The sequence below is a fragment of the Lolium perenne genome, chromosome 4, assembly GCF_019359855.2.
Source record: "Lolium perenne isolate Kyuss_39 chromosome 4, Kyuss_2.0, whole genome shotgun sequence".
NCBI classification, from domain to species: Eukaryota; Viridiplantae; Streptophyta; class Magnoliopsida; order Poales; family Poaceae; genus Lolium; species Lolium perenne.
Genome location: NC_067247.2, coordinates 283,860,060 through 283,932,148, shown reverse-complemented (window position 1 = coordinate 283,932,148; position 72,089 = coordinate 283,860,060). Strand labels below are relative to the sequence as shown.

The following is a 72,089-nucleotide window of genomic DNA, read 5'->3' as shown; positions in this document are numbered from 1 at the left end:
CTCTTGTTCACCATCCACTTCACCTCATTCAATGGAATGCTCACCATTCCAAGGTTTCAAATTCAACAAGTCATATGTTCCCATCTAGAGTAGTCAAGTTTTAGTATTTTAGCACTAGCACTAATCATGAGGGGTGCTACATTGCTTTGCTAACTTTACTACTCTAGTAGTTGTATTCACTATACCATTTGATATCAACTCTTTTGAAAACACAACAAATAAAACTTGTATGGTATAAATGTAGGATAGGATGGTATGAATAAAGATAAGAATCATGGTGCCTTGCCCAAGGAGGGCTTTGCACTTTGCAAGAGTATTAGCTTGCCTTGGTAGTTCTCTAGGTTTTCTTCTTCCTCTTCGGGGTAGAATTCTCCTTCCTCTTGGAAATCTCCGGTGCTAGCGTCTAAATTTGAATACGAGGTATAATAACTAAACAAGCTCAAGGACTATGCTAAGCACATCATTATCTCACACAATCTAGGCTAAGCACACACATAAAATAATCAGGTGCAATGGTTTTCTTTATTAAAGAAAAATGATTCCCTCTCATAGCATGTGTAGTTAATAAATCTTCATTTAGTCCTTGAGGAAACTAATTTCCTCTTATTGGAATCTTCTTAAGATTTAACTTCTCAAATAACCATATTTTAATTCATATTGACCAAAGTCAACATTCATTATTAGTATTTGAGAAAATGATTTAAATGAGGTATGTCACCTCATACCATTTTATAATTCTATAAATGATTTAAATCTCCAAATATTCATATAGGAGTGTTTGGACCTGGGGTACAAACATCACATGAATTTATTTGGGACAAGATTTAAATGAAGTAAAATACTTCATATGCTTTACATAATAGTTTTGGACAATATCACTTAGCTAAACTAGCCATATAGTCCATTAATTAATCTAGGGCATGATCATGCAAAGTGACCACACCATTTTCTTGCAGAAACAATTAGAGTAAGTCAAATGTGAGCTATAGGAGTTGGAATTAATTCAATATCTATGTTGGTTGATTTTTAATAATTATTTGAATATGAAAAAGTATCTGCCTTCTTCTTTTTATCATTTGATTTCCACAACAGATCTCGAGGTGAGACCAGTGGCATAATGTAGATCTTTTTACTAGCTTTCCAAATATATAAAGTTTGTTAAATTTGGCCAAGCCAAACAGATTCTATGAATTTTCAAAGTTGGGTTCTGTATTGAATTCAAACTAAATTTATTAAACGAGTTTTGAATTAAACGGGCTGGCGGGAAAACTAACTGGGCTCAATTGTTTAAAAACGGCCCAAGGCCAGCCCACCACGCATCTGTGCACGCGCGGGCCGCCTGACAGTGGGCTCCACCCGTCAGCGACGCTTAACGCCGAAGCGGTATGAATCAACAGGGGGCGTTGGATTAGAATGCGATCTAACGGCTCTGGTGCGTCGTCGTCGACGACGAGAGAGAGTTCGCCGGCGGCGCAGGTAGGGGGTCGGAGGGCTTACGGTGGCTCCAGCTAGGGTTGGCAGTATGCTCGACGAGGTTGTAGACGACGGCGAGACTCCTGGTAGCAGTGGCGTCGCTTGGGGAGGCCTGGATCGACGGCGATTGCTGCAGAGCTTCCGCGGCAGTGATGCGTCGATTGGCCTTGCTCCGGCGACGATTGAGGTGGCTACTGGTGCTGGGCGAGGCGGTGGTGAGTGGTGATCATGGTGGTGTGCTTGGTTGTGTCCAGGGAGTGCTCTATTTATAGGAGGGAGGGGGTGCTGCGAGGCATGGAGCTGGTCGTCGCGAGCGCGGCGTCTCCGGCGAGCTAGAGGGCTAGGCGTGACGCAGCGACGATCGTGAGGGTACGGCGAATCCGCGAGCGTCCGCGGCGAGTTAATGCGACGCGTACGGTGGTCGGGCGGGCGCGTGTACTGTCGCGGCCGTGGCGGGCGCGTTCGTCCTCTCCGGCGGCCGTGGTCGCCAAGGCATGATGTCGGCGTGTACGGCGAGCTCCGCATGGCGAGAAACGTACTACGGCGTGCGGATGTGGTCGGGTACGGCGAGATTTGGCGGGCGCCGCGTGGGCGTGTCCGTGCGCCAGTGACGTTGCCCATGCCGCTCGCGGCGTACCTGGGCGCGCGTCGTCCGGGTCCTGTCGTCGTCTCCTCGGTCAAAGGCGAGTACGGGAGATCTTCTGGGATCGAGGGCGAGCTACTGTACAAGGTGGCGAGGCCGATCGTGGAGGGAAAGAGAGGGGAAGGTGTCGAGGTGGAACGTGGCCGGCATGGCCATGTCCACGCCAGGTCTGGCCTCTCCTGGTGTTTCCTTGGCATGGGCTCGGTGTAGGAGTGTCTAGGGGTCATGGCTAGGGCAAGTAGTGGTCAAGGTTTGGCCAGGTTTGATCACATTTTGAATTTTGGGAATCTTACATATGTTTCAATGTCTCATCTTCTCTTGATCATAACTCTTGATCCATACTGAATTTGATATCATGATCTTTACAAAAGTTGTTCACCTTGTTGTGTACTTGGATGACATGCAAAGAGTTGGATTTGTTTAGTTTAGAAATTTTGAAATAGAGAGGCTCAAAGTGGTGACCAGACTATAAAAGTCAGAAATGACCATTGTCATATGTGATCATATTTTCAATTTTGAATTGGGTTTAAATGGTATATCTTTGATTCTCAAAGTTGTAATTACTCTTTGATATCATTTTACAAATATTGGTGAAGATCAAATGGGTCTAGGTGACATAGGCATCCCAAATGGGCCTGCCGAAGATAGTACCCGGGGTTTACTGAAGGCCCAATACCCGAAGAATAAGAAGATTCGGAAGCCCAAGATATATTAAGGAAAGTTAGAGCTGTAATAGGAAGTGTTATTTGTAATCTGGCGGGATGAGTTAGAAACTGTCCCGGACTCTGTAACTTGTACAAAACGAAACCCTCGGTTCCGCCTCCTATATAAAGGGGGAGTCGAGGGACGAAGAGATCATCGAATAATTGTCACAAACCCTAGTTTTCATAATCGTCGAGTACTTTTCGGCTGAAACCTTCGAGATCTACTTGCCCTCTACTTTCAACTAAACCCTAGCCTACAATCCATAGGCATTGACAAGTTGATACCTTGTCAATTGGCGCCGTCTGTGGGAACTAGAGGCGTAAGGATCTGATCTCGATGGCACGTTCAAGATCTTTGACATCGTCAACCGCAAGCAACGCAATGGATCGAGGTAAATAGATCGCTGCTGGTCCTGTCGATTTTGTTCCTCACCCACCCTCCCGTTTGGATGCATATGCGTATCTGGCGGAACCCATGGAGATGACGTTCGGAAGGTTTCACTTTCGCGTCGAGAAGGAAGGATCGTATCGTGTCGAAATTCCGATTTCGTCGGGATCGTCGGCGGTCGATTCCGATTTTTCAAGCTATACATCGTCAACCAAGTCAGGAGAAGAAGAAACTTCATCGACATGTTACGTCAGCACCAGAGCAAGAGATAAACTCGCCAAGATCTTCAACGACATGTCGTTTGAGTCATCTGCGGACTCATATATAAGCGATGGCTCAAGTGATGTCGACAGTTACGACTTCATCGACAAATCTATCACAGTGGGCAAGGTCTTCATCAATCTCAACGATGATGTCACCAAACCCAACATAGATCTGAGTACAAAGCATCATCAGATTTATGCAATTGAGGATCAAGAGGAAACATCTGAGGCTTTCGACGATCTGGGAAATCCATACGTCGATCCCTCCAATCTGCGACAAGGCCTGGGCAACAAATACGTCGGACCAGAGCCGCGAGACAGAGTTCAACTTTCACAAACAGCGTGGGACAGAGCCGCGAGAGCTATGAACGGTACAGAACCAATGGCTACCACGGCCACACCAGAGGAATTACAAGCATATCAACATAGACTCGCACGAGCTGCCAGAGAATTGGAAAAACAGACAGCCGAGTTAAACAGAAGAAAGGAGGCAGCTTCTGCATCCAGCAGGAGAAGGGCAGATCTAAGTCGACAATCTAGAACTTCGGGTGATAGCCACCGGGAGGCTCGGAACAGAGGAAGATCAAGGTTACAACACATACCCGAAGCTGAAAGAGAGCACTTGGTTCAAAACCTCGACATGTCCTTTATGTCGATAGATACAAGAGGGAACATTATCCCTAAGACACCAGAAGCTGGGTATATGGCGACACAAGCCTTTATCCTTGCATCTAAACCACCTCCAGGTGATCCAAGGGAAACACTATACAATATGGCGATAGCAGGGGTTGGAGCTATGGGGACAGCGTTTGTATCAACGCCTCCCGAAGGAGCGGCAAGGCAAAATAGTCCACGACCTGCAGCAGCAACGGCGGCAGCCCCTGAAGGACCAAGCGGAGCAAGAGACACGACAGCACAAGCAAGGGTCGATAGAGCGCGGCAAAGCAGAAGGGATCATCGGCAATCTCCAGAGCTTAACGACGAAGATATGTGCGGCTTGCCATGCTTCACGAGGAGAGTCCGAAAAACTCGAGTCCCTTCAGGATTCAAGTTACCCGACAACTTCAAGAAGTTCGACGGCCTTCAAGATCCAGAGGATTGGCTAGTTGATTATCTCGAGACAGTGAAGCTCACAGGAGGAACCAGGGCAACAGCTATGCAAAGCATCCAGGTGCATTTGAGTGGAGCCGCACGATCTTGGATAAAGAAACTCACTCCAGGATCTATCGACAGCTGGGAAAGTTTCGAGGACGTGTTCGTCAAAAACTTCAGATCCACGTGCAAAAAACCTGCGTCGTTAGAGGAGTTAAGAGCATGTCGACAAAAGCCAGATGAGCCAATGAGAAAGTACATCCAAAGGTGGAATATCATCAAAAACTCGGCAGAAAATATATCTGACGAGAGAGCAATAGATGCGTTTGTCGCAGGAATCAGGCGTGGAGATTTTGTCGAGGACTTGGGAAGGACCAATCCAAAGACAGTATCCGCGTTAATGGAGATAGCAAACAGATGGGCAGATGGAGAAGACGCTGTCCACAACAAACGGCACAGGTCGCCAGAGGAGGACCGTGGCCGAAACTATCAACCGAGGCGACGATTTCCTCGGCAGTACCAGAACTATGACGCTCCAGGACAAATTTCGGCAGGTTTTCGGGCAAACACAAGAGGAAACAACAGAGATGATTATCGGAGAAGCAGTGAGCAGCGAGGCGATAACAGGGACGATTCTCGCAACAACAGACAAAATAGTGGGCCCAGGTTCCCGAGGCCTTTCGTGTCCCCCGAAGAAATGATGAACGGACCGTGCCAGATGCATTTTTTCCTCGACAGCAACGGAAAAAGACAGTCAGAACACCTACAGAAAGATTGTCGCAATTTCCAGGCAATGTTAAGGTATGCAGAGCACGCTAACGCTCGAGCAGCACAGAGAAATCATCGGGAACCCAGGAGCGAGATTCACCTGCCACCACCTCCCGCGATTACAGACGACAATCGACACCAGCTCAGAATAGCGGCAGCACCCCCACCACCACCTTATGTTGATCCCAACTCTCACGGAGCGGTGTCGATGATCCAGAAGGCAAGGCCGTCAAATAGAGCTCAGAAAGTAATCTCACGACAAGTGTTTATGGCAGAAAAAATGCCTCCACCAACTGTCGAGTATCTTAATTGGTCAGGGCAAGATATTGGCTTCACCATAGCAGATCATCCGCAACAAGTTCCTCGACCAGGGCAGTCAGCACTTATTCTGCCAGCAGTTATTGCGGGATTTGATGTCTCTCGAGTGTTCATAGACGGCGGCAGCAGCTGAAACCTCATGTATGCAGACACATTGAGGAAGATGAACATATCCTTAGCGAACCTGAAGCCAATAGACACAAGGTTCCACGGGATCACACCAGAGAAGCCAAATTATCCATTGGGAAAAATTAATCTCGACGTTCAGTTTGGAACCCGAGAGAATTATAGAATCGAGAGGCTGGAATTTGAAGTCGTGGATTTTCCGTCGCAGTACCACGCTTTGTTGGGACGACCAGCATATGCTAGATTTATGGCGGTGCCACACTATACATACCTGTTATGGAGATTGCCTGGACCAAGGGGACCAATCACAGTCAAAGGAAGCTTCGCTTTGGCCGATAAATGCGGCAAGGATTTTCATCGGCTATCAGAAACTTTCGGGATGCAAGCTGAGTATTTGGCGTCAAAAAGTATGACTGACTACGACGTGCTACCAGATGTTGGAAGGCCAAATAAAGAATCAACTTTCAATACCGAGAAAAATTCTAAGGAGGTGCAGATTCACCCGACATACCCGAAAAAGACGACGTCCATTGCAACAAATATGGATATCGCATAGGAAAGCGCGCTCGTCAAGTTCCTCCGTGAGCAACCTTTGGAAAATCTTCGCATGGTGTCCAGCTGACATGCCAGGAGTACCCAGGGAACTTGCCGAGCACCACCTCAACTTAGATCCTCTCGCGAGACCAATCAAACAACCCTTGCGGCGTTTTTCGGAACCAAACCGCAAATCTATGTTATCAGAAATAAATCGACTCAAGGATGCTGGTTTTATCAAAGAGATATCTACAGAAGCCACATGGGTAGCTAACCCAGTGATGGTGCCGAAGAAACACACGACAGTCCTTCGCATGTGCGTCGACTTTACATGTCTCAATAAACATTGTCCAAAGGATCACTTTCCCCTCCCGAGGATCGATCAAATTATCGATTCCACGGCTGGATGCGAACGTCTTTCCTTCCTGGACGCATATTCTGGTTATAACCAGATCAGATTAAAAGAAGAAGATGAAGTAAAGACCGCGTTTATTACACCATACGGCGTGTTTTGCTACAGAACAATGCCCTTTGGTCTAAAAAATGCGGGAGCAACATATCAGAGGATGATGCAGAAATGTTTGGCGACACAGATTGGGAAAAACGTGCAAGTATACATCGATGATGTCGTCATAATGTCAAAAAAGGGGGCAACGCTGATCGAGGATCTCAAGGAAACTTTTGACAACCTCGACAAATTCTGCCTCAAGCTGAACCCGACGAAGTGTTCTTTTGGCGTCCCAGCAGGAGAACTTCTGGGGTTTCTAGTTTCAGCAAGAGGGATTGAAGCAAATCCCGACAAAATACAAGCTATAGTGACAATGAGGAAGCCAACAAAGTTGAAAGAGATACAGCAGCTAACTGGGCGAGTCGCAGCTTTGAGCAGATTCGTCGCCAGGCTGGGAGAAAAAGCGTTACCATTTTATGCTTTGATAAAGCAAGGAGATAAATTCCAATGGAACGAAGAGGCCGACAGAGCTTTCGAGGATTTGAAGCGCACAATTTCGACACCACCAATTTTGGTGGCGCCAAAGGAAAAGGAAACTCTCCTGCTGTATATTGCAGCCACACCCCAAGTGATTAGCACGGTGCTAGTTGTCGAAAGAGAAGAAGAAGGGAAAATCCATGGAGTGCAGAGGCCAGTATACTTCGTGAGCGAAGTTTTGTCGCCCTCAAAACAAAGGTACCCTCAGTACCAAAAGCTAGCATATGGAGTGTTCACAACAGCACGAAAATTGCGCCACTATTTTTCGGCACACCCGATCATAGTAGTCAATGAAGCTCCCTTGTCAAATATACTAAACAATCCAGAAGCTACGGGTCGTGTCTCCCTTTGGGGAATAGAACTTTCCCCTCGGGACATCACGTATGAAAAAAGAAAAGCAATCAAGTCGCAAGTTCTGCCAGACTTCATTGCAGAGTGGATGGAGCTGCAAAACACAGGACCCCCAGACTTGTCGAGAACATGGACCATGAACTTTGATGGGTCCAAGAGACTTGAAGGAGCTGGCGCAGGAGTAGTACTTATATCACCTGAAGGCGACAAGTTAAAATATGTCCTTCGGATGACGTTCCCTAACGCATCCAATAACGAAGCAGAATATGAAGCTCTCATACACGGGATGAAGATGGCGAAAGCTTGCGGTGCAACTCGACTAAAAATCTTTGGCGACTCACAATTAGTGGCTCAGCAAGTTATGAACCAATGTGACGCAGTCAATGACAGCATGATGGCATACAAGGAGGTGTACAACGAGCTCGAGAAGTTGTTCGATGGATGCGAAGTAAATCATATTAGCAGATTGAGCAACGACAAAGCCGACGTTCTTGCAAACATCGGGTCGCAATGCCTTGTAGTTCCGCCAGGTGTATTTTGGGAAGAGATAACAGAGAGATCTACTAAATCGACAAAATCAAAAAAGAAGGAGAAGAAACCCTCGGGGGCTACTAAGGAGGAGCAAGAAGAAGAAGAAGATCAGGACCTGATCATGATGATACAGATACCATGGATGCAGACATATATATCATACATCCTCAGGAAGGAAATACCCGATGATCCAGTTGAGGCAAGGCGAGTAATTCGACGCTCCAAAGCTTTCACGGTGATCAAAGGAGAATTGTACAAACGAAGTATTTCAGGCATCCTGCAAAGGTGTGTCACACCCGAAGAAGGAAGAATAATTCTGAAGGATGTACACGAAGGAATATGTGGCCACCACGCAAGTAGTCGAGCTATTGCAGCCAAGGTTTTTCGGGCAGGATTCTACTGGTTGACAGCAATCGAGGACGCCAAGGAAATAGTAAGAACGTGCGACGCGTGTCAAAGGTTTGCCGCAAAACCTCACTCTCCAGCAGCAGAACTAACACCAATACCATTGTCGTGGCCCTTTGCCCAATGGGGAATTGATATGGTGGGCAAGTTACACAAATCCTGGCCAGGAGGAAAGGAGTATATGCTAGTAGCTGTCGACAAATTTACAAAGTGGATAGAAGCGAAGCCGATAAATTCACCCGACGGAGCGTCCGCAGTAAAATTCATAAAAGGCCTCGTCTTCAGATTTGGAGTGCCCCACAGCATCGTCACAGACAATGGCAGTAACTTCACATCCCACGAATTCAAAGATTATTGCAAAGAAGTGGGTATCAAATTGCACTTTGCATCAGTTGCACATCCTCAAACCAATGGGCAAGTCGAGAAAGCCAATGGCATCATTTGCAATGGCATCAAGAAACGCCTGCTAGGACCACTAGAAAAAGCTCGGCATACCTGGCCAGAAGAACTACCAAGTGTGTTGTGGAGCATCCGAACAACACTAAATACGGCGACACAGGAGACCCCGTTTTTCCTGGTCCATGGAGCAGAGGCAGTACTGCCAATAGAAATAGAGCACGACTCCCCCAGAGTCACAGAGTATAATGAAGAAACTTCTAAGATAGCATTGGAAGACGACGTCGACGCACTCGACGAAACTCGAGACGAAGTACTATCAAGGGTAACCAAATACCAACAGGACTTGAAGAATTACCACAGTCGACGTTTGCGGCCAAGATCTTTTCAGGTGGGAGACCTAGTTCTTCGGCTCACGCAAAAAAGTCATGAAAAACTCGAGTCACCATGGCTTGGCCCTTACATTGTCACGGAAGTAATCGGAGGAGGAGCATACAGGATAAAGGACAAGAAGACAGGGGTGGAGGAGCAAAACCCCTGGAACGTGGCGCAACTCAGGCGGTTCTATGCCTAGAGCTGAAAAATAGTCCTTGTAAAACCTCAATGTACTGAAACGCCCGCGAGTTTTCAGACGCACTCTTTTCCTTTTTCGGGGCACCGAGTGGGGCCGGGAAAGGTTTTTAATGAGGCGGGCTCGCGGTGCAGCAATATAATAAAGATAGTATCAGTATGCCTTTTCTTCATCGACACGCTCAAAGTTTCTGACACGACGAATTTCAATATAGTTCTTCGAAAAAAGAAAAGCCTCGCCTTGGTATTAAAATACCTCGCGAGTCAATACAGATACAAAATAGTACTTAACAAAAAAGCTCGGGGGCTGATTTTTGCTAACACTGCATATTGAATAAATGCCTTGGTTCAAAACCTCGCAATACACAAATACAGAAAATAGCCACCAAAACACTCGGGGGCTAGACAAATACAGAAATATGATGATTGTTTCACAATATAAATCACAATAGTGGGTTACAGAGAAGAGTTATCTACCAGAGGAAAATAATCAGTCATGATTCAATATATCATCAAGGGTAATTCTATTTTCTTCAGGAGCAGCGCCAAGAAAATCAGCATAATGACCATCTGCAAAAAAGTCGGCATCCATCCGAAGAAGGTCTTCAATCATTTCTTCGGCTATAGGCGAAATCTTCGTGTTAATTCGGTCGACACCAACTCTTCGGCGCCTTACCTTCTCATGAACTTTCGCAACAACTTGGGTCAGGTCAAGCTTCGAGTGGCAAATCTGAAGCATGATAAGGGCAAATCTGGCGCCAGCTACAAGTTGAGCTCTGACAAAATCATGGATCCTGTGGGCATCCTTGAATTTCTCCATTAACTCGGGAAGAGTTTTTGGTTGAACGTTCCGAGGAAACATGGAGTTGTAAACCATAGACAGGGTCTTGGTACAGAAGTTAAGGAAGTCGCGAGTTTGAGAGGCGCGATCCTGAAATCTGACAATCTGGCGGGTCCTCTCTGGGGTAGCCCAAAACAGAGAACCATGGTCAAGGGAAAGGTTAACAAGGAGGTTCGTCCTAGTATTTACCCTCTCTTCTTCGGCAACAGCATCAGTAAAGGAACCTATTAAAACAACGAAGCAGAAAACTTCAAGAAACATAGCATGAAGACGGAAGATATCGGAGGATGAAACAAGCATACCCGACATATCCGCACTGGCTTCACTCATTAACTCGAGCATGAAATTTTCTCGAGTAGTCGCCTTTTCAGCCTCGGAAGCAGCGATTTCCTTAGCAGCCATGGCCTCGCAAGCTTGCTGAAGTGCAATTTTTTCGGCTTCGGATGACTTACGAGATTTCTCCATCATCACAAGTGTTTGCTTCTTTGCATATTGAAGTTGCTGCCGAAGTTCATCCAATTCTCGCGGCAAGGAATCTTCGACAGGTGTAGCATCAGCAAGAGTTCTTCTTGAGCGAGAAGAAGAAGGCGAAACATTGGAAGGAGCGGAGGATGGAGTATAGTTATCAAATACCAACTGAAATTTAATGAAACAAGACAACATCAATCAACAAGGAAAGACAGAGTTTTCATTAATCTTTCGGAATAATTACAAAGGCCTTACAGTGTAGCTAATAAAGTACGTGTCGCCAAATAACTACTTTGGCGACAAGAGCAAAAGAAACAGAGAAAGAAAAACAAAGAGGCATGCAACTAGACCTCCGGCCTTGATGAGCTAGGAGTCGAAGCTGGTTTGATCCCGAGATAGGCCAAGATTTTCTTCGTGTTGGGCTTGGCTGCCTTAATCAGCGACCTCCATCTTGATTGCTCTATCTGATTGGTGTCGCCAACCTTCATCCAATCAACAGATTGTTGGCTGTCAGCGACCAAGGCAACAGTACTCTCGACAGCAATCTTCATGTTTTCCTGGCGCATCTTCAGTCCAAGGTCATCTGATGAATTAAAGCTCTTGGCAAGGGTAAGGAAAGTCGGGGGCTCCTCTTTCTTCGGGAAGAAGTAGGGGAACAGCGCCGACAGTCCCGCACTAGCATTCGCCACGCCTTCACGAATTTCGGCTTCAAGATCTTCAGCGGCCATCTTGGACTCTGGAGTACTGTGGCGAGTGAGTCGCGTGCGCGGTGGCATCAACGGCACTGGAAAAGCAACGTTCGTGCGTGCGGAAGATCAAAGAGAGTTGGGCGCAGGGGAAGTTTTTGCAAAGAGGAACAGATGTGCGGCGCAAGCGAAGGAGTGAACGGAGGTTGAAGAAAGGTTTATATAGGAATCGGGCGAAGCAATTCACCGTTGGATGAAGAAATCGTGTGGCGTTACCGTACGTGCGCCAGGAAAAGCGGAGGACGTGTGTCCCCCACTTGCACGACGTGTCAACGTGGTGGAAACAATGGACCCACAAGGCAGAAAAATCGCGACTATTAACAGAGATGAGTAAATTTGATTAAGGGAAGCATGCCGACAAGAAAAATAAAAAGAAAATTGGCGACAGGAGAAGTTATTAAATACTTCGGGAGCTTTTGATCAAATACAAGTTTTTGCCCAAAATGCTCGGGGGCTACTTTGACAAAAGTAAAACTTCGAGTATGGCAATATAGAAATTGTGGGAGCCTACAACCAAGCACAAGTCCTTGGCTGTAGCCTCGGGGGCTACTCCCATCGGGAGCGCTGGTCGCGCACCCGAGAGATGAAAAGAAGATCATATCGAGAAATAATGACAATATAGCGGCAAGGTGGACTAAAATGTTGAGCCTACAACCAAGTACAAGTCCTTGGCTGTAGCCTCGGGGGCTACTCCCATCGGGAACGCTGTTCGCGTGCCCGATGAAATTAAAATAGAAAGATAGAAAAGCAAAAAAGTATATTTCGAGTTATAATTAACTCTACATATACTCCCATCGGGAGAACAATATAAGTCATATTTGACTCGATAAAATGTGCCATTCCAACAGCCGGAAAAGCACTCGACAATATATTCTCAGAACGCCAAAGTTGCGATCAATTTCTGAATGCCGCAAAATTTGCGAAGGTAAGACCCCAGATCCGTTCTGCTGGGCGTGGCATCGCCGAAGACTGCGCTCTGCTACTTTTATCCGTATCAACAGATACGAAGAAAAATCCTAACGGACGCGTTAGGTACTCGATAAATTTGACTGGGACTCGACAGAATGATAAGACCTTAAGCGGCACCTGTCGAAGTTTACACCAGTATCCCGAGATCATGTCCAGGGACGTGATCTTGAAGTAGGTTTTTGCGGATTGCCACTAGAGCAGTTAACTAGTACCTGATCCGTCAGATGAACTAGCCCCAACTACCATTATCCCTGTACAATATAGAATTTTATGTGAAGAAATATAAAAAGGTTACAGCTCTCAAGTAAAAATAAACAGTGGAGATTTTCCCTGACTCTACGATGCAAGCAAAATCTCGGGGGCTACTGACATAGGCATCCCAAATGGGCCTGCCGAAGATAGTACCCGGCGTTTACTGAAGGCCCAATACCCGAAGAATAAGAAGATTCGGAAGCCCAAGATATATTAAGGAAAGTTAGAGCTGTAATAGGAAGTGTTATTTGTAATCTGGCGGGATGAGTTAGAAACTGTCCCAGACTCTGTAACTTGTACAAAACGAAACCCTCGGTTCCGCCTCCTATATAAAGGGGGAGTCGAGGGACGAAGAGATCATCGAATCATTGTCACAAACCCTAGTTTTCATAATCGTCGAGTACTTTCCGGCTGAAACCTTCGAGATCTACTTGCCCTCTACTTTCAACTAAACCCTAGCCTACAATCCATATGCATTGACAAGTTGATACCTTGTCACTAGGGTCAAATTTACAAAAATGACATAGACCATATGTTAGGTTTTTAGGGTTTTAATAATATTTGATTTCTTTCTCTTTTTGATTGATTTGAGTTGTGATCATCACCTGATCACTCTAGGGTTTTAGAATTCATCATACTCACAATTATAACAATCATCATGGCATACCACTCAAAATGCACAAGTCCTATGCAGGGTACTATATGCAAAGTAAAAGTTTTTGTTGGTTCTGAAATTTGGATATTTGTAATTGTTCTTCTTCCTTTATTTGAAATTTGGGATGTTACAAACCCTCCCCCCTTACAAAAGATCTCGTCCCAAGATCTTAAAGAAAATTAAGTGCTAAAGAGATCTGGGTATTCCTTCTTCATATCTTCCTCTCGCTCCCAAGTGGCTTCATCTTCGGTATGATTACTCCACTGTATCTTCAGGAACTTGATGCTTCTAGTGCGAGTGGTTCTGTATGCTTCTTCCAAGATGCGAATCGGCACTTCGCGGTATGTCAGATCTTGGTTGATATCTACCGAACGGTGATCGATGTTCTTGAACACTTCAGTCTTCTCAGGAACTTCAAGGCACTTCCGAAGGAGTGAGATGTGAAACACGTTGTGTACAGCCGACATTTCTTCGGGCAACTCCAGTTGATAGGATACTTCTCCTCGGTGACTCAGAACTTTGAAGGGTCCGACATATCGAGGTGCAAGCTTTCCTTTCAGCTGAAATCTCTGCATTCCTTTCAACGGGGATACTTTAAGATAGACGAAATCTCCGATCTCAAAGGTCATCTCTCGGCGTCTCTTGTCAGCGTAACTCTTCTGCCTGGATTGCGCCGTCTTGAGATACTCTCGAATCTTGTGCACCTTCTCTTCGGCTTCACGAAGTACATCAGGTCCAAAGACTTGACTTTCTCCGACTTCCGACCAGTTCAGGGGGGGTACGGCACTTCCTTCCGTACAGAGCTTCAAAGGGGGCCATCTGTAAACTGGCTTGGTAACAGTTGTTGTACGAGAACTATGCGTACGGCAAACAGTCTTCCCACTTAGATCCATATTCCAGTACACAGGCTCTCAGCATGTCCTCCAAGATTTGGTTGACTCTCTCAGTCTGTCCATCGGTCTGGGGGTGATAAGCGGTGCTGAAATTCAGACGGGTTCCTAGTCCTTCATGCACCTTCTGCCAGAATCTTGAGGTGAATTGTGAACCTCTATCTGACACGATTGACTTCGGGGTTCCGTGCAGGGCGACAATTCTGGAGATGTACAGCTCAGCTAACTTTGGGCCCTGGTAGGTGGTCTTGACAGCTATGAAATGGGCTACCTTGGTCAATCCATCGACAACTACCCATATGGAGTCATTTCCTTTGCTGGATTTGGGCAAACCGGTGATAAAATCCATTCCTACAGAGTCCCACTTCCATTCTAGAATCTGTAGGGGTTGCAGCAGTCCTGCGGGTCGCTGATGTTCTGCCTTGACTCGCTGACAGATATCACACTTGGCAATGTAGCTTCCGATCTCCCTCTTCATTCCATGCCACCAGAACTGTTCCTTCAAGTCCTGATACATCTTGGTACCTCCGGGGTGAATAGAATATAGGGTGTCATGGGCTTCCTTCAGAATAACTTGCTTCAACTCTGAGTCTGACGGTACGCACAGACGTCCATTGTACCAAAGGACTCCTCCATCTACGGTGAATCCCGGTGCTTTTCCGGCGGTTATCTGGGTCTTGATTCCATCAATGTTGGCATTTCCCTTCTGAGCTTCCTTGATTTGACCTATCAAGGTGGGTTGCAGCTCCATGCTGGCTAGGAATCCTTCACTGACTAACTCCATTCTAAACTGCTCAAATTCCTGGTATAGGCTGGGTTGTTCTTCGGCTATCATTGAGTTTAACTGACACGGCAGTCTACTCAACGCATCCGCTACCACATTGGCCTTGCCGGGGTGGTAGTGGATCTCCATATCATAATCTTTGATTAATTCTAACCATCTTCTTTGTCTCATGTTCAGCTCCTTCTGGGTAAAGATATACTTCAGGCTCTTGTGATCCGAATAGATCTCGCAGCGATTACCCATGAGGTAATGACGCCACACCTTCAGTGTTAAAACTACGGCTGCGAGCTCGAGGTCATGGGTTGGGTAGTTCTGCTCATGCTGCTTCAATTGCCGGGACAGATAAGATATCACTTTGCCTTCTTGCATAAGCACACATCCGAGACCAATCTTGGATGCATCGCAGTAAACGTCAAAGGGTTTGGTGATGTCCGGCATGATCAGAATTGGGGCTGAGGTCAGTCTAAGCTTGAGTTGTTGGAAACTCTCCTCACATTTGTCAGTCCATTCAAACTTCTTGTCCTTCTTCAGCAGTTGGGTCATTGGTCGAGCGATACTCGAAAAGCCTTCTACAAATCTGCGGTAATATCCGGCTAGTCCAAGAAAAGCGCGGACCTCGGTCTGGGTGGTTGGGGCTTTCCATTCTGCAATAGTTTTGATCTTGGCGGGATCTACGGCAATTCCTCCTGCAGACAAGATATGTCCCAGGAATCCTACTTCCTTCAGCCAAAACTCACATTTGCTGAACTTAGCATACAACTTATGCTCTCTAAGGGTCTCCAGGACAGCTTCTAGGTGTTGCTCATGTTCCTCCTCAGACTTGGAGTAGATGAGGATGTCATCGATGAAAACGACAACAAACTTATCCAGAAAGTTCATGAAGATCTTATTCATGAGATTCATGAAATAAGCGGGAGCATTGGTCAATCCAAATGACATGACATTGTACTCGTACAATCCATATCTGGTGGTAAAGGCAGTTTTGGGAATGTCTGATGCACGAATCTTAAGCTGTGGTATCCAGTCCTGAGATCAATCTTTGAGAAAACTACAGCACCTGTCAGCTGATCAAACAGGTCTTCTATCTTTGGCAAGGGGTATTTGTTTTTGATGGTGACATCGTTAAGCTTACGATAGTCCGTACATAAACGACTGGCACCATCCTTCTTATCCACAAACAAAACTGGGGATCTCCAAGGTGACGCACTTGGTCGAATCAGACCTTTGGCTAACAGTTCATCCAGTTGCTTCTTCAGCTCCACGAGCTCTGCTGGGTTCATGCTATAGGCTCTCTGGGCTATAGGTCCAGTTCTGGGGATTAACTCGATAATGAACTCGATATCCCTATCCGGGGGCATACCGGGTAAACCATCAGGAAACACATCAGGATATCGACAAACGACCCTGATTTGATCCAAGGTTGGCTTGGCTACACTTTGGTTGCAGGTAAATTTTCTGGGTAGTAGTTCAGAGACATGTTCTACTATGATACCAGTGCTACTGGTCATGGTGATGGCTTTCTTGGCACAGTCAATCATTCCATGGTGTTTGGCCATCCAATCCATTCCCAGCACTATTTCCAAACCTTTGGTTCCCAGAATTATTAGATTGGCATAGAAATCTACTTCATGTATTCTGATGGGTACATTTTTACAAAATTTTCTGGCTTTAGTGGTTGATCCGGGAATTTGGACTACCATGACATGTTTCAAACTGAGAGGTTGAATTTTACTGGTTGATGCAAAGTCTTCGGTGACAAAAGAATGAGATGCTCCGGAATCAAACAACACTCTAGCAGGTACTGAGTTGACAGGAAACATACCCAGTACAACATCTGGTGCTTCCTGGGCTTCTTCGGCATTCATGTGGAAGAGACGGCCGTTGCGGTTATTGGGGTTGTTGGGGGCGAACTTCTTTCCGGTAAAGACGCGGCGTTGCTGCTGAACAGGTGCAGCGGTGTTGCCGGCGAGCTTGGCGAGTCTCTTGGGGCACTCGTTGGAGTAGTGTCCCACTACACCGCACTCATAGCAGGTGATGGTGGACTTGTCCTTGGTAGCGACAGGAATGGCGTTACTCCCAGTCCTTGGAGCGGTGTTGGTGTTGTTGTTGTTGGTGTTGGGGGCTCTCATTGGGGCACGGTTGAAGTTATTGGTGTTGCTCTGGTAGTTGGGGTTGTGGTTGTGGTGGCCTCCTGGCCTGGAGTTTCCTCCACTCCGGTTCTGGAAACCGGGGCGTGAAGTCTGCATCTGAGGTTTGTTGTTTCTGGGGGCAAAACCTCCGCTTGAGCTGGGGCGATACTTGGGAGTATTGCTGGGCCCACTCTGGTGCATCATGCGGCGTTTGCGGTTCTCATTGGCTTGGTTCAACTTGCCCTCCATCTGAATGGCGGAGTCAACAAGGGCTTCAAGGTCGGCAAAGAGGATGTTGACTAGGACAGTTTGCATCTCATCATGCAGTCCATTCAGGAATCTCTCCTGCCTCTTCTCTGTGGTGTCAGTCTCATCGGGGGCGTACCTTGACAGTGTAAGGAACCTGTCGCGGTATTCTACCACTATCATCCGTCCTTGCTTCAGTTCGCGGAATTCATCCCGCATCTTCTTGATGAGACCCGGGGGCACATGGTACTTGCTGAACTTGAGCTTGAAATCTGCCCAAGTCATGACCTGACCTCCGTTCATGGCACGGGTGCTGGTCCACCAGGCTCGGGCTGGTCCGGCAAGATAGTGGGTTGCAAACAGGACCTTCTCATTGGCTTCAACTCCGGCGACCTCTAAGTTGTTCTCCATAGTCTGGAGCCAGTCATCAGCGTCGAGGGGTTCCTCAGTCTTGCTGAACACCGGAGGGTTGGTATTCTGGAAGTTCTTGAGTTTGGATCCGGGATGATCATGATTTCCATGGCCTTGGTTAGCAAGGTTTTGCAGGGCTGCGATATTGGCTTGACGTTCGGCCCTTTCAGTCTCCCTGTCTTGAAGCAGGGTTTGCAGCAGTTGCATCATGGCATCGTTGTTGTTGCGATTGGGAGGGGCCATCTGAATATACAGGAGATTATAAGATAAGAGGGAAATTCTAGGGTTTATTTTGAATTGAGTTCAAAAACTTGTAAAAACTTGAATGCTTTGGATGACACACACAAACATTCATTCATTCATTCCACATCACATATTACAAACTAGTAGTTCAACACTCCAATGGTTTTAAGAACCATTTCACATGCTACGATACAACCGACGGGATACAACTCATGCCTACATCAGTGCTCAGGTGTGGCTGCCCTCATCCTCAATGTCGATGGGAATGACATAATCAGGTCCTGGCTCCAGGAACGCGTAATCCTCCTCCTCAGTGAACTCGTCCTCCTCGAAGTCGTCATCGTCACTCAGGAAGGCACCTCCTCTCTGAATATCGATACCGGCTTCGTCTTCCTCCATCTCCTGCAGCTGCTCCTCCTGAGCCTTCACCGTGGTCTCAAGTGACGCTATCTGAGCGCGAAGGCGCGTGATGGTGACATCCTTCTTCGCACACCGCAGGCAAAGCTTGTTGTGGTCCCGAGACAGCATCTTGATAGCGTCGCCATGGGTGGCCAGGGCGAGGTGAGTCTGGTTCGCGTACATCCTGGCGTTATCCAGATCCTGCTGAGTATGGTACAGCATGAAGTCTAGATGCTCGGCGTGATGCCTCAGCTCGGGGTGAGACTGCAGTGCCATGGGTACTCCTGCGGCATCACGCTTCACTAGGTGAGCGAAACGGGACGCAAGCAGGCGCACCGCGTTCTGTCCGCAGAGGCGTGCCAGTGCCTCCTGCAGGCCGCGTGCAAGGCCATCGAGCCAGTTGCTCTCATGGAAAGAGAACAGGATTCTCTCCGTGGTAGGAGACTCCATGTTCCCCCTCAGATCTACAGTAATGATCCATTGCATCTCGCCGCCAGGCTGATCGTTCACTTGGATCCCATGGAACTCGGGCTGGAGGCGCCCCAGAAAGTTCGAGACCGCAGTGAGGTCATGCTCGAAAATCAAGCTGCCTCCATTACCAAGTTGGTAAAACTTGGTGTTTACGGGTGCGTTGGGCTCCATCTGAAAGTGAATTGGGAGAGTAAGTTAGAGATTTGAACAAGTGTGGCAAAATTTTAAGTAGACATAGTAAGAAAGAGCATGTTTCAACCACTTTCGAAAAATCCTCCAAGACAAGAGTACGAATGAGTTTTTCATAAATATTCTTTTCATGTTGATTTCAAAGGTAGGTTTTTATGAACGCCCATTCTAACTAAGGTTTTTCTAAGGTCAAATAATGGCTCTGATACCAACTTGCCAACACCCGGATTTTTAAGTCCAGATGCCTATTATGTCATTCATCGCAATCCCAGGATAATGTTGTTGCGAGGCATAATAGTCGAATATCACAGTCATTATTTATTACAAGCCATAAGGTCATACAATCTTGAATCACATGATTCATCTTACATAAATAGTTGATCCTTCAATCCACATACATACACAAGTTCATACATAGCGGAAGCGTAACTATAGATGGACTCTCTAGTCCACATGCCAACATTTGACGTCGGAAACCCCTAGTTGTCGTAGGCGTCCTGCTGGTCATCCTCTTGATAATTCTGTTCATCATCGTACTCTGGCCATTTGAATAGCCAGGGACAAAGCCGTAAGTACTTCAAGTACTTGCAAACTAATACTAGTGTAAAATGCTCACTAAAGGTATTAAAGCTCTAGTTTAACTTGCATAAGCCAGATTTTAGTTCACAAGCTTGGATCATGTGTTAACTAACTCAAATGGGAACATTAGTGTCATTCCCACATCCTTGGTAATATTTCAACAAGTCACCACATCACCATTCACATTCACTAAGGTTTTCAAAATATCTGACACCGGAAACTGTATGGCCCTTCCAACCGTCCGTAACCGTGGACACGGCTATTCGAATAGATTGACACTCTGCAGAGGTTGCACACTTGTGCCACAACATTTGATTTCATCCGTCGGAATAACTCCGAGTCACCGTAACACAGTACGCGGATCATCAACCATAACCTTTCACTTACACATCCTAGTATGAGCACCTCTCCCCATGAGCTTGGCCTCCCAGTGAAAAACAACTGTTAACCTGGGAACTGCACAGGGCTTGGCCGTACAATTTCACCGCAAGTCACATCATATCTGAACAACGGAGGCAGCCTCAGCATAACCCCTATGACGTGTGTTCAGAGGGAACTCATACTGCAAAATTCTGGCCCTGATCCAGGGGGTTACTGGGCCACTCGACAGAAAGTTCTTAGCCGATTTTTGGGGCCTAGATATTTTACAAATATCCTGCCCGGATTATCCGGCCTGGTGAAAATATTCCTGCTTCCTTTTGTCTTATTTTTCCACACAAAACAACCACATACACATACATATATATTATCTGCACCATCTCATCAAACATTAGTGTATCACATATATTGACATCAAACATTCTAAAACTTAATCCGAGAGTTGTTCTTTCAGTGAATAAAACAATCTTTCAAATGAAACAAAATAAATCTTCCGGACCAGATGACTTTTGGCAGAGTTCTACCAAACTTTTGGGATGTCTATAAGCCTCTCAAGTTTTTGAGTCCCGTTGGTTACAAAAATATTGCTGAGGTTTTTTTTAGAGAAATAAGGAGAGATTATAACAAACAACAATTCAAAAATAAATGGGATAGTATGAAGAAGGAGTACACCAATTGGATGACCTTTAAGAACAAGACAACAAGTTTAGGTTGGAATGATGAAGCAAATACTGTGGTAGCTGATGATGATTGGTGGAAGAAAATGGGAGAAGTAAGTTTTACTCTACTGTAGTAATTTTGAGAATGTGTGACTACAACAAAACACTATACCTACTATTATGTTTTCAGGAAAACAAGGAGTTTCTGGCATTTCGTAAACGTGGACCTGAACATTTGGATGAGATGAGCAGGATGTTTGAGAATGTTCTTGTTACTGGAGAGAGCCCATTCATGCCTGGTACAATATCTGGTACGGTTTTGCCGGAGGGTGCAGAGCTTCATAATCTTGACGATGATGATGATGATGATGATGAAGTACACGTTACTCCAAGTAGTCGTGGAAAGAGAGGCGCTGGACTGCTTGAGAACCCAAAAAAGAAAAATCCCGTGCAACATGAATTGAAGCGTATGGTTGATCATATGATTAATGAAGATGCGTCAGTTGCTTCTAGCAAAGTGTCCATTGTCACTGAAATTGAAAAGATAATGGAAGAAGTAGTGACGTGTGGAGCAAAAGAAGGAAGTGATGAGCATTACATAGCAACAAAGTTGTTTGCCAAGTTGGAGAACCGTGCCTTTTTTCGTACATTCAAGACAAATGAAGGCAAGATGAATTGGCTGAGGAGGATGTATGAGGACCGTAGGAACAATTAGATGATCTATGCTATGTATCATGACATTTTATTTGCTCTTATGTTTAATTTGTTGCTACGTATGATGGCATTTTGTTACGTTTAATTTGAGGCTATGTATGATGACATTATATTTGCTATTATGTTTAATTTGTGGCTATGTATGGTGATATTTTATTTGCTCTTATGTTTAATTTGTGGCTATGTATGATGACATTTTATTTGTTTTTATATTGTGTTTTAGATGAGCACAAGTCAGAGTGAGAGCGATGAGGATGGAGTTAATTCTGAAATGGTAGCAGTGATTCGTCTCCGACGTATCGATAATTTCTTATGTTCCATGCCACATTATTGATGTTATCTACATGTTTTATGCACACTTTATGTCATATTTGTGCATTTTCTGGAACTAACCTATTAACAAGATGCCGAAGTGCCGCTTTGTCATTTCTGCTGTTTTTGGTTTCAGAAATCCTAGTAACGAAATATTCTCGGAATTGGACGAAATCAACGCCCAGGGTCCTATTTTGCCACGAAGCTTCCAGAAGTCCGAAGAGGCGACGAAGAGGGGCCACGAGGGGGCCACACACTAGGGCGGCGCGCCCCCCCCTTGGCCGCGCGGCCCTGTGGTGTGGGGCCCTCGTGCCGCCTCTTGACCTGCCCTTCCGCCTACTTAAAGCCTCCGTTGCGAAACCCCCAGTACCGAGAGCCACGATACGGAAAACCTTACTGAGATGCTGCCGCCGCCGATCCCATCTTGGGGGATCCAGGAGATCGCCTCCGGCACCCTGCCGGAGAGGGGATTCATCTCCCGGAGGACTCTACGCCGCCATGGTCGCCTCCGGAGTGATGTGTGAGTAGTCTACCCCTGGACTATGGGTCCATAGCAGTAGCTAGATGGTTGTCTTCTCCCCATTGTGCTATCATTGTCGGATCTTGTGAGCTGCCTAACATGATCAAGATCATCTATCTGTAATTCTATATGTTGCGTTTGTTGGGATCCGATGAATAGAGAATACTTGTTATGTTGATTATCAAAGTTATATCTATGTGTTGTTTATGATCTTGCATGCTTTCCGTTACTAGTAGATGCTCTGGCCAAGTAGATGCTTGTAACTCCAAGAGGGAGTATTTATGCTCGATAGTGGGTTCATGCCTGCATTGACACCGGGACAAAGGACAGAAAGTTCTAAGGTTGTGTTGTGCTGTTGCCACTAGGGATAAAACATTGATGCTATGTCTAAGGATGTAGTTGTTGATTACATTACGCACCATACTTAATGCAATTGTCTGTTGCTTTGCAACTTAATACCGGAGGGGTTCGGATGATAACCGAAGGTGGACTTTTTAGGCATAGATGCAGTTGGATGGCGGTCTATGTACTTTGTCGTAATGCCCAATTAAATCTCACTATACTCATCATGATATGTATGTGCATGGTCATGCCCTCTTTATTTGTCAATTGCCCAACTGTAATTTGTTCACCCAACATGTTGTTTATCTTATGGGAGAGACACCTCTAGTGAACTGTGGACCCCGGTCCAATTCTCTTTACTGAAATACAATCTAATGCAATACTTGTTCTACTGTTTTCTGCAAACAATCATCTTCCACACAATACGGTTAATCCTTTGTTACAGCAAGCCGGTGAGATTGACAACCTCATTGTTTCGTTGGGGCAAAGTACTTTGGTTGTGTTGTGCAGGTTCCACGTTGGCGCCGGAATCTCTGGTGTTGCGCCGCACTACATCCCGCCGCCATCAACCTTCAACGTGCTTCTTGGCTCCTACTGGTTCGATAACCTTGGTTTCATACTGAGGGAAACTTGCCGCTGTACGCATCACACCTTCCTCTTGGGGTTCCCAACGGACGCGTGTTGAACGCGTATCAAGCAGCTTTTTCTGGCGCCGTTGCCGGGGAGATCAAGACACGCTGCAAGGGGAGTCTCCACTTCTCAATCTCTTTACTTTGTTTTTGTCTTGCTTAGTTTTATTTACTACTTTGTTTGCTGCACTAAATCAAAATACAAAAAAATTAGTTGCTAGTTTTACTTTATTTGCTATCTTGTTTGCTATATCAAAAACACAAAAAAATTAGTTACTTGCATTTACTTTATCTAGTTTGCTTTATTTACTGTTGCTAAAATGGCCAACCCTGAAAATACTAAGTTGTGTGACTTCACAACCACAAATAATAATGATTTCTTATGCACACCTATTGCTCCACCTGCTACTACAGCAAATGCCATCCAAGTTAGAATTAATGAGAATATAAGATTAATGGCTGAATTGCGTGCTAGGTGGGATAGAGAAGAAAATGAAAAACTAGCTAAAGAGAAGAATGTAGCTAAAGTTTGGACAATTACCACCACTAGTAATGCTAATGCTACACATGTTGCTGCACCTCCTACTAATACTAATAAAAGAATTGGTGTTAGCAATGTTTCCACTTCTAATGCAAAGCGAGAAACTCGCTCGAAATCGCTAAAACTGCTGAAACTGCCTATGATAAAACTGCTGAAATTTTTTCCAACATTGGGGATGATGATCCCATTGCTTTAGATTATAATGGTTTGAATTTTGATGATTGCCACATCTCTGAAGTTATAAAGTTCTTGCAAAAACTTGCTAAAAGTCCTAATGCTAGTGCTATAAATTTGGCTTTCACGCAACATATTACAAATGCTCTCATAAAAGCTAGAGAAGAGAAACTAGAGCGCGAAGCTTCTATTCCTAGAAAGCTAGAGGATGGTTGGGAGCCCATCATTAAGATGAAGGTTAAAGATTTTGATTGTAATGCTTTATGTGATCTTGGTGCAAGTATTTCTGTTATGCCTAAGAAAATTTATAATATGCTTGACTTGCCACCACTGAAAAATTGTTATTTGGATGTTAATCTTGCTGATCATTCTACAAAGAAACCTTTGGGGAGAGTTGATAATGTTCGCATTACCGTTAACAATAACCTTGTCCCCGTTGATTTTTTTGTCTTGGATATTGAATGCAATGCATCTTGTCCCATCATATTGGGAAGACCTTTTCTTCGAACTGTTGGTGCTACTATTGATATGAAGGAAGGTAATATAAAATATCAATTTCCTCTCAAGAAAGGTATGGAACACTTCCCTAGAAAGAGAATGAAGTTACCTTTTGATTCTATTATGAGAACAAATTATGATGTTGACACTTCGTCTCTTGATAATACTTGATACACACTTTCTGCGCCTAGCTGAAAGGCGTTAAAGAAAAGCGCTTATGGGAGACAACCCATGTTTTTACCTACAGTACTTTGTTTTTATTTTGTGTCTTGGAAGTTGTTTACTACTGTAGCAACCTCTCCTTATCTTAGTTTAGTGTTTTATTGTGCCAAGTAAAGTCTTTGATAGAAAAGTAAGTACTAGATTTGGATTACTGCGCAGAAACAGATTTCTTTGCTGTCACGAATCTGGGTCTACCTCCCTGTAGGTAGCACAGAAAATTAAGCCCATTTACGTGCATGATCCTCAGATATGTACGCAACTTTCATTCAATTTGAGCATTTTCATTTGAGCAAGTCTGGTGCCTCGATAAAATTCGTCAATACGAACTGTTCTGTTTTGATAGATTCTGCCTTTTATTTCGCATTGCCTCTTTTGCTATGTTGGATGAATTTCTTTGATCCACTAATGTCCAGTAGCTTTATGCAATGTCCAGAAGTGTTAAGAATGATTGTGTCACCTCTGAATATGTTAATTTTTATTGTGCACTAACCCTCTAATGAGTTGTTTCGAGTTTGGTGTGGAGGAAGTTTTCAAGGATCAAGAGAGGAGTATGATGCAACATGATCAAGGAGAGTGAAAGCTCTAAGCTTGGGGATGCCCCGGTGGTTCACCCCTGCATATATCAAGAAGACTCAAGCGTCTAAGCTTGGGGATGCCCAAGGCATCCCCTTCTTCATCGACAACATTATCAGGTTCCTCCCCTGAAACTATATTTTTATTCCATCACATCTTATGTGCTTTGCTTGGAGCGTCGGTTTGTTTTTGTTTTTGTTTTGTTTGAATAAAATGGATCCTAGCATTCACTTTATGGGAGAGAGACACGCTCCGCTGTAGCATATGGACAAGTATGTCCTTAGTTTCTACTCATAGTATTCATGGCGAAGTTTCTTCTTCGTTAAATTGTTATATGGTTGGAATTGGAAAATGATACATGTAGTAATTGCTATAAATGTCTTGGGTAATGTGATACTTGGCAATTATTGTGCTCATGTTTAAGCTCTTGTATCATATGCTTTGCACCCATTAATGAAGAAATACATAGAGCATGCTAAAATTTGGTTTGCATATTTGGTTTCTCTAAGGTCTAGATAATTTCTAGTATTGAGTTTGAACAACAAGGAAGACGGTGTAGAGTCTTATAATGTTTACAATATGTCTTTTATGTGAGTTTTGCTGCACCGGTTCATCCTTGTGTTTGTTTCAAATAAGCCTTGCTAGCCTAAACCTTGTATCGAGAGGGAATACTTCTCATACATCCAAAATACTTGAGCCAACCACTATGCCATTTGTGTCCACCATACCTACCTACTACATGGTATTTTCCGCCATTCCAAAGTAAATTGCTTGAGTGCTACCTTTAAAATTCCATCATTCACCTTTACAATATATAGCTGATGGGACAAATAGCTTAAAAACTATTGTGGTATTGAATATGTACTTATGCACTTTATCTCTTATTAAGTTGCTTGTTGTGCGATAACCATGTTTTCTGGGGACGCCATCAACTATTCTTTGTTGAATATCATGTGAGTTTCTATGCATGTCCGTCTTGTCTGAAGTAAGAGAGATCTACCACCTTTATGGTTGGAGCATGCATATTGTTAGAGAAGAACATTGGGCCGCTAACTAAAGCCATGATTCATGGTGGAAGTTTCAGTTTTGGACATATATCCTCAATCTCATATGAGAATAATAATTGTTGCCACATGCTTATGCATTAAAGAGGAGTCCATTATCTGTTGTCCATGTGTTGACGTCCGAAACCCACCGGCGGGCAGCGACGGGCAACACCGTAGAGCCGGGAACAACCTAGGGCTGCGGCTGGCCGAGGTCCCTCCGAGCGACGGCCCGCAAAGCCTTCTGGTCACACGTCCGATGCTGATTGCAAGGGCGTGCCACCTGACCTATACCTGGCCAGGAAGGTGATGGAGATGCCTCGCTTAGTTTCCTGCATGGCATACATGTAAACATTAAATACGAGCCTCGATCGGCTCTCAGGTTATCCTGTGAATCGGCTCAAGGAGCCGATCCACCCATGATTCGTACGGGGTGCACGAATATATGGTGGTCCTGCTTGATCAAGATAAAGCTAATGAGATCTACGACGATTTAGGGTTTTCACCGCATAATCGGATCATCCTACTCAGGATTGGGCCTCGCGGCCACGCACGGTGATCGTAAGCCGATCCTAGACAAGGCCTAAAAACCAACACGAGGTTGATCCCCGGAACATCCTGTCTAGGACTAGCAAACGACACCCTACGTGCCGCTGGATCCTCCAGCCCTTTGTAAGGCCTAACTATTGCAGATATTAAACTAATCCTTGATGAACAAGGAGCAACCGTAACGGATCGGATCTACTAAATAATGATCAAGCGGGGTGCCACCCCTACACCTAAGATAGGTGTAAGGGCGGCTAGATACGTCAGGGTTGCACTACGATAGCATGTTACACGAAGAACTATGCTAACCCTAACACATCTATGATAACTACGTTGCTCGCCATCAACAAGGCTTCAGTACGAGCAACGCATGAACAACGTGGAGCTTGTGCTGCCTAGATCGCAAGATGCGATCTAGGCAGCATGTTGCTTACCGGTAGAAACCCTCGAGACGAAGGAGTTGGCGATGCGCCGAGATTGATTTGATTGGTTGAACGTTTGTTGTTGTTTATTTCATAAACCCTAGATACATATTTATAGTCCAGGGGACTTTCTAACGTGGGAATAATCCCAACCGGGCACGGGCCAAACTCTATCTAATCGACACGTATCCTACTATATTACAGATACAAGGGCAAACTAGCCCAAACTTCGTGTACAAGGCCGGTTCACATATTCTTCCATATATATATTCTTCAAGCCCATCTCCAATCGCGGCCCACCTCTGATCCGGTCAAATTCTGGTGATAACACATGCCCCCCTGGTTTTGGAAATGACAATTCCAAAATCATTTTGCTTTTCCTTCGTCGGGTCATGTCGTGGCAGAGCAGAACCGTCGCAGTATCCTCCATCATGATGCCTTGCCTCTTCCACTTCTGCGTGAACTCCCATTTTTGAAGAAGGTTTCGACGAAGGACCAGCCGATGACACCCCAATCGGCTTTTAAAACAGAGCATCTACCAGGCCAGCTGCCCCCCGAGCCTCAGCCAAGGCGAGAATAATGGTGAAGATGCACAGATCAGACCAAAGGCTTGGAACTCAGATAATTCTGAGACAGCCACCCTGCCGATTCAGCCGCTCTTGACCCCATCGATTGCCTCTTCCCCCGTTGAAAGCCGATGTTGTACGCCAAAACCGACTTCGACAAAGATCGTTGTAATCGGCTCATTGCAGCTGAGGAAGCTCTCATCGTTTGCCCCCTCGAGGAAGCAGAGGGCCTCAAGAAATCCGTGTCTTGCACCCCAACCGGTAGATCTTGCGTAATTGTACTAGAGTCGATGGTTGTGCATCGGCTGTATGTCATGAAAAATCATCTATGGAAGAACATTGCAAAACCAAATGACATTTGGACTGAAAGGGCAAAAGGTGGCATCTTCTGGATATTATCAACATAAAGTAATATAACAAGTGCAATATGCAAGTATGTAGGAATCAATGCACAGTTAACACAAATGTTTGCTTTTTAGATAGAAGGAAATGGGTAAACTGACTCAACAATAAAAGTAGAAGAACGGCCCTTCGCAGAGGGAAGCATGGATTGCTATATTTGTGCTAGAGCTTTGATTTTGAAAACATGAAACAATTTTGTCAACGGTAGTAATAAAGCATATGTATCATGTAAATTATATCTTACAAGTTGCAAGCCTCATGCATAGTATACTAATAGTGCCCGCACCTTGTCCTAATTAGCTTGGACTACCGGATCATCGCAATGCACATGTTTTAACCAAGTGTCACAAAGGGGTACCTCTATGCCGCCTGTACAAAGGTCTAAGGAGAAAGCTCGCATTTTGGATTTCTCGCTTTTGATTATTCTCAACTTAGACATCCATACCGGGACAACATAGACAACAGATAATGGACTCCTCTTTTATGCATAAGCATGTAACAACAATTAGTAATTTTCTCATATGAGATTGAGGATATTTGTCCAAAACTGAAACTTCCACCATGGATCATGGCTTTAGTTAGCGGCCCAATGTTCTTCTCTAACAATATGCATGCTTAACCATAAGGTGGTAGATCGCTCTTACTTCAAACAAGACGGACATGCATAGCAACTCACATGATATTCAACAAAGAATAGTTGTCAAGGCGTCCCCGTAAAACATGGTTATCGCACAACAAGCAACTTAATAAGAGATAAAGTGCATAAGTACATATTCAATACCACAATAGTTTTTTAAGCTATTTGTCCCATGAGCTATATATTGCAAAGGTGAAGAATGGAATTTTAAAGGTAGCACTCAAGCAATTTACTTTGGAATGGCGGAGAAATACTATGTAGTAGGTAGGTATGGTGGACACAAGTGGCATAATATTTGGCTCAAGGATTTTGGATGCATGAGAAGTATTCCCTCTCGATACAAGGTTTAGGCTAGCAAGGTTGTTTCAAGCAAACACAAGTATGAACCTAAGACAAGCAAAACTCACATAAAAGACATATTGAAAGCATTATAAGACTCTATACCGTCTTCATTATTGTACCTTTTATCATCATATCGAAGCCGATCGCTTGAACCGGCCTCCTCTTTGTCCTTGCCACCAGAGTGACTGCTCTCTTCTTTGTCTTTACCATGGCGGTATACAGAAGCTGCACTAAAGACCGACTTGGTGAAAATCCTCGTCTTGAACACGCAGCGGGTAGATCCTGTGCAATTTTTTTTTTACTGGCCGATTTTTCTATCGGCCCCCAATATTTCACTGCACATGTATCGCACATGTTCATAGCATCTGTCTATCTGATTATGTGCCCCCCCGAGCCGATTCTGTCAGGTTACTGCAGATATCGGCTCTGCAGTTATCCACAGAACTATACCTGAACATCGGCTCTGCAGACATGACCAATGCCGATTTCCTCGAGCTCTCAAGCCGATGTGGTCCCACCGGGCGTGCCAGAATGTGTTGACGTCCGAAACCCACCGGCGGGCAGCGACGGGCAACACCGTAGAGCCGGGAACAACCTAGGGCTGCGGCTGGCCGAGGTCCCTCCGAGCGACGGCCCGCAAAGCCTTCTGGTCACACGTCCGATGCTGATTGCAAGGGCGTGCCACCTGACCTATACCTGGCCAGGAAGGTGATGGAGATGCCTCGCTTAGTTTCCTGCATGGCATACATGTAAACATTAAATACGAGCCTCGATCGGCTCTCAGGTTATCATGTGAATCGGCTCAAGGAGCCGATCCACCCATGATTCGTACGGGGTGCACGAATATATGGTGGTCCTGCTTGATCAAGATAAAGCTAATGAGATCTACGACGATTTAGGGTTTTCACCGCATAATCGGATCATCCTACTCAGGATTGGGCCTCGCGGCCACGCACGGTGATCGTAAGCCGATCCTAGACAAGGCCTAAAAACCAACACGAGGTTGATCCCCGGAACATCCTGTCTAGGACTAGCAAACAACACCCTACGTGCCGCTGGATCCTCCAGCCCTTTGTAAGGCCTAACTATTGCAGATATTAAACTAATCCTTGATGAACAAGGAGCAACCGTAACGGATCGGATCTACTAAATAATGATCAAGCGGGGTGCCGCCCCTACACCTAAGATAGGTGTAAGGGCGGCTAGATACGTCAGGGTTGCACTACGATAGCATGTTACACGAAGAACTATGCTAACCCTAACACATCTATGATAACTACGTTGCTCACCATCAACAAGGCTTCAGTACGAGCAACGCATGAACAACGTGGAGCTTGTGCTGCCTAGATCGCAAGATGCGATCTAGGCAGCATGTTGCTTACCGGTAGAAACCCTCGAGACGAAGGAGTTGGCGATGCGCCGAGATTGATTTGATTGGTTGAACGTTTGATGTTATTTATTTCATAAACCCTAGATACATATTTATAGTCCAGGGGACTTTCTAACGTGGGAATAATCCCAACCGGGCACGGGCCAAACTCTATCTAATCGACACGTATCCTACTATATTACAGATACAAGGGCAAACTAGCCCAAACTTCGTGTACAAGGCCGGTTCACATATTCTTCCATATATATATTCTTCAAGCCCATCTCCAATCGCGGCCCACCTCTGATCCGGTCAAATTCTGGTGATAACACCATGTTGTCCCGGTATGGATGTCTAAGTTGAGAATAATCAAAAGCGAGAAATCCAAAATGCGAGCTTTCTCCTTAGACCTTTGTACAGGCAGCATGGAGGTACCCCATTGTGACACTTGGTTAAAACATGTGCATTGCAAAGATCCGGTAGTCCAAGCTAATTAGGACAAGGTGCGGGCACTATTAGTATACTATGCATGAGACTTGCAACTTGTAAGATATAATTTACATAACTCATATGCTTTATTACTACCGTTGACAAAATTGTTTCATGTTTTCAAAATCAAAGCTCTAGCACAAATATAGCAATCGATGCTTTTCCTCTATGAAGCACCATTCTTTTACTTTTAATGTTGAGTCAGTTCACCTATTTCTCTCCACCTCAAGAAGCAAACACTTGTGTGAACTGTGCATTGATCCCTACATATTTGCATATTGCACTTGTTATATTACTCTATGTTGACAATATCCATGAGATATACATGTTATAAGTTGAAAGCAACCGCTGAAACTTAATCTTCTTTTGTGTTGCTTCAATACCTTTACTTTGATTTATTGCTTTATGAGTTAACTCTTATGCAAGACTTATTGATGCTTGTCTTGAAGTGCTATTCATGAAAAGTCTTTGCTATATGATTCACTTGTTTACTCATGTCATATACATTGTTTTTATCGCTGCATTCACTACATATGCTTTACAAATAGTATGATCAAGATTATGATGGCATGTCACTCCAGAAATTATCTGTGTTATCGTTTTACCTGCTCGGGACGAGCAGAACTAAGCTTGGGGATGCTGATACGTCTCCGACGTATCGATAATTTCTTATGTTCCATGCCACATTATTGATGTTATCTACATGTTTTATGCACACTTTATGTCATATTTGTGCATTTTCTGGAACTAACCTATTAACAAGATGCCGAAGTGCCGATTGCTGTTTTACTGCTGTTTTTGGTTTCAGAAATCCTAGTAACGAAATATTCTCGGAATTGGACGAAATCAACGCCCAGGGTCCTATTTTGCCACGAAGCTTCCAGAAGTCCGAAGAGGCGACGAAGAGGGGCCACGAGGGGGCCACACACTAGGGCGGCGCGACCCCCCTTGGCCGCGCGGCCCTGTGGTGTGGGGCCCTCGTGCCGCCTCTTGACCTGCCCTTCCGCCTACTTAAAGCCTCCGTTGCGAAACCCCCAGTACCGAGAGCCACGATACGGAAAACCTTACTGAGACGCCGCCGCCGCCGATCCCATCTCGGGGATCCAGAGATCGCCTCCGGCACCCTGCCGAGAGGGGATTCATCTCCCGAGGACTCTACGCCGCCATGGTCGCCTCCGGAGTGATGTGTGAGTAGTCTACCCCTGGACTATGGGTCCATAGCAGTAGCTAGATGGTTGTCTTCTCCCCATTGTGCTATCATTGTCGGATCTTGTGAGCTGCCTAACATGATCAAGATCATCTATCTGTAATTCTATATGTTGCGTTTGTTGGGATCCGATGAATAGAGAATACTTGTTATGTTGATTATCAAAGTTATATCTATGTGTTGTTTATGATCTTGCATGCTTTCCGTTACTAGTAGATGCTCTGGGCAAGTAGATGCTTGTAACTCCAAGAGGGAGTATTTATGCTCGATAGTGGGTTCATGCCTGCATTGACACCTGGGACAAAGGATGTAAGTTCTAAGGTTGTGTTGTGCTGTTGCCACTAGGGATAAAACATTGATGCTATGTCTAAGGATGTAGTTATTGATTACATTACGCACCATACTTAATGCAATTGTCTGTTGCTTTGCAACTTAATACTGGAGGGGGTTCGGATGATAACCTGAAGGTGGACTTTTTAGGCATAGATGCAGTTGGATGGCGGTCTATGTACTTTGTCGTAATGCCCAATTAAATCTCACTATACTCATCATGATATGTATGTGCATGGTCATGCCCTCTTTATTTGTCAATTGCCCAACTGTAATTTGTTCACCCAACATGCTGTTTATCTTATGGGAGAGACACCTCTAGTGAACTGTGGACCCCGGTCCAATTCTCTTTACTGAAATACAATCTAATGCAATACTTGTTCTACTGTTTTCTGCAAACAATCATCTTCCACACAATACGGTTAATCCTTTGTTACAGCAAGCCGGTGAGATTGACAACCTCACTGTTTCGTTGGGGCAAAGTACTTTGGTTGTGTTGTGCAGGTTCCACGTTGGCGCCGGAATCTCTGGTGTTGCGCCGCACTACATCCCGCCGCCATCAACCTTCAACGTGCTTCTTGACTCCTACTGGTTCGATAACCTTGGTTTCATACTGAGGGAAACTTGCCGCTGTACGCATCACACCTTCCTCTTGGGGTTCCCAACGGACGCGTGTTGAGCGCGTATCAAGCAGCTTTTTCTGGCGCCGTTGCCGGGGAGATCAAGACACGCTGTCATTTCGATGAAGCCTCGACAGAACCAATAACTAGAACATGCACAAATGAAGACATAACGTACATTTTCCATTAATTACGGTCCGTAAAGCTGCCTAAACAACAAAGTAAACAAACAGACAAATTCTGATTCTCAGATCCCACAGTAGGGTTAGCAAACAGCTGCTTCTAAAAAATCAAGAATCACAGCTGATTCTCAAGAATCAGGATTAACAGCTGAATCTCAGAATCCAAAACCCAAACAAAGGGGGCCTTAAGCGGTTTAACTTAAACTTTTGGGGGATTATCTTATTGCCAAAGACTAAAGAGGTAGAACGGGTTCAATATATGTCTCCTCAATTTCAGCTTCATAGCCATATTGTTCATCCGACATAAATTATCTTTATGTAACGTTAATATATCCTCGATGAAGTGGTAACTTTGCAGGATACTATATTTCACCTATAAAGGTCTAACTCGAGCCTGTTGAAATTTGGAAGGCACCAGTGTGCTCCTACCACTGAGCTAGAAGCCATTTGATGTGTTTATTACAAATGTAGTGGAGATTCGCTAATTTAGCTCTGTGTAGTGGAGCTGATCAACGAAAGGTTGAAGCAGGAGTACTTGCCTCCGTTAAATATTCATCATTTTTTTTTCATATATTAATAAAAAAATGAAAAGAAAAGAAAAGCACCCGTCGGCACGCGGCAGCAGCAGGTAGCAAAGTCCCCACTCACTCCACAACACCCGAACTCCCCGTTCCGTTGCCGTTGCGCCCGACCACCCCTTTCTTCCCCAGCTGGCTCGGGGCTCGCCATCGCCACCGGCCCGCCGCCGCCTTTATTACCGGTTTACCACGCGACCCACCACTGTCCAAGAACCTCTCTTGGTCTTGGGTTAGCAGCAATGGAGAGACAGAGGAGCGGCTCCTCCCCCGGCCACCTCGCGAGCCCCAAGAGCCTCCTCCTGCTCTCCTTCGTCTCCTCATCCCTCCTCTTCTCCTTCCTCTTCTCCATCTTCGCCCTCCGCTTCGGCCGCCCGCTCCACCTCCCCTTCGCCGCCCCCGTCGGCGCCAACGGCTCCGCGCCGGTTCGCGGTGGCGGGGGTGCCGGGGCGGATGTCGAAGAGGAGGCGTTTGTTGGTGGGGGCGGGAGCGGGGGTTTGGGGGAAGGTTCGGCTGCCGAGGCAAACCGCCGCGGCCGTGCTGGCGATTTACCCGTGGGCTCAGGAATGGAGGTTGACGAAGCGGTCCCTGGAGGCGGTAATGCTGAAACCCCCGCGGGCGCGGATGGTGCGGTTTCGGAGGGGCCGGAGGTTGCGGAAGCTCGAAGCTATTCTCCGCGAGTCTTGGATTCAGAAATGGGGGCGAAAGGAGTTGTTCCAGGAGGTGGAGTCGATGAAAAGCTGGCGATGGATTCCGTCGAAGTCGAGAACCCGGGCAAAGATGATGCCGGGTTGACAGTAGGCAATGATTCTGCTTCCCATGGGGCAGCAGCATCGTTAGAGAAATTGGATAGAGCAAATTCTGCCCAAGCCGTCAATTTATCCACGCAAGATTCAGGTGCTGGAGTGGGAACAGAAGGCGAATTCCTGCGCCGTGGCCACGTTGAAGAGAAGGGCGATTCCTCTGTACAAGCGGCTTATGCTTCGCAACAAGCAGGGCAGTGGAAAGCCTCAAACCATTCAGCTGCAGAGAACAGCTCAGGAGAAGCTCCGGCCAATCCAAAGAAGCAAGATGTTGATATGATTCAGGAAGCGGCTCGGAGAAAAACTGATTTGGCGAGAAGCGACGTGGCACCGTGCGATGTTTACGATGGGAGGTGGGTATTCGACGAGAGCTATCCACTTTACACAAGCAATTCGTGCCCCTTCGTCGATGAAGGATTTAGCTGTGAGGCGAATGGAAGAACGGAACAGAAGTACACTAAGTGGAGGTGGCAGCCAGCGCACTGCGATATCCCTAGGTACGGCATTAGTAAGTTTGCCTAGTTTCATAGTTGCTAGAAGTTTGGAATTTGCTAACTTTGGGCTGGTATGCACATTCAGATTTGATGCTAGGAAAGTGCTTGAGATGCTGCGTGGAAAGCGGCTAGTGTTTGCAGGGGATTCCCTTAACAGGAATCAGTGGGAGTCCATGATCTGCTTGCTGAGACAGGCAGTCTCGGATCCTTCAAGGATTCGTGAAGCTCGTGGGCGCAGGATTACTAAGAAGAAAGGGGATTACAACTTCAAGTTCCTGGTTCGTATGATCTGGATCTTACGTGGAACTAGTCCATTCACTGTCTAAGGTGCTGTGCAGGAGTCATATTACCATGGCTATCTGCATCATTTCGATGCAGTGGCAAGGGTTTTAACCTCCTTTTTGAAAAAACTGAATCATATTAGCATGGTTTCTGCAGGACTACAATTGCAGTGTGGAGTACCATGTCACACATTTCTTGGTACATGAAGGCAAGTCAAGAATCGGTCAAAAACGTACAAGGACGCTGCGGATCGATACCATTGACCGGAGCTCGTCAAGTTGGAGAGGGGCCGATGTGCTTGTGTTCAACACTGCTCATTGGTGGTCTCATCACAAAACAAAAGCTGGGTGAGTGCTCTGATGAACATAAAAATGTTTACATAATTGTTTTGCGCATATGTGCATGACATTTCACAGGCAATTTACCTAGTTAGGGGTGTTTAGCTTTCAATAAGCTGGCGCTGTGTATGTTTTTGAGACGGTGTACAAGATTACATAATGATGGCATCTCACTACTGCATATGCTTGCAGAGTAAATTATTATCAAGAAGGGGATACAGTACATCCCCACCTTGATGTATCCACGGCTTTCCACCGAGCACTCACCACATGGGCGTCATGGGTCAACCGTTACGTCAATCCACAGAAAACTCAAGTGTTTTTCCGAAGCTCTGCTCCATCACATTTCAGGTTTGTTCCCTATAATTCGAGCATTTCGATCACAATACCAGCAACTTTAGTTGGCTGCAATCTCCCGTAGGCGACCATGCCCAGCTAAACACTTAACCACTGGTTTCAGCGGCGGGGAGTGGAACTCCGGGGGGCACTGCAGAGAGAGCACAATGCCTCTTAACGACACCCGTGCAAGGCCGGTTCCTGAGATAAATGCCATTTTGGAACAAGTGGCGAAGCAAATGAGGACTCCTGTAACAATTTTGAACATTACCAATCTATCTGGGTTGAGGATAGATGGCCACCCATCTGTGTATGGGAGAAAAGCAGGAGAGTTGACAGCATCGAGCACCCAGGATTGCAGCCACTGGTGCCTTCCTGGAGTGCCGGATACATGGAACGAGTTATTGTTATACCATTTAGCATCCTCGCACGAAAACAATATTGCAAGTTAATGACAGAATATTTGTCCCTTCCTTTTTTTATTAGGATGGGACCTTACATTTCCGCCTGTAAATGTATCTTCGTTATGTGCTCAATTGTGAAATTGTCCGCATCTCTTCCCATAATAACAAATTTCATCTTTCCTAGAAGAACAGACTATAATCTTTTGTGAATATCAATTGTTATGTTAGTCCACCTCAAACTCAACTAGACCTCCAGCTATAGATTAGATTACCCTTTACCCTCTTTAATGCAAAAAAAAACTATAAAGCATAATGATGTTATCATTTAGATTTCCTTTGTTTTTTAAAGGGATTTGGACTACAGCCTTTTGGTTGGGTTAGTTAGTGTACAAATTCCATATTCCTATGGTAGGCTTATTTTTAAGTCATTTGGCATGATCTTGGGTTTATTTGCTAAGGAGTATATTCTTTTTATCATGCCAACAAATGGTCTCCTACTCCCATTGCATAATGGACTGCAGCGGGAACTGTATAAATTGTTGTGAATTTTCAGCAGATTGTATAGTCCGCCCCTCCAGCAAATTACGTGGGATTCGAACTCGGGTGGACTGGCTGCGCAATCGCAAGCCTTCCACTGAGTTAGCACTCAGTTCTCTGAGCCAGCGAATTACCGCTACAGCAGATTGTATTATCTGAGCTGCTCTTCAACTATCGAGCAATTTAAACTGTCTAAGGGAATCAAATTAACAGTTACCCTTCGATTTCAAACAACCAAAAAGAGTTAACATGGTAATTTCTATGTGAGAAATCAAAATCACCTATTGCAAGAGATAGTCATGAAATTAGACGAAATAAGAAAACAAAAACCATCACGGTCAAACGAGCTCGGTGATCTGACCTTAATGAATGACCCCAACGTGCAACATCAGACTTTCCAAGCAAAATCTGAATTATGACACGATACTGCATAATGATTCAAGTGGACAGAACAACAGGAGTAGGTTCTCAGTTCTCACCCTCTGCTGTTGTTTTAGAATGGAGATTGTGTGATGTTTTGATAAACTAATAAACACCATATATCTGAAAAGAAAACCTAGTTTTTTTTTGTATGATAGGCAGTTAACAAAAAATAAAATATTTCCTTTTACCCTATTACACCATTATCTTGACTTCAAGGAGACCTAATCTTTCAAGTACTGATTAGAGCATCACTCGCGCCCCTCATACAACCTTCAACAGCAATACCAGATTGGTCATATGATGGGCGCATACACATGTTGCCACGTACCGGGGGCGCCTCTTCCAAGCCACGCCCCCGGCACTCTCAGTTGAATTTTACTGCATATGTTAAAGCATTTCACTACATATTTGGAGCATTTTATTACATATGGGGAACATTTTAATACTATGTGGAGCAACAGCGTTGTGCGATGTTCTTTAATCCCATTGTTCTGTATATATAGATTTGTGCTTTTGTTGCTCAAATGGGTTCATGATGTATACTTCTGGATCCAGCAAACTTTTGTTTCCAGAGAGCTTTTGGATGTAGGCTTCCATGATGCAATTTTAAATTATTTATTTTAAGGTGTATTATCAACACAATGTGCTCTTTTGCTTCTATTCAATGTGTTTGCTTCTCAGAGGTTGTTGAATTGGCTTTGCAGAAGAATGCTTTATATTCTTCTAAAAAAGGTTTAATGCTTTCTTTCAAACTCCAAGACAAGGTGTGCACATGGAGTCTAATTAAGTTGAGTAGTCTTCTTGGTTTATGCTGCAGATCATATTTTGATTAGTGTTGCATATGCCTGTTCGTTCTAAATTTTGTAATGATATATCAAATAAAATTAAAGTACTTGCACTTATATAATCATGGTGATAGTGCTACACCAGGAGGACTGCCTCTATTATTTTCGGTTTGTATACTTGCTAGAGCTGCTTATAATCTGAGTTGTTGCACAAATTACTTCAGGGACATTGTTAAGCTAATCCCTAAAATTACGGAGACGAGCTAAAACACTAAATATGGCTGGTGATGAGTATGCATCTGCCATATTTTAATATAGTGAACAGTGCCTGGTAGTCACTTCCGATTGTAGTTTTCAGACATAGCTGACAGATTGTAGGTTTCAAATTTAGCTAAAAAAATAATTTATCTGTGCAATTTGTCCACTGGAATTGTTTCTTCCCTTTTGGGGGATATCATCTGCTGCTTATTTGGAATGCATTCTCTTTTGTTTTTAATTTATGGTAAAACCGCTCTGGCAAGTTAGCAGAGATCAAATTGGACAAGACTGGACCAATCTCGGGAGTTGATATTGAACTTACTTGCTAAAAAGATCCCATGTATGCCAGATACATGCTCCAGAAAGAAATTGTCGTTGCTTTTATTTTCTCCATGTTGCACCATCTGAGGTAGGTTTCACATTGACTCACTATTAGTACCTGAATATTGCCGTTTGGATAAGTAATTCAATTTAGTCTAAAAGGTCCACTCCTTACAATTGATGCCTGTAACTTGCAGGATACTCAGAAATATAAATTGTCTGATGCTAGATAAGTTCATTACCTCAATTAGTCAAGTTGTATTGAGGTCAAAGGAATTAATGATGCAGAAGAGTATATTTAGCAACAAGGCCATGGACATAGTTGGAATCAATAAGCAAGAACAGGTCTGTGTCTTATTATACTAAAGCTATTGAGGATACCAAAATTGATTTATTTCATAGGAAGCTATATTCAGGGCTGTAGCATCTGTACTTTATATTGTAAATATATTTTTTCCCTACCGAATATAAGTTGATTCATCTGTGATTAAGGATGATACCTGCAGGTTTCACCTTAACACTTCGGTAGAGCTATTGGAGTGAGTACATTATCTCCTTTCAAAGGACATTTTGTACCTTTATTTTCTACATACATTTTCTGTGTGACCACCAATCAAAATGCTGACCGCTAGGTGGTTGCAATAATTTTGCTAAGACGTTTATTGCAGGGGTAATAGTTACCCCTGAAGAAATTATTACTAGAATCCATGATCCCGAGTCTGCACTTGCTAGCAGAGATGCATTAGCAAAAACGGTATACTCCCGGTTGTTTCATTGGTGTTGATTCCCTGGCACAACACTCCAATTAGGTTTGTATGTACTTTCTAATCTTTACATTTTGCATGTAATATGTATTTATTTATTTAGTGCGAATTTCACATAGTGTACCTCCTTTGACCTTCACCCTTCTGCAAACACTGGTTTCAACAGATAAATTTTGGAGTAATTAGTTTTTTTTTAATATTTTAGTATCTCTTGTGTGTAAGCGTAGACAAAGATATTGCAATTTACATCAATTTTTTTATTTCCTACCATCTACAGGGATAACAAAGACACACTTCCTCGATCAAGAATTTCGGACTATATTATGTTATGCATATACTTGATAGATTAAGATTACTATTCCTTCACTATGTGGTAAGTTTAATTATTAGCACTTCACTGCAATGTTTTCCCCCCTTTAGTGTCCACTGCAATTGAATTGTTTCTGGCTGGCTGCATGTGTACTCACGAGGTGTTCATGTGCTTATAAATTTCCTAAACATTTGGCCGAGGATGCTGATTAGTTGTAACAACCTAATGGTTATGTAGGTATCCACAGGAACGGAACCAATAGATAATAAAGTGAGGACCAAATGACTTCTCTATATTTCTTTTTGTTGCACAGTTATTACTCACATGAAATCCCATTGATCTTCTTGGCACGTTTATTTATGTTTCCACGTGGTTGATTAGTGCCTTTTTCCCCTCATGTTGTTGCAAAATACTTGTGTTAGGAAGAGTGTGACGAAGATGTCATATTCAACTTTAACACGGTTTTCTATTATGAGGCATAACAGGCTGGTGTCTATAATTTCCTCTCCGTCCCATTGTTGTAGGTTTGATTCTGTCTATTTCTTTCTTAATTTTATGCATAAGGGATTCAAAGCCTTTCGCATTATTATACTTTGGCTGTGAGTCTCTTGGCAAGTGTTTAGTACCGGTCCTTCCACGGCTTCCTTAAAAAGGGTTGAATAGGTTTCAAGGTCCTGAAATATATGCAAGTCTCTTGGTTCTTCTATCTATGTGCATTGTTGCCAATTTAGATCAAGGAAGTCAGGATTCAATTCAGCCATAGGGCCACTTTGTTATTCAAACTGATTTTTTTATTTTATAAAATTTACATACTATTTAGCTCTTAAGACTGCATGTGTTTTCCTACTGCAAGTGCCATCTGTTGTGAGCATTATGCAATTAAAAAGCTAATACTGATTAATTTGAGATGGGGCATGGATGCTGATTTTGTCCCTCATGAGTGCTTGTAGAAGAATAACACACTAACACGGTGTTAGTATGTTATAAAAAATAAATATCAGTATAATTACCATCCAAGAAGATTTTAGGATCGCAGTCCTACCATAGCAAGTTATATTATATGCTATTTTCATTCCAAAAAAGCTTTAGTGTATATATTATGAATATGTATTGAGACGCGCGTGCACGTGCACACTTACTAGTTCTAGAAAGAGCCAAGTGCTCAGTTGGTCATGCTGCTAGCTGCTCGATCGGCCGAGAGCTGCCACAGCCCACAATCAACAAGTGATATTGCTGACAACACCCTTAACTTAATTAAGGGAGGTACTACATCTGATACAAATTAGTTGTCGCGGCTTCAACGAACAAAAAAAGATTTAGACGACATTTTGCCTAAATCTGCAAACAATTAATTTGGATCGGAGAGAGTAGTATATTTTTTCCTTTTTCTCTTTTAGGAACCTTCCATGGTGCTCTTAATTCCCAAATTAGCAGCCCCTTGGTTCTCTAAATACTTGTAGTTTTCACAAATTGTTGCACCTCAGAGAAGGGTTTGAATAAAGTCAGTCGGAGCCTCCACATCTAATTTAATTTTATAAAATAGAGTACCATTTGATATTACATATCCACCCATTTTCTCCCTAAACTTGCTAAACAAAGCTACTACATAAATATATTTTGGCCCCTTCCTTTTTTTTATTAGGATGGTACCCTATATTTTAAATTGTAAATGTAATTTCATGGTGCTCAATCGTGCTCCTCTTTGCATGTCTTCCCAGCTGATATTGTGCCAAACAATTATCCTGTGCATCCTGCTTACTTTAAAAAACGAAGCCTTATATTTGGTATGTCGAGGAAATGGATTCTGAAACACACCATTTGCATTTGCTAACATTCAGTTGGCAGATAAATTCATCTTTTCCTGAACAACCAAAAGATAAACATTCTATGAATCTCCATTGGCATGTTATAGTCCACCTCAACATGTAGAGATGTTCAAGCAGCTACGGTTAGCATAAATGATGCTATTATTGTGACAAACTATTAACAAAGGCTTATTTTCCGGTCATCCCACAGCTCAGTAGCTGAGTTTATTTGCTAATGAAGACATCTTTTTATCATGGCAACAAATGATCTCCTTGTATAATGGACTGCAATGGAAATCTGTATAAATTATGGTAAATTAACAGCAGATAGTATCATCCGAGCTGCTCTTCAACTATCAAGCAACTTTGTGTGCTCGGCGGTGAGAGCCAGATGCTTCATCCTTTTTTGATCCTTCTGGTCTCCTAGCCCAGGCTGGGGCTTGGTCAGGTCCATACCGGTAATCATAGAAGAGTTCAGCACTAGCTTCAATATGCTCCCTTGCATAGATACCTACCCGATGGTCGCCAGCCACCATCATCACCTGGGCAAGATCATAGGAAGACGAAATGGAATGAAATTACAGTGAAGAAAAACTGAAAAAAAAAAAAAAAACATGAAGCGGCATAGTATTGCTAGTGCTTACCTTTGCAAAACAGTTGGGGTTGGAGGAGTGATTTGCAAACTTCAGTTTGTCCCCCTTGCGATACGCATCCAATACAAACTGTGCAAGGCAATCAAATTAAAGGTTACCTCTTTAATTTCAAACAACCATACAAAATGAACACTGTTGTACATACACTTTAAAGGGTACCTGGTCATTTAAATCAAACAGAAATGAAGAGTTTGCACGGTCATAAATTTTGCCGCGTTTGTCTGCTTCTTTGTGAGAAATCAATTCACCGGTGTACTCTCCAAGATAGTCATTCTTATGCACAGGGTTCTGGTTTTGCAAGAAATAAAAATGAAATTAGACAAAAGAAGAAAATAAAAGCTATCAGACTCAAACGAGCTTCAGTGATCTGACCTTAATGAATGCGCCCCATCCTGCAACATCAGATTTTCCAAGCAAAATCTGAAATGCGATCAAATGTTAGCACAGGGACAAGTAGTGCATAATGATTCTAGACAGAACTACAGGAGTAGGTTCTCACCCTTTGTTGTTGTTTTAAAAGGAGTTTCATGTTTCCGCACTGATAACCATCACCTCTTGCTGGTGGCTCACCTAGCGAACCATCTCCGCAGCTGAAGAGAATGAAGATCGTGTGATGTTTTCGTAAACTAATATACACCACAAATCTGAATAAAGCTTACATTTGTGCATGATAGGAAGTTAACAAAACTAATATACGCCATAAATCTGAACAAAGCTTACATTTGTGCATGATAGACAGTTAACAAAAATAAAATATTTACAAGTACTGATTACCTCACCCAGCAGTTTCTGCAAACATCCGGATCACATTCTCGACTGGCAGCAAAACATGGGCATTGTCTGCTTCTGCATTGACTTTTTGCACAATGACAGCCTCTAAACCTGTTTTTGCAGCTTTTTGTACACCTAAATATGATGATTAACAAATGAAGTCAGGCTCAAGTTTTTTGCTTTGCAATTACATTAATATGATGATTAAAGGAAAAGTACATACATTATTACTCATTACAATCATATCTGCTAGCTTTGTGCATCAAATAGCTAAGTACACATGCTCATACTTATTTTAGTTTCTAAAATGCATTAGCTATCTGTTTCTTTGTGTTATATAGATCTAAAAGCTCTCGAGAGATAAGACGGGTAAAATAGATTTTATTCCGTAAAGATGGGAATATATGTGTATCTTGGAACATACCCACAGTATTTCTCACAGCATGTCCCGTTTTCCACACAGGGGCAATTTTTGCTGCACGCCTGCTGACACCCGCAGGGTGTATACTGGGTGTCACATTGCTTCCCATCACCAATTCTTTTCCTAATAGCTGGATGCCCTGCAGCCTTTGAAGGATATTTATGTTTTCGAGTTCTGCCCCTCCGACGAACGATTCTTGTTCTTGCAACCACGCCTTGCTCCTACAAATTCATGAACAAATAATTATGCTGCCAGTGTTGCAGTAACGGTGGAAAACAAAGCCACGGCAGGGGTAAGCTGCTTTAATTCTCGTAACTACTTGTAATTGAAATTGAAATCTGAGACATGCACTACTCCCATAGCTTTCTGTCACTAAGTAAATCAGCAACTTCACTGCATTTCACCCTTTTTGCTCAATACTATAGCAAATGCTAGAAATACAAATAAAACAGGAAACTCACAGGACCAGTAAAAATGTCCTTAGTTCTTAACAAAATGGCCTATTTTGTAATCCTAACCGACAAACTCTCAGCAGCTCTATAAACCATGTCCAAATAACTATTGACTGAAGTATGCATCTACTCTCTGGAAAATCATTATACTCACTGTAATTCATGACTGAAATCAGAATCATATGACTACCAGCATTTAAATTGTGATAGAATTCCAGATTTGAGTTACAGCACAAGATTAACAATGTAATTCAATGCATACCATGTAATCTTGTTCAGTCTCTGTAAAGCCGCCCGAGATGGATTTACAGAGCATTGCTGCACCGTTGTTGTACAAGTAACTAGCCACCTCCATGCATGTTTTCAGGCCACATAACAAGTTTCTGGCAATTAGACAACTGTGGACAATTCATGGCAATGTTAAGATGTGTTAGAAGCTTAAATTAGATTAATCACGGAACTCTCATTCCACATAAATTAAGGGGAAATAACCGTTAGACAATTGCTCCTTGTATACATCGGTATATTACCTATTTTTTCCAAATATCTCTACACCCTTCAAATATAAATCTCTTTCTAGGGCACTCCATCGAGAAAGAGTGTGCTCCCTGCTGGAACTGAACATATTATTTGCTGAAGATTCTTTATTAATATTTCTTGCCGCATCCTCGGTAGTACTAGTCAGGCTTCCCTCACAACTATCTTTGTTAGAAGTTTTCTTACTGGGGACATCTAGTTGATTGCCTCCAAATTCTCTGAAATCAGATTTTGCATCACCAATCTCCGAAACAGAAAGCTTATTCAGTACATGGCTTGCAGAAGGAATATCCGACGTAAACATCCTTGGTTTTTTATAAGGAAAATCGCCGCTGGACCTGGGTCCTTTTGAAATCTTGCGCTTCCCTAAACTTCTTAGAAGCGTATCCGTGGATATATTTTCAGTTTCAGAAGTATCCCCAGAAGGTAGTGTAATTTGTTTTTCAGCACTTTCAAAAGATGTTTTTGAACTGCTGGTTCCAACAAATATATTGGATTTTATGATTTCTTCCTCTCGGTTTGAATCTTCTGATTCGGACACTATATCAGTAACAACATTGCGTGAGGCAGGTCTTGACTCCATATTATGTGCTGCAGAAGCATCACGATCATATTTGCGTATATCATAAAATCCTTCTCTCCTCTGCGGAAAAACTAATATCAAAATTAGCTTCATAGCACATTATCCTCAACTGAGAGGACAAATGTACCAAGTTATTAGTACCAATCAAAAGAACAGATAGAGCATTATAGAGCCCATGGGGTCCCGTTTCTCCTTTGGCCATTCGGAAAAAGTGTTTGATTCACTATTTTCAAAATATTAAAGGACAATTCAGATATTTAGCACATGCAATTTCAATGTTACATCCGAACATGCTGTAAACTACAAAAAAGAGAAGTTTGCTCCATTTCCTGTTCATTATGTTGTCCAAGTATCACTTGTCCTTTTGGTTCTCAATACCACAGTGGGACAGACGAATTTCAATTAGAAATTCAGCAGATGTGCGTCAACTATGTATCATAACCATTAAATTTTAAATATATTTGTAACAGTGCATCATGCAAACACTAAAAATGGATACATGGAAACCTAGGGCACCAAAATCATATCAATGTTAACCACCAATAAAACTACAGTAATTAGTTCTGAAATTTGCTACAGGGGGTAGTGCAACTTCACTGAAAACATGAAGAAAACCCCGTTAATACCCATGAATACAATTATAAATTTGAGGTGAAGCATTACTTGAAGGTAGCATTGGTCGCCACATGGAGTCTTGTTTCCATCGAATTCAAACACATAGGGTTGCTTCTCACTCTAACAAGCATAAGAGTTATTTACTTAGCGGGACAGAAAATAAATTTTATTCAAATACGAATGAATTGTTACTTACTGGGAATACTAAGTTTTGAGAGCAACCATGGAGACGGCAATCAAAAACCTGAACGAACATATATGAAGAAATAAATCACACCTTCATGAATTTAGTTGAACAAACCGACAAAATACAGACATTAAAAATAGGATAGAGAGTGATATATCGCCAGAAGTAGAATGTACCAAACATCTGCGGCAGAAGAGATTATCAAACGAATCCAAAACCACATCCACAGTCTTGTCAAGAGGAAGTTGGCTCTCCATTTTATCAGAAAATCCAGGGTGCTTCGCATTTTTCTCACAAAGAAATTCAGATCTACTCTGGAATTTTAATGACAACAGAAACCGAATCACATTACATTGTCTTTCATGTAAAACATAAACAATTGTAAGATCCAGAAACACATGTGTGTTTAGTGGTGACATCATTGGACGAAAATCTTGCTAAAAGAGATGGATAACCTCTATTTCCAAAGGAGAGGCATCAATAAACTGGCGAATAACATTTACATCCTCTTGACTCAACCCATTTTCTTGTGTTGTTTTCCTGCAGCAGTTCATCAGGATCAGATTAGTATATATATATATGCGAGTAGATAAAAAAAATCTTGTAAGATTGATTATGGAGAGATGCGGATGGAATTGCCATGGCTGCACATGACAGGAACAATGTGCAAAGTAGAAAATATTTTTGTACGCTGATTATGACTAAGTTGATGACATCTAATTAAGGAGTTCATATTCTTATTCAATGTTTAGATGCAACTTAATTCACATCTCTTGGCTAAATGAGTGTATGCAACATGTCTTAAGTTGCATGTAGCATGTATGCATTTCACCCATATCATCACTAAAGTATTTAAATTTGCTTACACAAATATCATCTAAGTAAATCCACATAAAAACACCAAGGTAAAAAGATGCATGGGTGAAAAAACTAAATATAACTAAATAACACAAAGATTGAAGCAGTATAGTAAGAGAGTGGTACAGAAGCTCGAAAAAAACATGTGGTTTTCAGCAGCACTGAGGCTGTGAAGAGGCCAAAGTTGCATCTCCAATACCATGTATGCTGCAGTCATTTTTTTAGTAAGTATATAAAATAGTTTACAACGCTAAGTCCTTAATCCGTGACAGCCATCAAACATTTTCAAGTTTAATATGCATAAAAAAGTATCTTGATTGGCCACTATTGGTTTGTTAAGTTCTTCATGAGATGTGCTTTCATAGTATACATTTCAACATTATTGTGGTCGAAACAGCAGTCAAAGTGGTAGACTGGAGACTGTCCATGTCCTGACTTATCCTTGCAACTCAAGAGAGCATAACAATTGTATCGCGCAGTTGGCAAAAAAATTCTTTTTTGAAGGGAAAAAATAGCTTAGACTTCCATTTCAGAATGAACAAAATAATTAAACTAGAAGGCTGCAGGCCATGTAAAGTTTGTATGGTAAAAACATTCGGAATGGCGTGTAAGCTGTGCAAAAAAGTTGTAGACAATCGTGGCTAATCATTGTTGCATGGCCGATTTGGTCTGTTAATCTAATGTTCTCAATCTGGTATATTTAAGATATGGGAACACTTGGCTGGTGGCAACTGTTGACACAAGAAGAGCACATAATACAGAAAAACCACATCCTTTGCAAATGAGGATCACGAGAGATATTGGTTTGCTTGTATAATTACCATATTAGCTGATCTTCTCCTTGTGTGAAAACATGCTTCTCTTCCTCAGGTTGTGGAATTTCTTCATCGCTATCACTGCAGATTAGAGTCTCGTTGCCAGCTGAATCATAGTAAATCCTCCTCCTACCAGCAATTGACTGATCATCGGCCATTCTTTGGTTTCTGCGCTGTGTTGTTTCAAAAAGAATAAATATCAAAGACAAAAAAGGGTCCATGCGCCAATGTACCACACATTTAACAAAAATCAACTACCCAGAATGAATCAGGCTAAAATATTTACATCGACAGACACACTAAGTAGCTTGATACATCAATCATACAGATACTGGCCATATCTTAATGGTCATGAATATCACAACTGCTTATGCATTTACAATCTTCCCACATTGTTCAGCTATTGCAGAGCAACCTATCATCGCATAAATAACGCTATCTGAAGTGTCATGCTCGAGCCAGTAAATATATGATTTGTCATGCATTTACAGATCAATATATGAGTTTTCATCTAAACGCGTGTGCATTCGAGTCCAAAGTCCCAAGTTAACTCTACATGGCATTTGAAGTATCGTAGCACTGAAGAGCAACCTAAATATCAATTCACGGAACTCGTGCAAAGAGAGCAGCAACACTATACTTGTCCAGGAATATCCACGTGGTGTAGGGAGGAATCTTGTCGACCAACGGCAGCGTCGCAAGCCTGACTACCATCCTCTGCGGCGGCGCGGTGCCGTCTGCGCCGGAGAGCTCGAGCGTCCCGGCGGTTAGCAGGTTGTCCTCCTGCACGTGCACCACCTCCCTCTCCCCGGACCCGCGCGCCAGGTCCCACCCGACGATCCTCGCCTGGCCGTCGGCGGCGAGCTGCGACAGCACGTTGCCGCCCTCGGCGCCCCTGGACGCCGCCTCCGCCGCGGCGGCCACGTCGAACAGCCCGCACGTGTGCCGCTGCAGCGCCCGCCTGTTGGCCTCCATCTTCTCCTGCCCAACAATCCCCGCACCAGATTGAGCAACCCAAAATACTCAGCGAATTTTCATCGTATGTAAAGTGTTGGTAGGTGCTTTACCCTGACGGAGGCGAGGCGGGCGGACTGGATTTGGCGCCGGAGGTGCGAGAGCTTCCCATGGAGCGCCGCGGAGGCGGAGGTGCCCGCCGCCTGATCCGGCCGCTGCGGAAAAAAAAAACAGGGGAGGATCGAAACCGGTCGGTCAGATTGGGGAGGGAGATCGATCGAGGACGGGAAATCTGGCTGGCGAGGTGAACCGAGAGGCCGGCGCGCGCACCTTGAGGCCGGAGTCGGAGGGCTTGGAGGACGACGACGCCATGGCGATGGCGCGAGCCGCCAGAGGCCGACCCACCTCCTCCTCCTCCTCGACGCGAGGAGAGCTGTCGCTTCTGTCCCTTGTCGACACGACGGCTCTGCAGCTCTTTTTGCAGTTGCAGGCTAGGATCCTCTGTGTGCGTAGGGGTAAGGCCGTAAGGGGTTAAAGCGTGTCGCTGACAAGTGGGGTCGGTCCGAAAGGACGGACCGAGTGTCAGTGGCAAGAAGGTGGGCCCCCGACACGTGGGGCCTCTCGCTGACGGGCTTCTCGGTGGGGCCGCGTCACGTGGCTCCGTGATGGGCTCATGATGGCGGCTGATCCGGGCGATTTCTCGTGTCACTTGCGCGTCATCGCTACCACGGACAAGTACTGTACATCTCCTTTCTTCTGCTATATGTTCCCGTTTGGGTACATGTAGGATCCTAGGAAATTCTTCTATTCTCAGCGAGTTAATTGCCATGATACCACTTGTTGGCAGAATTTTCGCACAAAATCACAGCCATGCATATTGCATTGTATGAAGTAATCTACTGCACGGAACACCATGATTAACAAGATAGACAGTCAATCAGCCAAGTTCGTGTTGGACTGAATTAGTCAAGCGCTCGACCAAGCTATCCATGCGTCTAGATCATGCACAATCCGTCTCCCTCCTAGTATTAGCTAGCTTAGGACAGCCACAATGTTTTCAGTGTCTTCTTTAGGATGGTGAGGCTGCGGCTACTTCCTGAACTCAGAATAAGGTTCTTCCCGCTCTATTCTCGCTCCGGTGGTGTATCTAGCGCCGGCGGAGGGCGCATGGAGTTGTGTGTCCGGCGGATCTCATGGGATCTAGTCGGTTTTCACGTTCACTGGTGTGGTTTCAGGTCAGTATCTTCTGATCTACAGTTGTCATCATTGGCGTCGGTCGCTGCTCTGGTGCGCTGGTCATTTGGGGCCTTAGCACCCGTCTGTATACTACAACAAGCTCTACTACGATAAGTTTTGCCTGGCTCCAGTGATGGAGGGGCGAGAACGGCGACGCGCCTTCGGCTCGCGCTAGTGTGTGTAGTCGTCGCTAGGTGGTCCAATGACCTATTTGTATGTTTTATTACTTTTGGATCTCTTTGTATTGATGATTATTAATAGATCGGTGAAATTTTCGCAAAAAAAAGTAGTTTTATATTTGCTTTTTGATTTTTGGAACTAGTTTCATAAATTGTGAAGCTAGTTTTAAAACAATAAACAGGAAATCGGAGCAAGTATATGCTCCGATGCTAAATTCCTCCTCGTAATAAAATACTATGTTCTTTGTCAGCTGCCAATGGCTCGAAGTTTCAAATTTTAGTTGCTCGAGATACAAACACTTTTTTTTAGTATAAAGCGGTTGATATCCGCTCGACTAGATATAAAGAGTGACCTAGTTTATATGGAAAATTGGATCCAAAGCCGTACAAACTATACATTGCTTGGTTTATAAGGAAAATCAATACGAAAAACACCACAAGTGAGGAGACTCGTCATCCACACAACGCAGCCACCAACGCAATAAACACACCTCCAGCTCCGGGGCCACCGCCCCGACATACCAGCCAGAAAGACCTCTGCATTGCCTGAAGAAGGACCAACTAGGTCAACATACTCATTACACAGATCTCTAAGTCTCCACCCAAGCACCATGCCTTCCCGACCGTCGCCCCGACATAGCAGCCAGATTGATCTTCGCATTGTCGAACCAGGCAGGTCGATGAAACTCGCTGCCTACATAGCCTAAGATCACCACCCAAAACCGCACTAGGCCACACCCCTACCTCATAGGACCATAGATACATGGGAGGTCGAGGCCGCTGCCTCGACAAACCACCACCGTCCGGGGCCGCTGACCCGGCGTTCGCCTCCCTTTACCACAAAGCCAAGCTATCCAGCCACCGCGAACAAGTTGCACCGCGAGGGCCAAGAGCTCCAAGGCGGCACATCCAACAAGGTAGTGACGAGTCTATCACCGCCGCCCGCTCCCAGTGGAGCTTAGGTTTCCACCTGGAGATGTCAAAACCACTCAAGTCGATCGGAATCGAAGCTTCACAACGATGCAAATAAGAATGAGAACGGCACACGGAGGCGCCGCCGTCATCGACATCGACTGGAGTTTGTGCTAGGCTTTCGCCCGAAGCTCAATCTGATGCGAAGCCAAGAGGAGTAACAATCCACGCAATGAGGCTTTGCAGCCACTCATCGAGCTCACTTGCATCGTCGTCCTCGCCTATAACAAGTTGCATGTATTAACCTAGGTGGAAACGATGACCCTTTGGGGTCTCGTGTTGCATGTTATATAGGTGGAGAAGCCCCACGATGGCGTGTACATGTAGGACACGTAGACATGTTGGAGTACTACTCCATACAGTATACGTGTCAAGGTCTTATTACATCTAATACCCCCCCTAATCTAAACTACGGAGGACGACGAAGAAGATTTAGATTATGACGAAACTCTTGTAGATTCTTGACAGGAACATCGTTGCTCACTCCTCATCAGGTCTTCACCTCTCCCAAAAAACAATATGCACTTGACATAATTCAGCGCGCTGCAATGACAAATTGTAATCCTATCAACGCTCATGTTGATTCTGGTTCTAACCTTCTCAATAATCCTACACTCTACCAGATTCTAACCAGTGTAGCTCTTAAGTATCTCACGTTTACTGGCCCTAGCAAACTAGTGGAATATAGAGGTGACACCAAAACACCTAGATTGACAATTTCCATATGAGAGAGAGAGAGAGAGAGAAACCTGGGACATTCATTTCTCGATCAACTCTTATGTTCAATCAGATTCATAAAGCATCAACAAATTGCCTATACATGCATTGCCTATATGTTTTTCAAAAGCTATTAATATCTTAGTCTAATATGAATCAATCTTCATTTGATGGCAATATATGACCCTATGTTCAGTCGGTAATGGAACAAAACCTACATCTTATGGTGGAAAACAAAATGATTTGGTTCCTTCAATATACTAATACATTACATGATCCACAGTAAGGGCTCCTTTGATTCATAGGGTAAAAAAAACATTGAAATATAAAAGATCTAGGATTGGAATGTCATGTCTACTTGATTCCTATGAGAAGAACATGTGTCTTTAATTGTAGCAAAGGAATTTTCCATGAGGTATGACCTAATGTTTTTTCATAGGATTTACACTACAAAGTTTCTATAGGATTAGTTTCTATGGGATATGTTCCTATGATCGAATCAAATAGCTTGTGCATGAAATTTTTCATATGATTCAAATCTTACACAATTTCAATAAAAAGCTTATGATTAATATGAATAAAAGTAGACATAAGCATTAACTACACATGCCACAAAAAATCATGTAAATGAAAAAGAATTGGATGATGTATCATAGAGAATAGATGGTAGGAATCATTGTGGCTGCTGCTAGTAGTATGAATAATGTGTATGATGATGAGTGAGACATTTTGTAGACCGGGCTACATGTAGCTCGTTTTTTTGAAAAAAAAATGAAAATGGAATTTAAAGTTGCAAAAGGTTCTAAAAATTATAGATGTAGATGTAGGTAATGATGTATTTTATAAACATGCAAAATTTAAAATCTAAATAGTTTATGTTTTAGGATCTGTAAAAATACAAATATGGAAATCTGAAGTAGTGAACAACGCAAATTTTCAAACCTACAAAAACTATCATATTTTTTCATTTTTGTGTGGGTGGCCCAAAATACAGGTGGCTTTGAGTTGAGATTTTACACGTTGGTAGACCACATCATCATGAGGATCTTGATTATTTTTTCAGATTTGAAACTCTAAAATGTCATTGTCAAAATTTTATAAGAAACCAGCATGCATGTAGCCCAAGCTACATTTGTAGTTTCATGTACGATGTTGTACTGGTCATGCTCTTCCTGCACATGTATGTCACTAACTTAAGATTTAGTAACCAAACATAGATTTTAAAAGTAAGCGATGTACCATCCTCTCAATAAATTGAATGAATCACATACTTAGTCATTTTCCATCAATGCCACACTTTGTATCTTTGTCCTACCATGTTGGAGAAATTAGCTAATTATTTACATGAGAATAATATGACACAAGGATGGTGCCATGTTGGACCTTTCTAATAGAGTTATGATATTCCCGTGAATTCACCACGATGTTCCTTTAGTTGTCTCCCTTTCGAATCCATTGACGAAAAGAGTCTTCGGTTCTTGTATTTTTTTTGGCAGATTCCTAGGCGAAAGCAATTCCTGGTCTAACTTATTCAAAAAAATTATTTCAGAATATGATCCCTACGTTTGGCGCCATCAAGAATGGAGTTGAATTTGCCGTGGGTCAGATTAGGAATTAGTTTCACCAGATTCATAAAAAATATACTCGGTTCTTATTATGTGGAATCCATCCTTCTTGCATGTTGGAAATAATGGTTTCAAAAAATTCTTTTCTCCTTTAGCCGCGAGACGGATGCGGTCATGCGGTGAGTATGACTATGGCGGATGTATTCAGTTGTGAGTGGGGATGGGAGATGATAGATGAGAAGATTTTGCACAACAATTGACACAAAAAATTGTAAGATTCAGTAGAGGATCGCGACATGGAAGGAAGAAGATTATAATGTGTCGATGAATTCTCATCGTTTCGTGCAACCACGTTCTATGTGTTATCTCATTGTAAAACGTCTTTGTGTATAGTGCTATCTATGCATGACGTGGATACGAATTATAGATGACTGCCGTCTAAACTAAATAACTAATGCACGTGCCCTACCGTCGGTGAGCCCAGCGCGCCCAACACCCAACCGGTCGGAAGCTTCCTAAGTCACTCACCCACGACAGACGCACCAATAGCGGCACGCCACGTGAGCCCAGCCACATCAATTCCCACGTCCACCTTCACCGACCAGTGGGCCCAATCTACTCACCTGTCCCACGGGACAGAGACACGTCGACCCGCTCCAATAAATCCTCCCCCACACGCGCTTCCAATTCCTCCCAGTCCTCTCTCCCCTCTCTCCAATTCCCAATTCGAAGGCTGATATCCTGCGCCGGTCAGCGTCGGCGGCGAGGCTAGGCGGTCCCCTGCGGCGGAGGCGATGGCGGCCACGGGCAAGTTCAACCGGAGCAACCCGGCAGTGAAGCGGATCCTGCAGGAGGTCAAGGAGATGCAGTCCAATCCCTCGCCAGACTTCATGGCCCTCCCCCTCGAGGTCCCAATCCCGATCCCTCTCCCCCCAACCTTTTCCCCAAGTTTTATCCGATCTGGTCCTCTAGGTCCAAATCGAATGTTAGTTAGGCAACCTTAGGTTTTAACGTCAATTTCTTGCGTGCGGAAATTTCGGTGCTGGATTTTGTCCCGTTTGCCTTTAGGCGTGTCCGCGTTATGCGCAAATATTAAATACATGTGTTTCTTCGTCAATTGAGTGTTGAATCGGAAAGTGAAACGGCTGTAGTTTCGAGGACGTTTAAACTAGATATTATATGAAACTCATTGCCGCAATTTGGTTGACAATGATCGCCTTATTCTAATTTACAACGTCAGTGTCCGAACAGGAGGACATTTTCGAGTGGCAATTTGCCATCCTGGGCCCACGAGACAGCGAGTTTGAGGGAGGAATCTACCACGGGAGGATTCAGTTGCCCTCGGACTACCCGTTCAAGCCACCGTCCTTCATGCTGCTCACGGTCTGCAGTTGCTGTGTCTTAATTTCCTGCCTGCCTTTAGTTCGGCATATGCCTTCGTGGGCTGCTGTTTAACGTTACTCTGTCTTTTCACCTTTTGCTGCAGCCAAGTGGAAGATTTGAGACTCAGAAGAAGATATGTTTGAGCATATCAAATTACCACCCCGAGCATTGGCAGCCATCATGGAGTGGTGAGTGGTCATTTGTTTGTAAAATGGATCCTCAATAAGCTCTTATATAAAGATAAAGGACAACTCAAATGCATTGAGTAGCACCATATTCGTAGTTGATAGGGATTTGGTTTTTCCTCTATGTCTTCGTAGTTTATTGTGGTGTAAGTACTTCTCTATAAAACATGTATTCTACTTCTCTATCAAATTAACATGCATTCTACTTTCCTATGATTCTTAAGGTGAATCTGTGTAGTAGGATTGCTCTTTTTTAACAACATGCTTTAAATGATGTAGGTATCTGGCACGTGCATGCTTAATTCAAATGTTGTAGTTTCCATATTTGTTGGTTATATAATTGCTAGGATAAGCCTAGTATATGACCACCCATTGAACTTTAAACAAGAACCAAATATTGCATGCTATCATTTTCACCTTTATATATTGGGCGCCATTTCGTATTATACAATATATGAGTGCCAAGGAAATGGTTCTTTGCGGGGTTGTCCTATGTTTCTTAGTCCGATAACCTGGCAATTGTTGTAAAATAAGCAATCTTCATATAATTATCACTATACCTAGGTTAGTAAAAGCATTATCTGGTTTTTAAGGTTTGGTTGCAAACATGCCGAGAAGTCAAGATATCTTACTTTGTTGACAACTTCACGTTTGGTTGGGAATTTATTTCTCCACTTGTTATAGTCTTGACTCCGGAGTAGGTTAAATGATAAATCATTTTAGATATAGGAACTCATCACTCTTCTGGTGGGTCTTAACACCATACATTTGCGAACTGATATATCGATGTTTTTCTTAATGTATCTATCATATTCGCTTTCCTGATTGTTGTTTTTGGCCCACAAAAGTTTTCTTCTCGTCTATGTATAGGAGCTTTCTTTTTCTTTCTTTCTTGTTGATATGATTTATCCACAGCTGAGCCAAACTATGTGTTGCAGTTCGCACAGCACTAGTAGCGTTAATTGCTTTCATGCCGACAAATCCTGGTGGAGCATTGGGTTCGCTGGACTACAAAAAGGAAGATAGACGGGCACTAGCTATCAAAGCACGTGAAACACCACCAAAGTTTGGCTCCCCAGAACGCCAAAGAGTAATTGATGAGGTAAATTTGCAACACTTTCAAGAACCTTTAAAGTTTAAACACGCCCCGTCTTTTTTTCTTTGACACAGTGAACTGTTTTTGACACAATTAACTGTTGCAAACACAGATCCATGAGCAAATGCTCAGTAAAGCTCCAGCTGTTCCTCAAGCTCCAGCTGTTCCTCAATTGCTGACAAATGGCTCTGACGAGGAGACCAACAAGTTAACCCCGCCAGATGTTTCTGGTGAACATGCTGGCAATGCAGCTGAAGGTGTCAACACTTCAGGCTCAAGCTCTGGCTCTGCTACTGACCTTCCAAAGCCTGATTCGGAGTCGGAAGTTGCAGAGAACATTATCCAACCTCAGTCAGATGTAATCCCCAGGGACAGCAGTCCAAGAGTTGTTGTGGCACAACAGAATCCTGTTGTTACAATCCAGAAGCCAAAGCATGACAGGCTATTGACGTTGGCTGCATTTGGGCTGACTCTTGCTATTATGGCCCTTGTGATAAAGAAGTTCTTCAAAATCAATGGTCTGGCTGGTTACATCGAGGGAAAGTTTTAGTTAGGTTTGTGCATAAGTTGACAAGAGGAGTTACCCGTGTTCTGCATCCGAGCGGCTATGTTATGTTCGCATAAGCTATAAACCCCTAAGAATTGTAAATGGTTGTTATCTAGCTACAGATGAAGTTGAAAGCGAGATGGTGGTACCACCCGTACCCTACTGTATGTAGTACTGATGGAAACTTGTTACTACATGATATTTCATCATTATATGTGTGGAGTGTCGTTCTCTGGCTTAAGTTTTGCGTTGCCTGATTCCCTGAAATCTGTCTGCTCTTTGAAGCTCAAAGCTGACCAACAATTCATTGCAAAAACAGATACAGATTCCATGTTGGATCCCAACGACACGAGAGATCCAACCTATATTCCGGCGGGATCTCTGCAAAGATTAGCTTCAATCCAGTTAGGGAGCCGATGAATTCTGTTGGAGTCTTTACCAAAAATGGTATATTTTCGGTTAGCTCTATGTACAAAGCTTTAATTATACCAAGTTAACCGGTTGTTAATAATAAATTCATCTGGAAGATGAAAATACCGCTGAAAACAAGTTTTTGCATGCTATCTTCATCGGGGTGTGATTTTTAACTAGGGATTTCTATTTTCGTGCCCTCGGTTCCTTAGTTGTGCTCAGTTTTCCCCAGCTCCTTAGTTTTTCTTCAGTTTTTCCCAAGTCCTTGTTTGAAACCCGCAGAAGCAGCTCAGACGGCAGGATTCCCGTTAAGTTGACCGTTCCGTGCTGACGTGTGGGGCCGCGTCGTGTGGGCCCTCGTCGCGTGGGGCTGGTAGAAAGGGACCGCATGGGACAGGACGAGATAGCGTTTGGTTGCACGTGAGCAGGAGCTCAGTTTTGTCTCTCTCGGCCCAAATTGGCATTTTCCCTTTTAAGAGCACCTTTTCCCCTCTTTCTCTTTCTGTCTTTTTCACCAAATTAGTATCAAATCTAGAGAAGTTTCTATTTCTGCCTTTTGACCCTCGTTTTTTGCCCAATATGGCAGCAAATCTAGAAGCTAGTATATGATAAATTCACAGCAGCATAATCAGAAAACTAAGTATAATACATAAACTGCATACAGCAGCCAAAAGCAGCCAATAACATTGTTAATGTTCACGACAAACTAAGATGAAAAAAAATAAAAGACGCACGCAATGTATGGCCAGCTAGAAGATTCCTCATTGCTCATATATTTCTTCGTCGCCCCATTCGTGCATTATCCTAAGGAAATATTCATTGAACTCCTTCCGTCTGCAGTGTGCGGCCAATACATCCTCCAGATGGTATGGCCTGTGTTCATTTCTCAGACCGTAGTTTCCCATTCTATCCACATATCGTGGCCACTAATCCCAGGCCTTTGTATCATGAATGTACTCTCTGATATAACCCAAATCGGCGTAGTAGATGCAGCCAGGTAGAAGTGTCGGGTGCACTCTGGTGTCGATGGAGATACACCGGATATAATGCACGAAGAAGGCATGACTGCCAATGTTACTGACCGGATGGAGAGAGCGGCTCTGAGTGTCCACACGGTACACCAATGGTTGGTCCTCCAAAAGCATGTTGTTCAACAACACAAGCAGCAGATCATCATCCGACTTCACAAGATAGAATTTGTCATTTCCAAGTTGTGGAAATGAAATTAGTGTCTCCATCTTGACAGTGCTCGCGCGCTGCTGCAACTGTACATTGGTGCACACTATTCTTCCGGACTCAAAATTATCCACAGCTATTGCATACAGTTCACCATTGAACGGGGTAATGCAACGCAAACTATGGTTCTCCATCGAAAAACTACCATCTCCCCAATCTTCATATATATCCTTAGTTGGAGTGCTCTCATCGACCCAACTAATTTCGTTCGGGTAATGTGAGCAAACGAAGACCATAGTCGGGGATTTGATTACAGCGACTGAATTCAGAAAAACAGATGGCATCTGCGCCTTAAACATAGTGTTTGATGCCTTTGTGAGTGGGTTCAGAAGCCGTATCTTGTGCGGCGGGTTCTTCTGGGCAAGCACGATGACACCACGGCAAAAGCCGACGAAGTAGTATCTAAAATATATTGATGAAGATAACATTCAACACTAAGATTGAAAATAAGAATATATTAACCCTATAGATATGGAGGAATTTGGAGGAATTTGAACCTTGCACGAACTTCCGATAGATCTATGGTGACGTAACGGGATGTGCTGAGTTGGAGGAAGGTGAACTCAGCGGCGCGTGGAAGGGCGTGGTCTACCATGATCCATTCGTGCAGGTGCACGTCGGGCTCAGGTAAACCTGAGCGCCAATTTCTACAGACTTGCCTCATAGCAGAGTAGGCGTCCACGTACTCCTCATTCGCCGATGGCATTCGCCGATCTTGTGAAGTGGTCCGTCACCCACGAGAGAGGCCCAGCTCACGGAGGCGCCGCGCTTGGATGCGCCGCCCTCGGAGGCGACGGGCTCGGCGGCGACGGGCTCTGAGGCGCCGGGCTCGGCGGCGACGGGCTTGGAGGCGACGGGCTTGGAGGCGATGGGCTCGGAGGCGACGGGCTCGGAGGCGACGGGCTCGGCGGCGAAGGGCTCGGATGCGACGGGCTCAGATGCGACGGGCTCGGCGGCGACGGGCTCGGATGCGACGGGCTCGGAGGCGACGGGCTCGGGGGCGATGGCCGCCGGCGCATTCTTCTTCTCCATCGCCGGCAGGGCTCGTACGGCGGTTGGGGTTTTTCCTTCGATTTGGAGAAGTTGATGGGACGTGAGAGGCGTGGTTTCGTGCGTGAGCGAGAATGAGACGTACTGTGTGCAGAGGGGGGGGAGAGAGGGGCTTACGCGTCCTAAATGCGACCCGCGTCCACTAGTGCACGTTTGCACCGCGACACGCGTCAACAATGGCACGTCTTCCACTTCTGCACCGCAACACGCGTCCTCGAGTCTAACCTTGGAAATTTAGATATACTCAGGTATACCCTCGAGTCATATACTAGCATTTTTTGTGTGCTCAGTTTTCCCCTTGGGTGCTAATACTGGCTAGTGCAATATACTCAGTTTTACCCTCAAGTGGCTGGTCAACAGAGAGTCAACAAATGGGATTAACCAGTTAAATGAGTTATTTAATGTGCAAAAAATTCCGAAAAAGAGTGGCACTTACTCATGGAGTATTTACCACAAGTTGCCACTTCTCAAATCATAGATAAATCATAGATAAATCAAGTTTTACCACAAATTGCCACTTCTCAAATCACCTAGTAGCTATGAAGGTGCATGGTTTTCCACAATAAGCCCTACCCAAAACAGCTTTCCCCAAAACATACTTTGTCTGAATGAGGCCATAATTTTCACACTCATGTATATTTGTATTGCAAATAGTTTGAGGTAGGCCAAGATGGGTTTCATTGTACAAAACACGCATTTTTCATTTTTAAAATCTCATATTTGAATCCCTTGGTCTGTTTACTACTCACTTGCCCTTGGTTTCTTGATACTACTCAGTTTTACCCTCTCCCTTCACAAATTCTCACAGACGCCCAACATTGCCCTAATTGGTCTAGCCCATGTCACGCGGATCGTGCCCGCCGACCGTTGTGAAGGAGGTATGCCCTAGAGGCAATAATAAAGTGGTTATTATTTATATATTTATGTTTATGATAAATGTTTATATATCATGCTATAATTGTATTAACCGAAACATTAGTACATGTGTGATATGTAGACAAACAAAGAGTCCCTAGTATGCCTCTTAACTAGCTTGTTGATTAATGGATGATTAGTTTCATAATCATGAACATTGGATGTTATTAATAACAAGGTTATATCATTGTATGAATGATGTAATGGACACACCCAATTAAGCGTAGCATAAGATCTCGTCATTAAGTTATTTGCTATAAGCTTTCGATACATAGTTACCTAGTCCTTATGACCATGAGATCATGTAAATCACTTATACCGGAAAGGTACTTTGATTACACCAAACACCACTGCGTAAATGGGTGGTTATAAAGGTGGGATTAAGTATCCGGAAAGTATGAGTTGAGGCATATGGATCAACAGTGGGATTTGTCCATCCCGATGACAGATAGATATACTCTGGGCCCTCTCGGTGGAATGTCGTCTAATGTCTTGCAAGCATATGAATAAGTTCATAAGAGACCACATACCACGGTACGAGTAAAGAGTACTTGTCAGGAGACGAGGTTGAACAAGGTATAGAGTGATACCGAAGATCAAACCTCGGACAAGTAAAATATCGCGTGACAAAGGGAATTGGTATCGTATTTGAATGGTTCATTCGATCACTAAAGTCGTCGTTGAATATGTGGGAGCCATTATGGATCTCCAGATCCCGCTATTGGTTATTGGTCGGAGTGAGTACTCAACCATGTCCGCATAGTTCGCGAACCGTAGGGTGACACACTTAAAGTTGGATGTTGAAATGGTAGAACTTGAATATGGAATGGAGTTCGAATATTTGTTCGGAGTCCCGGATGAGATCCCGGACATCACGAGGAGTTCCGGAATGGTCCGGAGAATAAGATTCATATATAGGATGTCATTTTATGTGAATTAAAATGATCCGGAAGGTTCTATGGAAGGTTCTAGAAGGTTCTAGAAAAGTCCGGAAGAAACCACCAAGGAAGGTGGAGTCCCGGAGGGACTCCACCTCCATGGCCGGCCAAACCCTAGAGGGGGAGGAGTCCCAAGTGGACTCCCCCTATGGGGCCGGCCACCCCCCCACATGGAAGGGGGGAATCCCACCCCAAGTGGGATTCCCACCTTGGGTAGGTTTCCCTATCACATGGAAGGTTTTGGGTTCGGGTCTTATTCGGAGACTTGTAGTCCAACACTTGGGGCTTCCACCTATATAATGAGGGGCCAAGGGGAGGGGGCCGGCCACCCAAGAACCACAAGGTGGCCGCACCCCTATAGTGGCCGGCGCCCCCTCTCCCCAAACCCTAGCGGCCTCTCTCCTCCACCACATCCCGCACGCTTAAGCGAAGCTCCGCCGGATTTCTCCACCACCACCGACACCACGCCGTCGTGCTGTCGGATTCAAGAGGAGCTACTACTTCCGCTGCCCGCTGGAACGGGAGGTGGACGTCGTCTTCATCAACAACCGAACGTGTGACCGAGTACGGAGGTGCTGCCCGTTCGTGGCGCCGGAGGGATCGTGATCAAGATCTTCTACGCGCTTTTGCAAGCGGCAAGTGAACGTCTACCGCAGCAACAAGAGCCTCCTCTTGTAGGCTTTGGAATCTCTTCAAGGGTGAGACTCGATAAACCCCTCGTTGCTACCGTCTTCTAGATTGCATCTTGGCTTGGATTGCGTGTTCGCGGTAGGAATTTTTTTGTTTTCTATACAACGTTATCCTACAGTGGTATCAGAGCCGTGTCTATGCATAGATGGTTGCACGAGTAGAACACAATGGTTTTGTGGGCGTTGATGCTCTCGTTATCTTTAGTTTGAGTACTTTGCATCTTTGTGGCATAGTGGGATGAAGCGGCTCGGACTAACTTTACATGACCGCGTTCATGAGACTTGTTCCTCGTTCGACATGCAACTTGTATTGCATAAGAGGCTTTGCGGGTGTCTGTCTCTCCTACTATAGTGAAGATTCAATTTACTCTTCTATTGAAAACATTAGTATCAATGTTGTGGTTCATGTTCGTAGGTAGATTAGATCTCTATCGAAAACCCTAAACCACGTAAAATATGCAAACCAAATTAGAGACGTCTAACTTGTTTTTGCAGGGTTTGGTGATGTGATATGGCCATAATGTGATGATGAATATGTATGAGATGATCATTATTGTATTGTGGCAACCGGCAGGAGCCTTATGGTTGTCTTTAAATTTCATGTTGAGTAGTATTTCAAAGTAGTTGTAATAGTTGCTACATGGAGGACAATCATGAAGACGGCGCCATTGACCTTGACGCTACGCCGACGATGATGGAGATCATGCCCGAAGATGATGGAGATCATGTCCGTGCTTTGGAGATGAAGATCAAAGGCGCAAAGACAAAAGGGCCATATCATATCACATATGAACTGCATGTGATGTTAATCCTTTTATGCATCTTATTTTGCTTAGATCGCGACGGTAGCATTATAAGATGATCCCTCACTAAAATCTCAAGATAATGAAGTGTTCATCCTTAGTAGCACCGTTGCCAAGACTTGTCGTTTCGAAGCATCTCGTGATGATCGGGTGTGATAGAATCAACAAGTGCATACAACGGGTGCAAGACAGTTTTGCACATGCGGATACTAAGGTGGTCTTGACGAGCCTAGCATGTACAGACATGGTCTCGGAACACGTGATACTGAAAGGTAGAGCATGAATCATATGGTTGATATGATGAACACTTTGAGTGTTCGCCATTGAAATCACACCTTGTCTCGTGATGATCGGACTTAGGTGCGGTGGATTTGGTTCGTGTGATCACTAAGACAATGCGAGGGATATTGTTTTGAGTGGGAGTTCACCTAGATTTTTAGTTATGTTGAATTAAAATTTGAACTCAATTTGTCATAAACTTAGTCTAAACTTTTGCAAATATATGTTGTAGAGATGGCGTCCCCAATCAATTTTAACCAGTTCCTAGAGAAAGAAAAACTTAAGAGCAACGGTAGCAACTTCACCGACTGGTTCCGTCATGTGAGGATCTTCCTCTCTGGCGGAAATCTACAATATGTGCTTGATGCACCGCTAGGTGATCCTCCTGCAGAAACTGAAACCGATGAAGTAAAAGCTGTTTACGAGACTCGGAAAACTCGGTACTCTCAAGTTCAGTGTGCCATCCTGGGCAGTCTGGAATCCTATCTTCAAAAACGTTTTGAGCACCACGATCCTCATGAGTTGATGAAAGAGCTGAAAGCTATTTTTGAGACTCATGCGGCCGTGGAGTGCTATGAAGCATCGAAACATTTCTTCAGCTGTATGATGGAAGAAGGCAGCTCCGTTAGTGAGCACATGCTCGCCATAACCGGGCATGCGAAGAAACTCAGTGACTTGGGAATAGTGATTCCTAACAGACTGGGGATTAATCGTGTCCTTCAATCACTGCCACCAAGTTACAAGAACTTTGTGATGAACTACAATATGCAGAACATGAACAAGGAGTTACCTGAACTCTTTGGCATGCTAAAAGCTGCTGAGATTGAGATCAAGAAAGAGCACCAAGTGTTGATGGTCAACAATACCACCAGTTTCAAGAAACAGGGCAAGTCTAAGGGAAAATTCAAGAAGGGTGCAAGAAAGCTGCCACGCCTCCTATGAAACCTAAGAACGGCCCTAAGCCTGATGCTGAGTGCTATTACTGCAAGGAGAAGGGACACTGGAAGCGTAATTGCTCCAAGTATCTGGCTGATCTGAAGAGCGGCCTTGTCAAGAAGAAGAAAGAAGGTATATCTGATATACATGTTATAGATGTTTATCTCACTGGTTCTCGTTCTTGTACCTGGGTATTTGATACTGGTTCGGTTGCTCATATTTGTAACTCGAAACAGGAACTAAAGAATAAATGAAGACTACTGAAAGATGAAGTGACGATGCGCGTTGGAAATGGATCCAAAGTCGATGTGATCGCTATCGGCACACTTCCTCTACATCTACCTTCGGGATTAGTTTTAAGCCTAAATAATTGTTATTTTGTACCCGCGTTGAGCATGAACATTATATCTGGATCTTGTTTAATGCAAGACGGTTATTCATTCAAGTCTGAGAATAATGGTTGTTCTATTTTTATAAATAATATCTTTTATGGTCGAGCACCAGAAAAGAATGGCTTATTTCTGTTAGATCTCGATAGTAGTGATACGCATATACATAACATTGATGCTAAGCGAATTAAATTGAATGATAATTCTACTTATATGTGGCACTGTCGTCTTGATCATATTGGAGTGAAACACATGAAGAAACTCCATACCGATGGATTACTTGAATCACTTGACTTTGAGTCACTTGATAGATGCGAAGCATGTCTAATGGGTAAAATGACTAAGACTCCATTTTCTGGTATGATGGAGCGAGCTACTGACTTATTGGAAATCATACATACCGATGTGTGCGGACCAATGAGCGTAGCATCGCGCGGTGGTTATCGTTATGTTCTAACCTTCACAGATGATCTGAGTAGATATGGGTATATCTATTTCATGAAACATAAATCCGAAACTTTTGAGAAGTTTAAGGAATTCCAAAGTGAAGTAGAAAATCAACGTAACAAGAAGATTAAATTTCTACGATCTGATCGTGGAGGTGAATATCTGAGTTATGAGTTTGGCATGCATTTAAAGAAATGCGGAATACTTTCACAATTGACACCGCCGGGAACACCTCAACGAAACGGTGTGTCCGAACGTCGTAATCGAACTCTCTTGGATATGGTTCGTTCTATGATGTCTCTTACTGATTTGCCGTTATCATTTTGGAGTTATGCATTAGAGACAGCCGCATTCACTTTAAATAGAGCACCATCAAAATCCGTAGAAACGACACCGTATGAATTATGGTTTAATAAGAAACCTAAGTCATCGTTCCTTAAAGTTTGGGGTTGCGAAGCCTATGTAAAGAAGTTACAACCGGACAAGCTAGAACCCAAAGCGGAGAAATGCGTCTTCATAGGATACCCTAAGGAAACTATAGGGTACACTTTCTATCACAAATCCGAAGGCAAAATCTTTGTTGCTAAGAACGGAACCTTTCTTGAGAAAGAATTTCTCACTAAAGAAGTGACTGGAAGAAAAGTAGAACTCGATGAGATTGATGAATCTATACTCGTTGATCAGAGTAGCGTAGTACCGGAAGTTGTACCTGTACCGCCTACACCGGCAACAGAGGAAGCTAATGATAATGATCATGAAACTTCGAACGAGGAAACTACCGAACCTCGCAGATCGACAAGGGAACGTGCCACTCCTGATTGGTATGATCCTTGTCTAAATGTCATGATTGTGGATAACAATGATGAGGACCCTGCGACGTATGAAGAAGCGATGATGAGCCCAGATTCCAACAAATGGCAAGAAGCCATGAAATCCGAAATGGGATCCATGTATGATAACAAAGTATGGACTTTGGTAGACTTACCTGATAGCCGAAAGGCTGTCGAGAATAAATGGATCTTCAAGAGAAAAACAGATGTTGATGGTAATATTACTGTCTACAAAGCTCGACTTGTCGCAAAGGGTTTCCGACAAATTCAAGGAGTTGACTACGATGAGACTTTCTCACCTGTAGCAAAGCTAAAATCTGTGAGGATTTTGTTAGCAATAGCTGCATTTTTCGATTATGAGATTTGGCAGATGGATGTCAAAACGGCGTTCCTTAATGGAGACATTGAGGAAGAGTTGTATATGGTACAACCCAAAGGTTTTGTTGATCCTAAAAATGCTGACAAAGTATGCAAACTTCAGCGTTCAATCTATGGACTGAAGCAAGCATCAAGAAGTTGGAACCGACGCTTTGATAAGGTGATCAAAGACTTCGGGTTTATACAGTGTCATGGAGAGGCCTGTATTTACAAGAAAGTGAGTGGGAGCTCTGTAGCATTCCTGATATTATATGTAGATGGCATATTATTGATCGGGAATGATATAGAACTATTAAGCAGTGTAAAAGGTTATTTGAATAATAGTTTTTCAATGAAAGACCTTGGTGAAGCATCGTATATATTAGGCATCAAGATTTATAGAGATAGATCAAGACACCTAATAGGGCTATCACAGAGTACATACCTGGACAAGATTCTAAAGAAGTTTAGAATGGACGAAAGTAAGAAAGGTTTCTTACCTATGTTACCAGGCAAGGTCTTGAGTAAGACTCAAGGACCGGCTACGGCAGAAGAAAGAGAAAGGATGAGTAATATCCCCTATGCCTCGGCAGTAGGATCTATCATGTATGCCAGGCCATGTACTAGACCGGATATAGCACATGCTGTTAGTTTGACTAGCAGATATCAAAGTGATCCAGGAATGGAACATCGGACAATCGATCAAGAATATCCTGAAGTACTTGAAAAGAACTAAGGATATGTTTCTTTGTTATGGAGGTGACCAAGAGCTCGTTGTAAGTGGTTACACCGATGCAAGTTGGAACACCGATCCCGATGACTCTAAGTCACAATGCAGGTACGTGTTTATATTGAATGGTGCTGCGATGGTGGGCAAGCTCGAAGCGGTGCACGGTGGCGAAGTCTTCAACGGAATCGAGTACATAGCGGCTTCAGAGGCTTCATCAGAAGCGGTATGGATGAAGAGGTTCATTGTAGAGCTCGGTGTGGTTCCTAGTGCATTGGACCCATTAATCATTTACTGTGATAACATGGGTGCCATCGCCAATGCACAAGAGCCAAGGTCACACAAGAGGCTGAAGCATATCAAGCTGCGTTACCACTCGATTCGCGAGTACATCGAAGATGGAGAAGTAAAGATTTGCAAAGTACACACTGATCTGAATGTAGCAGATCCATTGACTAAAGCTCTCCCTAGGGCAAAGCATGACCAGCACCAGAATGCCATGGGTGTTAGGTATATTACAATGTAATCTAGATTATTGACTCTAGTGCAAGTGGGAGACTGAAGGAGATATGCCCTAGATGCAATAATAAAGTAGTTATTATTTATATCTTTATGTTTATGATAAATGTTTATATATCATGCTATAATTGTATTAACCGAAACATTAGTACATGTGTGATATGTAGACAAACAAAGAGTCCCTAGTATGCCTCTTAACTAGCTTGTTGATTAATGGATGATTAGTTTCATAATCATGAACATTGGATGTTATTAATAACAAGGTTATATCATTGTATGAATGATGTAATGGACACACCCAATTAAGCGTAGCATAAGATCTCGTCATTAAGTTATTTGCTATAAGCTTTCGATACATAGTTACCTAGTCCTTATGACCATGAGATCATGTAAATCACTTATACCGGAAAGGTACTTTGATTACACCAAACACCACTGCGTAAATGGGTGGTTATAAAGGTGGGATTAAGTATCCGGAAAGTATGAGTTGAGGCATATGGATCAACAGTGGGATTTGTCCATCCAGATGACGGATAGATATACTCTGGGCCCTCTCGGTGGAATGTCGTCTAATGTCTTGCAAGCATATGATTAAGTTCATAAGAGACCACATACCACGGTACGAGTAAAGAGTACTTGTCAGGAGACGAGGTTGAACAAGGTATAGAGTGATACCGAAGATCAAACCTCGGACAAGTAAAATATCGCGTGACAAAGGGAATTGGTATCGTATGTGAATGGTTCATTCGATCACTAAAGTCATCGTTGAATATGTGGGAGCAATTATGGATCTCCAGATCCCGCTATTGGTTATTGATCGGAGTGAGTACTCAACCATGTCTGCATAGTTCGCGAACCGTAGGGTGACACACTTAAAGTTGGATGTTGAAATGGTAGAACTTGAATATGGAATGGAGTTCGAATATTTGTTCGGAGTCCCGGATGAGATCCCGGACATCACGAGGAGTTCCGGAATGGTCCGGAGAATAAGATTCATATATAGGATGTCATTTTATGTGAATTAAAATGATCCGGAAGGTTCTATGGAAGGTTCTAGAAGGTTCTAGAAAAGTCCGGAAGAAACCACCAAGGAAGGTGGAGTCCCGGAGGGACTCCACCTCCATGGCCGGCCAAACCCTAGAGGGGGAGGAGTCCCAAGTGGACTCCCCCTATGGGGCCGGCCACCCCCCCACATGGAAGGGGGGAATCCCACCCCAAGTGGGATTCCCACCTTGGGTAGGTTTCCCTATCACATAGAAGGTTTTGGGTTCGGGTCTTATTCGGAGACTTGTAGTCCAACACTTGGGGCTTCCACCTATATAATGAGGGGCCAAGGGGAGGGGGCCGGCCACCCAAGAACCACAAGGTGGCCGCACCCCTATAGTGGCCGGCGCCCCCTCTCCCCAAACCCTAGCGGCCTCTCTCCTCCACCACATCCCGCACGCTTAAGCGAAGCTCCACCGGATTTCTCCACCACCACCGACACCACGCTGTCGTGCTGTCGGATTCAAGAGGAGCTACTACTTCCGCTGCCCGCTGGAACGGGAGGTGGACGTCGTCTTCATCAACAACCGAACGTGTGACCGAGTACGGAGGTGCTGCCCGTTCGTGGCGCCGGAGGGATCGTGATCAAGATCTTCTACGCGCTTTTGCAAGCGGCAAGTGAACTTCTACCGCAGCAACAAGAGCCTCCTCTTGTAGGCTTTGGAATCTCTTCAAGGGTGAGACTCGATAAACCCCTCGTTGCTACCGTCTTCTAGATTGCATCTTGGCTTGGATTGCGTGTTCGCGGTAGGAAATTTTTTGTTTTCTATGCAACGTTATCCTACACGTTGATCGTATGATTTAACGGGTAGGATAACCCCTATCTCTCTCTGGTCGGGGCCACCATCCTCTCTCTCTCTGTCGGCGGTTAGCTTCCACCCTCTATGTATGCTAAAGGGCGGTTACCCAGTACGCTAAAGTTTGGTTTTCTGTATTATTTTTCACGAGATAAATTATAAACTCTTTTAGGTATTATTTTTCACGCAAAAAATGATAAACCATCACCGATTTGTACTTTTCACGCAAAAAATGATACACCATCACCCATTTGTTGTAGCCATTACTTTTCACGCAAAAAATGATACACCATCACCAATTTATTGTAGCCATTACTTTCCACGCAAAAAATGATACACCATCACCCATTTCTTGTAGCCATTACTTTCCACGCAAAAAATGATACACCATCACCCATTTCTTGTAGCCATTACTTTCCACACAAAAAATGATGAACAATCACCGATTTCTTGTAGCCATTACGGTAAAATGATAAACTATCATGAATTACCATTTCTTTTAGGCATTACTTTTCATGGTAAAATGATGAACAATCACCCATTTCTTGTAGCCATTACGGTAAAATGATAAACTATCATGAATTACCATTTGAAGGGATCTCGGGATACTAAATTAGTGTCATAAATGCTACTGCTTTTTCCTATATATGTGGTCAAAGTTTAAAGGGAAGTTTGACTAAACACAAAACCTAGATGACTACCCCCACAACGATCATGTCCTCCTTAATTTATTGTGTAAACCCCCACAAGGCCACAACGGTCACCTCCTCCTTAATTTATTGTGTAAACCCCTACAACGGTCATCTCTCCCTTATAAACACCCACAACGGCCATCCCTTGTGTCAATAGGTTCTGCCTCTCTCTTCTTCGTTCACATACACTTGATCCATTGCCATGGCTTCCACGTCTCGGACGCGGACCGGAAGGGGAAGGGGCAGCCGGGGTGGTGGATCATCATCATTGCCACCACCGCCGTCAACACTGCCATTGATCATAGAGGAGTTCTTCATCGTCGTCTATGAAGATCCTTTGGTCAAGAATATACGTCCGCGTTCCCACATATATGATGCATGTGATTAATTATGGGCATGTTCTAAAAAACCTTTAATTTCAAACGGATCGGCGCTCGATCTCTTTGCAGGCACTTCCAAAAAAGTTTGCGGACTATCTTGACGGCCAGGAGCCAGCTAAGGTGTATCTGCGAGCAGCTGACTGTGGTCCTCGTCTCTGGACCGTGGAGGTCCTATTTGACGGTCAAGGCCGGATGTACCTCGACAAGGGCTGGGAGAATTTCGCCATCGCACACGGTGTGGATTTCGGCTGCTTCGTACACTTCAAATATGAAGGCGATGATGTGCTCACAGTGAAGGTGTTTGACGGAACAATGTGCAGGAAGTACTACTACTCGGACGACGAAGATACTGACGATGAAAGCGACGACGACGTGAAGCCATGCATCCATCCCCTTTAGATAAGGGTATTATGACCAAGAATATATATGTAGCTTCATATGCATCGATTTAGAGATCTAGCTATATATTATGCATTTAAAAAATTATATCGCAATTTCCACCATGATTCGAGCACCATAGCCTCCAAACGATGTCGGTATCGGCATGGTCAGAACGGCTATGCTCGCCGCCACTGCTAGGTCACCGTCGGGAAGCACCATGTTTAGCATAAGATTCACTTTAGATTAAGCTACGAAAATAGTCACCTGCCATTGGCTGAGGCGGCCCCACAGAGCGGCTCTATATGATATTCTCTAAATAAATAGACGACCCCAGCGGTCATTGGCTGCGGAGGCCCCACAGAGCGGGAATATATAATTTTCTCTAAATAAATAGAAGACCCCACTGGTCATTGGCTGCGGCAGCCCCACAGAGCGGTAATATATGTCTTTTCCTGAAAAATAGATGACCCCACTGGTCATTGGCTGCGGCAGCCACACAGAGCGGTTATATATGTATTTTCTTGAAAAATAGACGACCCCACTGGTCATTGGCTGCGGCAGCCCTATAGAGCGGCCCCATTTGTCATTGGCAGCACCGCGTATACAATCAGGAAATAAAACGGCCCACGCGTCAGCGACAAATGGATGGCTACCCGTCAGCACGAGACGGTCAGAGAGGAAGTGCCCTCTGTGCAGCCCCACCTCGATCTGTGCAGCCCCACCCGTCAGATTAACGGTAACGGTAAGGCCTCTGACCTGACGGCAACCCTCCCGTCCGAGGGGTTTCAAACTAGAGGGAGGAGAAAACTGAGGAAAAGTTAAGAGGCTGGGGAAAACTGAGCACAACTAAGAAACCAGGGGCACGAAAATAGAAAATCCCTTTTAACTAAAGATAACTTTGCAAAACGCAACTGACAGGGTTGTACAAAATATGTTTTCTATCACGAAGAAGAGACAATAGAACACCTTTTCTTCAACTGTCGGGTTGCTAGGTCTATATGGTCAATCATTCAGATAGGTTCTACCTTATACCCACCTCGCAGCATTGTAAATATTTTTGACAATTGGCTAAATGGGGTCGCTTATCAGGGTGGACGCGATTGTTGTCATATGGTCGCTTTGGCTATGTGAAAATGATAAGGTTTTTAACAATAAAAATTCTTCTCTCTTGCGGTTTGTTTACCGCTCTACGGCTTTGTTTATGATCACCACTTTAACGATTGGATGATCGTGATCTTTTTAGGAGTTTATTTTCCAACATGGATGGCTGCATAATCGACGGATTGAAGCCAATAAAGCTTAGTCTAGTTGACTCTATTTATCCTCTTTATAAACACGTTTTGTTTCATAATTGATACTTGAACGGCTGTGTGCATCTTAGTTATGCAGAGACTGAGTGTAATGCTTAAAACTTTTGAGTAATGGAGCACCTTTTATCGAAAAAAAATCCCGTCCCACTCAAGGCTCTAGCCATGAAAAAAATAACAAGAAAGACGTCATTAACCCTGGTGCAACATTTTACTGCAAATGATGAATATTCTAGTAGTGCAACTGTTTCGTACTTTTAACTTT

General features: G+C 43.9%; 3 protein-coding genes across 4 annotated transcripts; 2 read left to right on the top strand and 1 right to left on the bottom strand.

Moving 5' to 3' along the window:
• Window positions 1-34,212: 34,212 nt before the first annotated feature.
• On the top strand, window positions 34,213-36,900 carry LOC127295610 (protein trichome birefringence-like 6). Its single transcript, XM_051325577.1, has 5 exons — window positions 34,213-35,411; window positions 35,494-35,686; window positions 35,847-36,037; window positions 36,221-36,379; window positions 36,489-36,900. The coding sequence occupies exons 1-5, from the start codon at window positions 34,354-34,356 to the stop codon at window positions 36,814-36,816; spliced, it is 1,929 nt and encodes a 642-aa protein (XP_051181537.1). The 5' UTR covers window positions 34,213-34,353; the 3' UTR covers window positions 36,817-36,900.
• Window positions 36,901-42,043: 5,143 nt separating this feature from the next.
• Window positions 42,044-49,214, bottom strand: LOC127295609 (histone-lysine N-methyltransferase EZ3). 2 transcript variants are annotated; one of them, XM_051325576.2, is made up of 17 exons: window positions 49,148-49,214; window positions 48,931-49,032; window positions 48,504-48,844; window positions 47,870-48,031; window positions 46,646-46,730; window positions 46,367-46,504; window positions 46,200-46,247; window positions 46,052-46,123; window positions 44,799-45,448; window positions 44,531-44,666; window positions 43,820-44,037; window positions 43,399-43,530; window positions 43,124-43,214; window positions 42,997-43,044; window positions 42,784-42,912; window positions 42,616-42,693; window positions 42,044-42,513 (listed from the first exon to the last, which is right to left on the bottom strand). In XM_051325576.2, exons 1-17 carry the CDS (start codon window positions 49,187-49,189, stop codon window positions 42,328-42,330), a joined length of 2,658 nt encoding a protein of 885 aa, XP_051181536.1. In that variant the 5' UTR covers window positions 49,190-49,214; the 3' UTR covers window positions 42,044-42,327. The 2 variants fall into 2 exon arrangements, with proteins under 2 accessions (XP_051181536.1, XP_071675322.1); XM_071819221.1 differs by lacking the exons at window positions 48,931-49,032; window positions 49,148-49,214 and having other exon boundaries at window positions 47,870-48,036; window positions 48,504-48,635.
• A 4,953-nt stretch (window positions 49,215-54,167) lies between these two features.
• Window positions 54,168-56,938, top strand: LOC127295608 (ubiquitin-conjugating enzyme E2 32). The gene is made up of 5 exons (XM_051325574.2): window positions 54,168-54,394; window positions 54,738-54,869; window positions 54,973-55,057; window positions 55,993-56,156; window positions 56,263-56,938. The coding sequence occupies exons 1-5, from the start codon at window positions 54,281-54,283 to the stop codon at window positions 56,698-56,700; spliced, it is 933 nt and encodes a 310-aa protein (XP_051181534.1). The 5' UTR covers window positions 54,168-54,280; the 3' UTR covers window positions 56,701-56,938.
• The last annotated feature ends 15,151 nt before the right edge of the window (window positions 56,939-72,089 follow it).

Coding starts and splice junctions, on each gene's coding strand:
- LOC127295610 (XM_051325577.1), top strand. CDS start 34,354: ATGGAGAGACAGAGGAGCGGCTCCTCCCCCGGCCACCTCGCGAGCCCC. Junction 35,412..35,493: donor GCGCACTGCGATATCCCTAG/GTACGGCATTAG, acceptor ATGCACATTCAG/ATTTGATGCTAGGAAAGTGC. Junction 35,687..35,846: donor ATTACAACTTCAAGTTCCTG/GTTCGTATGATC, acceptor TGGTTTCTGCAG/GACTACAATTGCAGTGTGGA.
- LOC127295609 (XM_051325576.2), bottom strand. CDS start 49,189: ATGGCGTCGTCGTCCTCCAAGCCCTCCGACTCCGGCCTCAAG. Junction 48,032..48,503: donor ACGTGGATATTCCTGGACAA/GTATAGTGTTGC, acceptor AACACAGCGCAG/AAACCAAAGAATGGCCGATG. Junction 42,913..42,996: donor GATGGGGCGCATTCATTAAG/GTCAGATCACTG, acceptor TTGCAAAACCAG/AACCCTGTGCATAAGAATGA.
- LOC127295608 (XM_051325574.2), top strand. CDS start 54,281: ATGGCGGCCACGGGCAAGTTCAACCGGAGCAACCCGGCAGTGAAGCGG. Junction 55,058..55,992: donor TTGGCAGCCATCATGGAGTG/GTGAGTGGTCAT, acceptor TATGTGTTGCAG/TTCGCACAGCACTAGTAGCG. Junction 56,157..56,262: donor GCCAAAGAGTAATTGATGAG/GTAAATTTGCAA, acceptor TTGCAAACACAG/ATCCATGAGCAAATGCTCAG.